The sequence below is a fragment of the Astatotilapia calliptera genome, chromosome 22, assembly GCF_964374335.1.
Source record: "Astatotilapia calliptera chromosome 22, fAstCal68.1, whole genome shotgun sequence".
Classification (NCBI taxonomy): domain Eukaryota; kingdom Metazoa; phylum Chordata; class Actinopteri; order Cichliformes; family Cichlidae; genus Astatotilapia; species Astatotilapia calliptera.
The window spans coordinates 4,169,595-4,240,852 of record NC_137442.1 but is presented as its reverse complement, the minus strand read 5'-3'; the positions used below and the strand labels follow the sequence as shown (position 1 = coordinate 4,240,852).

Here is a 71,258-nt window from a genome sequence, read left to right as displayed (position 1 = left end):
TCTTCTCCCAGTTCACCCAGCCAATCATGAGATATGTTTCCGTGACCTTCTGGTGCAGTGCTACCAGCTTATTAGCATAATATTAGTTTTAAATAACAGTACTTGATGAAATAAATGTAGTCATGTATTATTAAAGGAAACCTGCATGCGTATATGTCCCGTGTGCAGTAGTGACCTCAACCAAAAGGTGGCAGTACCTGGCAGAGAGGTATATAGGGAGAGAAGGGTGAAGGGTGTGAAACTAAGCTGCTCTGATCCTTAAGGCATGCAGAGAGTTAGGACCCTGAAGCGTGAACTTGTGTACTGCAGTGAGGTCTAATGAGATTACACCAACACGATGGGAGAAGAGGATACATCAGGGTGCGTGAACCACTGAGGGTGAGCCTGTCCAAGTTCATGTTTACTAATCGAGTATCTCGAACACTGTTATTCTGGTTCATTTACTGGTTCCTGGGTCATTTAACCCTGCGTCTTGAGTTTTAATATATTTTGATGTTTGGTTTATGTTTAAGTTCATTAGCTTATCTAAGTTCATTACTATTTTTCCTATGTTGACTTGTTATAGTTAATTGTTTATTAGATTCTGCTTGTGTCTTCAACCTCTGTGTTTAAGTCTCCCTCGCCCTTCATATGTTTCATGTTTGCCTGTCTTATGTTTCCTGTTTTATTTTGAAGAGGTCTCGTGTCCCATGTTCATTGTGTTTAGTTTCACTTCCCCTGTGGCGTCATTATGTTCATTCTAATCAGCTGTGTTTCCACTTCCCCTGATCACCTCCTGTGTTTTTTCAGTCATTTGTTGGCTGATCTTCTGTTATCTTGACTTTTTCCTATCCTTGCATTGTTTCCAGGGTTTTTAATTCATGCCAGGTCTCCATGTCAGATTTCTATGTTCATGTTCCATGGTTAGCTTTAGTTTACCCAGTTTAGGTTGAGTTTTCGCCCCTGCCCTTTGTTTGTATTATTTTTGACAGCCTTAATAAATGGCTTGGTTTTTGTTTCACCAAGTTTTGTCTCTTCACCTTCCTGCACTTGGGTCCACCTTCTCACTCCCACGCAGTCAGCTTCTCTGCCAGACTGTGACAGATGATTTGGGCTTGTTTTGCTGTCACAGAACCGGCACACCTTACAGTCGATTATCAACATATTCTAGTCAAACTTGAGGCTGTCATTCAAACAGCGAAAGCTCAACTGACTTTCAATCATGCAGCAGGGAAATGATCTCAAGTAGGGCAAAAGATCTACAACAAAATGGCTGAAAAAAAAAAGAATTAAGGTGTTGCAATGGCCCAGTCGAAGTCTAGACTTCAGTGTTATTGAAGTGAAAAGTTTGGGGAGAGCTGTGCATTAACAAATGCTGGAAAACCTCAATGTACTTAATGGGGCAATCGTGGCTCAAGAGTTGGCAGTTCGAAGGTTGCCAGTTCGAGCCCCGGCTCGGACAGTCTCGGTTGTTGTGTCCTTGGGCAAGACACTTCACCTACTGCCTACCGGTGATAGCCAGAGGGGCCGATAATCCCTTCAAGTTATTTGCTTCTGAAGGTGGTTCTACAAACTATAAATCTTGGGGTTCACTTAGGTTTTCCACAGGACTGCAGTGGTTAAAAAAGGAAACTGAACTGCAGCCACAGACACTTAAAAGCCTAACATATCCTTAGTTCTCTTCCTTCTTTGTGTCTCTGCTGTTATTTGAATTTTCTTTTGTCTCCTGCTGTGTCTCTCATTGTTTGTTTCTTTTATTTTGGTAATCACTTTCTTTTTGCATCTAGTCGCTTTGCTGACTTTATTCTGTCTCACGCTCCTGTGATTGTCAGTTCCTCCCTATGAGATCCCCATGTGTTTATATTTAGTCTTGTGTCTCCTTTGTCAGTTGGTTTGTTAACTTCTCCTTGCTTACCCCTTTGTGACTCTGAAAAGTTTGAGTGTAGGTTTTGATTCTTGTTAGTTTCTTCTTCTGTTTGCCTTTTTGTTGGACGCATCCTGGATCTTCCCCGCTGTGCTTTTAGTTGCTGTTCTTTCACTTGTAACGTCACTAAAAATATTTTGTGTTCGCCAATCGAGCTTTCTTGTCGTTCTTCACATGAGTCTTCATGTGATCCACAGTGACATATCTTTTTAAGACAGAGAAGAAACATTTGGTACTGGCGTTAGTCATTGTCCTCCACGTTTGTTTAGGGCAATGTAACTGATATAGACAGTTACATTTAAAGTAATGAGAGAGTTTGGAATCAGCTCAACTGTATCTACAACGCTGGCTCCAGGAACGCAGTACTAAAATAAGTCTTGGCCAAAATATCTCACTGGCATTGAGATATTTGAACGGGATTCCTGTATATGTAGCCAATCTGCATATTTCCACAGTGAAGGAAGTGTTGTGTCTGATGGCTGCTCTACTGAATCTGGATTCTCAGGCTTCTGTGTTTGTGTGTTCTTTTAACAGCCACTGCCTCAACAAAGAAATGGGCAAAGATATGAAGATATGAAAATTCTTATTTTGAAGAAACAAATGAACATGATGGATCTAATCAAGACCAACCTTCTCCATAATCTTCCTCTCCCTTTAAGTCTCATAGCCCAAATGCAAATGAAGGCAGGCAAAACTAAGTACTATACACATCCTATTTTCTTTGTTCTTCAGTTTCTCTGTGACCTTGTGGTTTATCTGTGCACTGTCTCCATCATCAGCTCTCTTTCACTTTCAGTTGTTATTGTCCAAATGACAATTAGACATAATCATCCATGCGTCATTGGTGACCTGCATGTCACAGTGCAAATCATGATTTTAACGCACTCTTCCTCTTACTTGATGATGTTTTCCAGTTATTATGGCAGAACTATACTCAAACAAAAGGAAGCTCTTTCATTGGTCATGGCATTCAGACACTGACCTTTCTAAAGATACGCTGAGCAGAGTTTTAAAGATGTCGCACATTCTTACCGCGTTCTTTGTTTCATCTCTTTATGCTGCATACGAGCATTTCAAAGCCTTGGGATAAAAAAAGGATTTGGCCAGTAATTCTTATTGGAGCTTTTCCTTCCCTATGTCCTGGATGCTCCTTTTCCCACAAGTACCTACTTTTTAACTCCCTAGACCAGAATGTGGTCCAGTAGAGACAGAGCCCTTAGTGCTGCTGAGCCTATTGTCTGGGACAGACTCCCCTCTAATCTCCAACATCATATCTGAGCATTTTCAAAGAGCACGTGAAATGTCATCTATGCACTAAGGCCTTGTTGCACAGCATGCACAGCAACCCTGGATTCCTTGAAAAGTGCTATAAGTCTGAGTTATTATTACTAGTATTGTTATTATTATTAAGGACCCCATGATTGCCACAATACACATTTGGTCCACTCTACTGAGTGATCCTTATTTAAGGGAAACAGTTTACTGTCTCCCAGCCTTCTCAACTTGATGGTACTGCAAATGTCATCTGACAGCTTCTTTTTTATCTTGTCACAATTCCTACAGCTGCTAAATGTTTTTGTCACTTAAACATAAACACACACCAGTCAGCCACATTATTCAAAGTAGTGAGAACTTAAGTGATGATCTCACTTACAGCGAATTCATGTGGATGTTAATTTGACACATACAGCACACCGAAACCAAACGACTAAGCAAACACTCCACAGTAGAAATGGCACTGGAAGCTGTTTCCTGCAGCAGGACATTGTATCCTGCTAAAGTAGAAGTTCGGGCTGGAAAACTAAGTTTCCTCCTGAAATACTTCAAATTGCTTACTCATTTACATAATGTGCCTGTATTCCTGTTAAATATTTAGAAATTAATGGTAAATGGACTGATTCTTATATAGAACTTTTCTACTCTCCTGGAGTACTCAAAACGCTCTATACCACATGCACACCCAATCTCACAAGCACTTTCTCTATACTTATCGCTGTCTAACTACATTTACACATTCATACTCCAATGGATGCATCAGAGAGCAACTTGGGGTTAGTATCTTGCCCAAGGATACTTGACATGCAGGCTGGAGGAGCCAGGGATCGAACTACCAACCTTCCAATCAGTAGGTGGCCTGCTCTACTTCCTGAGCTACAGCCACCTGTACCCCTCTTGATGTTTAGTTCACAAACACTTTTTTTCAATGTATTAATAGCAGTGTTGAATATTCTTACACAGTAAAAAAAAACTTTTACTTTTACTAATTTACTTTTATTTGTTTATTTGTTTACAAAAGGTTTGAGGTGTGGAATAAACTGCAATGTAATTTCAAAAAAAAAAAATGGGTGTGTGTGTGGTTGTAGGATGTGTTTGTGCAGGGAGGGGGGGGGGGATTTTCTTGTAAAACAAAGGGGGGGCTAGCAAAAAAAGTTTGAACACAACCTCTCGCTGTCTGTGTCTATGATTCAGCTTTCTAACCAATATGGTCACTTTTGGTTAAAAGTTAAAGTCTGCTATCTCATAGCTTAATACAGATTTATTCTCTCACATATCTTCCTCTCACCTATCTAAAAGCTGATGTTTTAGGGGTTACGTTAGGCCATTTGTTCGGAAATGGCACTGCAAGCTCTCGAACTGTCAATCAAATGTTTTATCAGATTGCAAAGTTTTCTAATCCACACTTTGCACAGAAATATTCAAATTTATTCATAGTTTCATTCCTGTGTGGTTGCGTTTAATACGTACTTATCTCATTCTGAAAACTATTATGTGTCTGTCAGTCCTACACTGACTGAAATGCTTTTACCACATGAAGAGCTTTGTTTCATTCTGGCATGAATGCATTTGGGAGTAAAATAATATTCTGACATCCGTCACTCAACAGCAGTAGAAAGAGAGCGAGAAAAGACAGTTGGCATGAAAAAATAGTGTAATTTTTCAAGATAGGCACTCAGCTAGTTTAATTATTTGTGATCCTACACAGTCCTACTCAGAGAATTTATCATCTCCAAGGGTGATTTGCATGTGCTTACAGAAAAGAGCTATCTTAGTTAAAACTAGTGAATGTACGTAGTGGCATTTGTCAGTGGATGCATATTACAATATCAAGAGAAAGAGAGCGAAATAAATCAATTTACCTCAAACTTATGTCGTATATGGACTGTAATTGCGGTAATTCGTGCACAGTAATTGCAGTATCAATAATATTAATAATAATATTAACACTATCTGCTCCATTAAGGGGCATCTATATAGAAAGTCGATGAAAACTGGCAACTGCCTCAGCAGGCAGAAAACGTGCTGATAGGGAGCTCCTAAGTCAAACTTTTATCAACCTCCAGAAGTGATTGAACTATCAGTGATTGTGCAGGATACTGTTTACTGATTTATAATGGCCACTAAATAAACTAAAGGGTTTCCTACACAACCAGAACATTCAACATTCACTAGCAACTAACTAGCAGCAACAAAGCAATCGTCTGTGGATTCCCCTTTAAAGCTCTTCAGTGGTGGTTGTGGTTGTAGTCAGGAGTTCTGAGTATGCCAAAAACTGCAGTTCCTTTAACAGCAACCTGGTTCCAAACTGGGGTTGACCCACCCTAATTGTTTGTGTTGTCAAGTCGATATTGTATGTGTGCAGCTGCACTACTCATTGGGATATTTATGGGTCTGATGTAAATACTGTGTCTCAACAGGAGAAGCAACTGTCTCCTTACCGGTTCTAATTGTGTCCGCCTTCCATATCTTTTATCATAAGCTTATCTTAAAAAGTATTAGTTCACTTCCTTTTTTTTGTTGCATATATTTCACATTTACAGGTTTTAGATGATTGAATAATTTTTAATATACAAAGATAACTCAAGTAAGTACTAAAAGCAATTTATAAACATGATATTTATTTATAATCACCTCTGTTAATCCTTGATATTTCTAATTGAGTGATTTGTATATATTAGTGTTATTTCTTAAGTTTGTAAACTCTGTAACATATTGTATTGTTTAGTCTGTTACTGTTACTGTCTTGGAGCAACTGTAACCCACATAATTTCCTTAGGGATTAATAAAGTATTCTGATTCTGATTTACTGATGGAAGAGGGCTATCCAAACCTGCCTGGCCCTGTGTGAGAAAGTAATGACCAGTTTTGTCTTCAGTTTCTGTCACTGGGGTCTCTTCTTTTACCTCAGAACAAGAAAAAAGGGGAAAAAAAGCAGAAGTTGGGGATGATTTAGACTTGATGTCAGATATGGAGATAAAAACAAGTGATTCTACAATATTGCAATTTACTGAAAAATGGTAAAAGATGGAACCATTAAGATTAAAAATTGAAATGTAATTGAAAATCTTTAGGTTGAATCACAGGATTTAAACCTGCAGCGGTGAGGAAATGAGCCAAGGTGCAGTTTTGCATTGAAAGAGGCTTTCTAGACCCTGACTTAAAAGATTTGCACCATTTAAAGCCTGTTAAGATGGTAATTAAGAGTCAGTTTGTTGTGGTTGAAGTTAATAACATTTGGGTATTATAAACTTAGACGATTACTTACACTTTCAAACATGACATGTTTAGGCATATTTTAACAGGTTTGTTTCTGTTTTTGTCATTGTTGTGATTATTATGTTGCATCTGAAAAATATATCAACTTACACAAATAAAGAAAACAAATAAATAAATCAGATTTAACAGATACTTATATATAATATATTTAAGTATCTTCATGAAAAGCCTAGAACTTGACTGATTCAAGTCAGTGTCATTTGTTATTAGAGCAAAATTGTTTAATGTTTTATAACAATGACAATTTTAACTATATGTTTGGGTTATTATTTATTTATTTATTTATTGTTGTGTATTTGTTTGCTTGTTTCTATAATTGGAACAAATCATATATGACCTAATCTGAAGGTTACAATAATAACATTTAAGCAGTTGTTGGCTGTCTCTGTGTCTGTGATGCCATAACCAGAATAACAGGGGTCAGGGCAGGGAAAAAGACCTGGATTTAGATTGCCTGACTGCGAGCGGGTCAGCTTGAAACAGGCTTATGAAACATGCTTATAGGCTGAGGAACAGTCCAGACCTGCAGGTAAGCTGTCAACCTTACTGGTGTGATCTCAACATGACTCGTGGACGACATCACAGTTTTAAACAGAGCTGTAAACATGAATCAACATAAAAAAGAATGATATGTTAATTTCTCCAACATTTTCACAGGAATTCTGGGATAAAGAAGCTGCTCACCAAAGTACACTGAAGGTGACAAAGTTAGGTAATGAGTTCTATGTTATGAGCTGATTTTTAAAACTTTAGGTTATATTATTTCTAAAAATGGACTCAACGCTCGTCCACAAATCTGAAACTAGGAAAAGCAGAAAACATGAGAAACTAGAAAGAAATATTTTGTCTAAAAATAAAAATCAATTATTGGATTTCACATAAATGATTTTGTTTTGTTTAATGGAATGATGCATTAAGACAAGCTTTTTTCATGTTTAATGATTGATTTTGTCCTACAGAGTACATTTACAGACAAGTGACTACATGACATCATAGACTGGTATATTCAGTCTCCAGAACTCAGTCCAACAGAAAAACTGTGGTGGGGGCTGAAGCTTCAAGTTTTTTAAGTGACAGCCAAGAAACGTAAAGGATTTAGAGAGTTTCTATCAAAAGGAGCGGGTCAAAGTCTGAGACGTGCCCAAACCTGATGACCAGCTACAAGAAACACCTTACTGCTGTACTGACCAACATTTTGCCAATGTTGTGGTTCAGGGGGTTGGGAAGCTCATCTTGTAACCGGAAGGTTGCTGGTTTGATCCCCAGCTCTGTCTGTCTTGGTCGTTGTGTCCTTGGGCAAGACACTTCACCTACCCCCTACTGGTGATGGCCAGAGGGATGCTTATACTTGTTTCACTCAATTACATGCAAATCGATTTCCAACGTTTATGTACTGTGTTTCTATTTGTTTCTCAATTTTTGCTTGATATTCTGTCTCCCCGCATTCAAATGAAACTACCATAAAAATGAGTGATTATTGATAATGTGTAAGCTTGCTGAAAATAAATAAATAAATGTTTTTTCCCCCACAGAGCTTATTCTCACTGATTTTGGGTGGTCTTTTCACGTTGGATTACATTATACACTTATTTATGTAAACATCTGTAATGTAATTGTTGAACATTTGATAAACAGATACAATTCTAACATTTAAAACATTTATATAAAAAGATTTAGCCCCTTAATACAGCGTGTCAGGTATTAGGGATCAGAAACGGTGGGATCAAATACTTTGTTGTAGCTTTTATATTGAGCTTAGGAAGAGAAAAAACATCTTTATTATAGCCTCGGCTGTTTTACAGCCTTGGAACCCATCATCTATCTTCTGATGGAGACAAAGGTCAGTGTTTTCATAATTCTGGTGCAGCCGCTCGCTATACAGGCCAAGATTTTTCTTCTGTGCAGCAGTTTAACAATGCAGATACCGGTAAATTAATTTAAAGAAACAACTGGAATTTTAATGGTGTTCAGACTGTGACCTGTTTTTGGAATTATATTTTGGCCATGGGATTTCTTCTAAAAAGCACCTGGCCTCTGGCATCAACAGTCTTGTCCCTTGCCTACATTATTATGTATGTTCATATGCCGATATCAGTGCACAGAGATCGCCTGATGCAAAACCGAGCTGGTTACAATATTAGTGGTGATGCTTATTAAAAAGTGTTCATCACTGGGTTAAAGGAGCCTCTGAGAATGCAACAGAAAGAAAGATCTGCCTTTTGAGCTAACATTAAGCAGCATCGCTCAAAATCATACCCGGAGAAATCCACCAAAGAAGCACAGAAAGCTTCTCTACACCCACATGCAGGTTCAGAAAATAGACCAGAATACAATGCAGACACAAGAACTGTTACAGTTTGTCCTCACTTTTTTTTTCCTAGACTCACTTAACTTTCACACTTTTGTTCTTACTACCACTACCACTCTCCACCTACATCTGCAAGTACACAGTGAGCTCTCACTACAGGTCGTCAATATGATCTAACATTAACATATTAATACTTTATTCTTTTGTCAGAGCCTGTAACTACACTCTATTTCTATGGGTTATTCCCCAAACAATGTTATAAGTCATGGTTAATTCAAATCAGGTAGTTTTGAAAGCCACACTGCATTTTTTACAGTTGGTCTGTCTTTAATTTTGTGCTTTTCAGCACAGCTTTATTCAGTCTTCCTGTGCTTTTAAAGGAACTTTGTGTTTTTCTTTATTATTAATCTGTGGTCCAGTGTCATCATCACGCTAGAAAGCAAGTTCAGCACAGTTAGACTTTCTCTGCATTAGCTTAAACCTAAATCCTAAAACCCCTGTGAGAGATAATAGAGTCACAGTAGAAATGGCCAACCTTCCTTATCTGGTCCGGGCTCTACGCTTCACATTCTGTGCATGCTCACATAAATGGTGGCTTTGACATGTCATTTGGCTTCCTCAGTGCAAGATGACCTCTCCAGGGTGACAACTTTAGTCAGAGCCATTGTCAGACAAACAGCTGAAAAAGCCATATGAAGAACACGCTGTAAATATATAACGATTAAAGTCAACACAGGTGCTGCGAACAGGGTAAGAGAGCAGTGGTGGTAGAAAACCATTAATCGTGTGAATTCCATTCATCCACACTTTTTCCACAGCACTGACCTCCACCATCCCCACCACCTCCACCAACTCTTCTGGGTAGACACCAAGGCATTCGTAGCATGTCCCAGGTCTGCCCCAGAAACTCATCCTGAGCTGTTTGTGGATGTGAAGGAGCAGCAGCTCTATTCTGAGCCCCTGCTGAATATCCTCAACTCTCCACTCGCTTACAACGAGTAGTCTCCAGATTCACCAGTTCACGCGTTCACCAGTTCATTCCCAAAGATATTTCTCCAGCTCTTATGAATTTATATTAGTATATTTCTAACAAGGCAGCTGGACCTTAAAGCAACTGAACTTTCAACTTTATACATTTGATCATTACAGGTTATTCAGTGTTTCCTCACTATATGAAACTCATAACATTATAAAGCATAAATCATATTTATACATTTAAATCTGAAAGACTGCAAATTCCTCTGACTATGAAATAAAAGTACACACAGACTGTGCTGCTGTAGCTTCACTGTACAGCTTCACTCGGCTGTATTTTACACAGGCAACAAGCTGTGCAAGTACAAATCCCTTCACACGTAGAACATGTCCTCCTGACATGAATCACTCGAGATGTGGCAGTTCCAGCAAATTTTAACCTCTGTCCTCCAAACATAACGTGCTCCAGGTTATGTGTTCAACTTAGCTCATCATGGTGATCCAGCCAGGCACAAGGGTAAAAACAGAGCCACCTTCAAAACATTGCCTTTGGACTCAACATTCCTGGCTTATTAATATTTCTTCGTGGTACAGCCCTCAGACTGCCTGCGGCCATGATGACAACAACAGCTCCTACTGTATCCTTCTGCTTTGATCCTCCATTGTTTTGTATGCAGTGCAGCTACAGTTTTATAAGGATAGCTTGGAGCACTTGTGTTACCTTTAAGAGGGTAAATGGGCAATGACAGGCCGCCTGTATTAGAGGTGAGGTAACTGTGTCCTAGACACATGGATTTTTTTTGAAAACATCTACAAAACTGCTCAATAACGTGACTTAGTTTGTTGTTGTTGAGTACACTAATGACACCCTTAGGAGCCCTGAGAACCAGCCAGTCAAGGCGTGTAGGACTTTATCTGTCTGAATCGTTACTGATCTTCTGTAGCACTAAATATTGTACACGGTTGGGCGTGGTTGCGATTTGTGTGAGTGATCCAACTTGCCTCCATCTTATCTAAGACACCTGAAAGAGTCTGCAGTTTATTCAAAGTACAAGGAAGGCACGCTCACATTTCCTAAATCAGGTGATCACTTTAGTGTGCACGATTGCCTATTAGTCCAAAAATTAGTCCAAAGGTCTCATGATTACTTTTGTTGGTTTTTCTTGCATCGCTGAGGTTTTAAAAGTTATTACCTGAACATTTAGAGTTAAACATTTTGTTATTGAAGTACATAAAAAAAAGTAGTCAGGTGTGTGCGCAGAAGAGAGAGAGAGAGAGAGAGAGAGTGAGTTAAAATTATCCACCTAAAGCCAATCCTCCTCAAGCTGATCAGTGTGTTGAATGGACTAACCACCTTGGCGACTCCAGACTTGCAACAGGTAAGAAAAGCTTTGCTTCTTTTTAACCAAATGATGCACTGTTTTCTAAAATATCGACCTTTGGGAAGATTCCTAAACGATCTCTCTTGTGAGCAAGTAAATTGTTGATAAACAAAAGTAAAGTGAAATTCACGGCCCCATGGATGATGTAATGCTTCCACAGACTGAATGAAATGAGTAAATTAAGTTTAAATAGTTTGTGGTTCTGATTTGTTAATGTAATATGTGATTTATTTAGTGTGTACTGGTTTACACATTCGCCTAACATGCGAAAGAGCCCCGGTTTGATCCTGTGACGAGACACAAATCCCTTTGGGTAGTGACAGGAAGGGCATCCGGCATTTTAAAAAAACTCCCCGCTGTGGCCACCACTGATGAATAACAGAGCAACTGGAAGTAGCTTCTATAAAGTGTGATTCATTTAGTTACGCAATGCATATTTAAGGATTTTTTTTCATGAGGCCTCTGTCAACCAGTTACCATAAGCTGTACCTTAGCTGCTATATGTACCTACCTCAAATAAATATAAATAAATGGGATTTTACATATTAGTAAATCAGTAGATTTACTGGCCACAGTTCTGACTTTTTGTGCTACAAATGTAACTATCCAGCCAAATCCTCATCAAAAAATTCTACTTTTTACATTTTTACTTCTGTGAATCTCTAATAAACTGTAGGTGTGATACTTTATTATCTGCATCTTATTTAACCATAAGACACAAAGTAAACTGAGCTGAATCATCTGAGGTCAGATGAGTTAAGATATTTTGTGAAAACGTGTTCAAATGAATGCCTGGTACTGTAGGTGATTCAAGTCCCTTTGTTCTAGACCGTCTTCAACAGATGTCTTTCTCAAGAGCTTATTAACACGTTAGAAGTAATTGCTTTAAAACTGCTTGAAATTCAAATAAAGTAAACTGGAGGAATGAGGCTGAATGCTGTTCCACTCACAGGGTGAGAGGAAGCGGTACCACCGTGGACCAATCACCAGTGAAGTAATATTCAGCATAATTATGGCTACTTTTAAGAGTTTTCAGTCTTTTGTTTACTACTTATAGTATTTTTTTTCTGCATGCTAATATTCTGTTACTAGTTTAACACATAAGAGGTTTTATAATATTTGATTTGTCCTCATCTCTGCATACACCTTCAGCCGTCTGTGTTATATTCAGTGTATTTTTGATGAGCTTTGGCTCACGTGAAGCTAAGATTTCAACGTATTTGGCATTTTATTGAACTCAACTTCTTTCATGGGTGCAACATTTTAAAAGTGAAGATTCTTCTCAGATTTTCTGTAGTAGCTCTGTTGCTGGTACCTTCTTATATCCACGGTTGTATCTCAGGGATTTTTTACACTTATTTCGTTCATTGATTCTTGTTTCAGTGAACATTTGTGCAGTATAGCAATAGCATACCTGTGATAACGTTCCCTTCCTGTGTATCCCAACAAGTCTTTGGTCAAACCTGTTCAGTGGAGATCAATTGGGGCCACGTGCGGCACTGAGCCTTTGGCTTCACGCCTCTTCGTTAGCTACAGCGAGGGCAGAGGCAGCTTAAAGAGGTCAAACAAAATGTGAAGGTGATCCATCACAGTTCAGATCAGAAGTCCACATCTTTAGAAATGTGACACCTGTTCTCACCAAAGAGCACTGATAAGCAACCAAGCTATTGTGAAAACTGCAACTTTAACCCTTAAAATGATGAGAAGAAAATCAAACTTTGCAGAATCGATACTGGACATTACAATTATGGGAAATACTAATAGGCCTACCTGAAGTTCCTCTTTAGGAAATCAAGGCACCAAAGAAAACTGACACAGATAAAAAAAAAATTAAAAAAAGAAAAACATCATAAAGACAGCAAAGATTTGTCCTCAGAGACACAGGGAATGCTTTTAGTGCTGAAAAATAAAGAAAAAAGATAATTTACTACCCGTGAGAATTAAAATGCCCTCTAGTCAAAGACCCGCCTGTTACACTGCACTGTCTGGACCTTTGTTAAGAAACCTGAGCTTCCTGCATGGCGCCATCCATATGAACTGTTGTGCTAAGCCAGTGTATTGTCACATTGGTTGATTAATGTTGCCACTCTCAACACTTGAGCCTAAGAGCTTTCCACACTGCCACAACTATCCTGATTATGGTGACCACACTGAGGGTGGTCTCTGAAGTTGGACCATAGTAAAGTCAGGTAATGTGTTAACTTGTTAATTCTTGACACAAAGGGAATGGCTGAGTTCATATGATGAACATTTACATTATGCGCTGGTGGAAAGTAGAGTTATTATTACAACATGTTTTGGCTTTTTTCCCCACAATTTTAAACCATGTTTCCTTATAAAATGTGGACTTTATGTAAAGTTTTGAGACAAGTTGATCTTGACAGGCCGATAAGAGTGAGATGTGTAGTGATTTTGATGGCGTACTGGTCTTTCACACTGAAGGCAAAACTGTTGGTATACAAGATTTACAAGGCTTTCGTCGCCTATGAGCATGTGCTGTGGGTAGTGACTGAGGACAAAGTTCACAGAATCGAGTGTCGGAAATGATGCTCAGGTTTTAGTAAAAGGCTTCACTTTTGTGAAAATGACAGTTGGCTAATTTACTGACATCAAAATGCACTAAATTAAAAAGTACAAGGGTGCGACAAAGCCTCTCAGCAACCAGCGCACTTAGCGGCTTCACAGTAGAGGGCTGTTGACCCAACCAGCTCTAAACTCTAATTTCATGTTGCTGTGTGAATGTGAGGCATGATTAGGTTCAAAAGGGACACCTGTAACTCTTCTTTATCCTTTTTCCAGTTGTTAAAATGTTGCCTGCTTTGTACTGACAGGAAGGCAGAGAGCTTTAGTGTATGAGTCGACATATCGGCGCAGTGCTTGTTATCATGCTTGATCACATTCTGTTGTCTGTCAGCTGGTTCACTGTAACAATATGGCTGCTGTATATTTCCAGGGCTGAGGAGTCATTTCAGTTGTAATTTGGAACGATTTGCATGTCTGTGGAAACAAAACACAGTCAGCTAAGCAGGTATATTTTATAATGCTTAGTAATATGTCTCTGTAATTTGGTGCAGCGGTCATGTTAAACGTTACCCTATTTTACTAGACTTCAAGCATGCAGCTTTGTTTTTACTGAGCGATGTCAGGAATTTTTCGGCATTTTTTCATGTTGACAAAGGTAAAACGGGAGCTTTAACAACAAAATACAAATCTGAACAACAAAAAAGACACATAAGGACTTTTAAATATGGTGTCATTGTGAATAAGACGTTTAAATAAATTTTTGCCTGCAAGATGATGTTATATCCTATATATCCCCAATATAAAAACAACAGTGGCTCATAGGCTCTTCCACTGGTGATTATATTAATAGGGAGTAATAATATTGCTACTAAAATACTTTTTTATTTATTATTTATTAAAGCTACAGTATGAAAAGCTAATGTTTAGTTTGAATCTTGTATTAAAATAACAAACTCCATATGATACAGCAGGTACATAAGGTAATGTTTTCTTTAAATAACTGTAATTCTATTAGATTTCATAATGAAATCTAAAATGACAAACTAACTCATTTATTACTTCATTAAATGTTGAAACACTAGCTTAAAAAATATTGACTGAAATTCAGACCTTTTGAATTATTTTAATATGCAACTTAATTTAAAAACAAGCCAACCAGTTACGGTGTTAAAAATGCCACCTGAGCATTCAACAGTTTTTTCATCTCACAACTAAAAAAGAAAAGATTAATTTGCTTTTAGGACTTAGACTCGCTCATTAACGCACTCTGAGGCGTTTCTTTTGCATAACATACCTAACCAAACTTTTAATAATGAAGAGTATCCTCACATAAGAACAGATAAAATTATTAAAAACTTACTTTCACTCATAGTTTTATGCTAATACAAAGTACACACTGCACCAGCTGCTCAGGATGTGATTGCCAAATCTCTTTTGTGTGTAATCTTATATATGGAGGAGGCATTTGATAGATGCTGTCAGGCACAAACGTGGCATTGCTTTTAAACTGATTTGTTTTTCATTTATGCAGCAGATTCTGAAAAATGACTGTCTCGAGGCATACATTTTTAAACTCTCTATACTAATTTTTTTATACAACAGTACTTTGGGGAATAATCATCTTTTGGCTTTAAATATGTCAGATGTCATGAAGTTTATTTAGCAAAAAAGAGAACATTGTACTTGTGTAATTATGTCTTCCAACAAATTGATGCATTCTGATGTACTTAAATTGAATCCATTAAAAAATACACACAGTAGGAGCAGACACTGTCTCACTGTCTTAAATAGAGTGACTTGGATGGACTTTGCCGTTCCGCCTAATCATGTTTTACGAATGTGACTAGAGACCAACCACATACGCAGTATGCCTAATAAGTTCCTTTGTGACCCTTTAACATTTATATATGTACGTTTTCACCAACTCTATCTGCTTATCTTTATGCATCTCTTCGACAGCTGATCCTTCCTCCCTCAGTTCAACCTCACCCGCCTTCTCCTCACCTCGAGTCTCACTTCCTGCATTGAAGTCAGGGCTGTAACACATGAAAAGTTACATAAATATACTCATGTAGTCCTGATAGTCAGCAGATTAGACATGAGTCCATCCCATCTCTGGACAGCTGATGAGCCAGCTAAACAACAACAGCAGCTGGTTACGAGCTAACATGATGTCAGTTAAAGTTAGAGTATCCTGAAAATCACATTTTTTCACCAATAAACAGTTTGATTACATTCTCACACCACATGAAACACAAGCGTTCAAGTCCAACAATGCTACATCCACTTCAAAGAAAGTTTCACTAGTTCCAGCTAACAACAGTTAACAGCTAGCAACAGCAACAGTTCAGGATATCCTCGACAACTTTCCTTGAAATCACATGATCAGAAGTGATTCACCGATTCATCAACTCATATCTGACTCCCTTCACAGAGTTTTGCAGTCTCCTAAAAATGAACAAGACCAACAGGCTACGATCACTACAGCTGAATGGCAGCCAGAGTTTGTGAGTGACCTGTGTATAAAATTGTAAAATACTGCAAAATATGTTTAGGGTTTTTTTCCTGTAGTATTTTAATAATATGGCGTGTACACGAATGTTTTTATACATACACAGTAGTAAAATCGGGTTGGCTAGCCACAGGTACAAGCTAAATGTTTTTAATCTCTTAATTGTTTAAAATGGTTTCATCCTACAGTGGTCACCATAGCAATCTAACATCTGACAGTGAGATTGTTCACACTTAAACACTACTGCAGCACGTCTGACTTTTCCTAGTGAACATTTATATTTTGTCAAATGAATCCTCTTCGGAAGCACGGCCCTGGAGGTTATTAAATCAGTGAAGGCCAATCAGTATCAATGTGAGGCATTGTGTCACTTACTCTACAGTGAATCTAAACACACTGGTCCAAGTTTCAATTACTTCAAGTGAAATTGTCCTGCAGCCTTTTGGAGTCTGTGCTCTGACACATATCACAACATCTATGCATCATCAGTCATCAAAGTGCCTTTAAGCTGCAGACAGGCCACTCAGTTGAAAACTGAAAGTGTATAACTGACCCAAGCAAGGGCCTTCAAAGTGCACATCTTAATGAAAGCAAAATACAAATGTAGTATAAAAACGGGCTTTTTTGTGTCACCTGACACAAGCACAAAATGAACTTGAGCTCTGTCAACACACAAAGCTTTTCAAATCTATTATAAATGCTGGAAAAGCCACTGAAATACTCGATTGTATAAGCAATTTAAATAAGACAGCTGTTAGGAAAAGCTGCAAAATGTGTATTAATGCAAATTACATTAATACACAAGCTACTGGCTGCGTGTCAAGCACATGCGCTTCTCCTGCAGTGACACGTGTGGCAACAGCAACTTGTGGGTTGGAGGGAGATCATCTGGCAGAACCAGGACCCTGCAGTCAATCCCTCATTAAAGAGCATTACATCCAACCAATCCTATTTGACCGTCACCCTTGAAAGAAGAAGCAGGAGCTATGAGGACACGGATGTGATCCGTACGGGGGAAACATGAGCTGATCAGATGACGAGATCAGCTTGATGTAGTGAATCTGCAAAGGAGCGCTGTCACTTTGTGCTTTTAACTACTGAAGGAGTGAAAGTGACAAAAGATAATAATTTCTGACGTGAGGGTTAAGGAAACCTAATGTGAACAATTCCATTTGAAAAGGAAGGAAAAATAACGATGACATTTGGGAAATTTGATAGAAGTTAGAAAAAGGTTTCTGCTTTGTCTGCGATTATATTCTGAATTTTAAGAATATATTTTTTAAATATGAAAATAAAACATCCTTTCTATATTGTACTGGAGAACAGCTTTATAGCATTAAAACCTGCTTTATGGATTTTTAAATGAGTTTTATACACAGCATACAACATATTTTATAAGTCAGTGACACATTTTAATATGTCCTTTTTTTAATGTAGGATAACTGGATTAATTAAATATAAACTTTTGTTGTTTATTAATCCATCCAGCCATCTATCTTGATCATGGTGGGCAAAGACAGAGTATAATACTGATATGACACCAAATTATAGCTGAGTTCATTGTTTATCCTATTTACAAAAACATAATGAATCATAAAAAAACAACAATATCTTTTAAAAGTCTCCACTATAATCATCAGGAGCAGTTACAGCAACCTACTTTTTGTAAGCTTTGCTATATAATACTTTCAACCATTATGGTGTCTGTGCAGCCTCCATAAACGTAAGTCTCACTTTTGCTGGTTGCTAAATTTTAACAGCGTTCTGCAAACCTCAAGACACATCACGAACATGAAGGCACAACAAAGTGACACAGATGGTGTGTTGATTTGTGTCTTTGCATTCATGCTAGCATGGAAACCTATATAAAATTAGAAAGACAGCAACCAGTTATCAGTCTGTGCAAATGTGCAAATTTAAAGTTGTTGTACTACTTTCACATGACAAGAGCACAGTTAGATCTCACTCAGCCCAGGTTATGTGGAGCCAAATTAAAAGTTGGCTCAATGGAAACTTGATCATTTCCCCACAAGGCAAAGAAAAAATGTATGCAGGTCCAAGGTTCTCCTACCCTTTCCATCTTTGACAAAGGAAGGTTATAAACACAAGCAATCATTATAACGTTGTACATAAAGCAATGCTGTTTGGACTAGCATGTGATGCCACGTGTCTCAGTGAGGTATCATGTCATGTAAATCTCCACTAATGGTGTCCTTAAGTATCAGACAGCAGGGCACACTGTTTGATTATGGCTCTCACGTAGTGGCTGCGTGCACATCGTTAAATGCCTCTCAACAAAACATGTTTGTTTTTAAGAAATGGCTGATGAATCCTGCGGTGTTTCTAATAATGAAATATGAGACACCATTAAACTATTAATGATCTCAGATGTTATATCAAAGTATCAGCCAGAATTCTCTAAAATTTAAATTTCATCCAAATCATTACACTAAAGTGGTACGTTGTATGGTTCTGTTTATCCTTTTGATAGTAAGCACTGGTGTTGTGTTTATAGAAATAATGCCTCAATGCTAAATCGGTCATTTCTTCTGGTAAAAAAGAGAAACTTCTGTCAAATTTAGCAGAAGTAAGTGAGAATCAGAGAGTCACTGTATCCTGTAAAGAAAATCTCCTGACAATTCATACCTTATCACATTAACATATCAGGTTTTGTACAAATTAGACTAACAAGTTAGAGCTCATCAATTAGTGAGCTTTAGACTTAATGAAAGGTGGATGTTGTCACCTTTAGACAAAGCAAAGGCTTTCTGTTTTTGGTCTTCATGGAAAGCTATGTGGCTGTTGGCTGTAGTTTCATATTTACTGTACACACATGCTGTTCTTATTTACCCCTTCGCTAGAAAGACAACTGGTATATTTCCCAGAAATTCTAAGCTAATATGTAATTAAAAAAAAATGCCTAAAATCGCAAAAAAGTATTGTCATTGTCGTTTTTCTCAGAAGGACAGTGTCACAGAAAGGGCGGTGCCAGAAAATCGGATGTTTGTACTTAATGTAATGTGTGTTGTGGGTGTTTAAAGATAAGGAGCTTAGAAAGAACAAGCTCCTTATCTTTTCCTGTGTGTTCTGAAACTTGTTCTTCTTGGCTTTGCATCGCGCTCTCGGGCAAGACCAACGAGCATGCGGTTGATGCATGTTTCTTGCTCTGCTGTTCAGGTCTAACAGAACAAGTATAAACAAAAAAAATAAATTATTAATACATTATTATTAGTTGTCCATCATCAATAAGGAACACCTATTGTACAGTAGATGTGGTTGAATGCTTTTCTTCCGTGTAATAATAATGTGGACATCCCTCTTCTTTGAGTATGACTCTGTCTCTCCTCGCCGTGCTGCTTTTAAACAGTCAGTCAGCATGGCAGGCTGAAGGCGGACAAGTTCTGACACTGATTCATGAGACTCGTGTGAGTGACTGGGCTCAACAGGCATGCCCTTGTCTCAGCAGAAAACCAGCTTTCATTATTCGAATGATTGCCCTGTGGCTTTGACGGAAGATTAATTGACCATAATCTGATTATACTGTGGCCTGCTGCAGCCCTGAAGACCCCCAACCACCACCACCACCAATCAGCCCTCCCCTCTGTGGCGTCTGTCTGTGTGTGAGTCATTAAACTTAAACTGCAGTCTGCTGGTTAAAATAAAACATGCTGACCACATGGATGAGCATTTTAATATGTGGAGATCAACTGCTTATGATGCTGAACAGCTCTGGTACCTTCCTGCAGCTAGAACTATAACAAAAGCAGATTTTTAAGGTAATGTTGAAAAAGGTGTTTATCTAGTTTTCCTTCTCAATATGAGTGCATCAAAACCATGATTGAGTCATGAAACTCTTTATGGTTTTGTTTACATCAATATTCTCAAGTTCAAAGATGAGTGTGAACCGGAAACTCACTTAGTAATTAAGATGGTCACCAGTTATAACCCAATTCCTGTCCTTTAAACCTGTTCTCTCCTCTCTGCTTTGTCTCACTTTGCCTCTTGACAGTCTTACTTTTTCCTCAACCTGTAGCTTTTTGGGTTTGTTGTTGTTGTTGTTTTCCAGTTGGCTGAATCATATATTGATTGCACTGTAAATAATACTTAAAACCATGAGTGGAGATGATCAAAGCTTGAGCTAGCTGTTTGTTTCCATTATGTCTCTCTTCTTCTTGACTTGTTTTGTTGATGTCTTGTTTTCTCTGTCTCCCAGTAGGTAATGGCAATGTGATGGATAGTTAGAAGCCAAAGTTAAAAGGATTATTCCTGGCCATCGAACACAGAAGGTCTTTGAAGCCAGAAGAAATCACCTGTCTGGCGATGCCCCAGCACCTCATCTCAGACAAAGTGGATGAATCTATCAGCTGAACTTTCTCAACCTGTTAACTTACCATGGTGCCAAGAAAGCTTGCGTGATTCTAAAAGGTGTTCTTGAAGACAAGCAGCTGGAGTTTAACAGTCCCCTTTGTTCCCAATGTTCCCAGTGTTTTTAGAGCCCTTCCTTGGAGTTTCTGTCACTTATCCTCTAAAGGGAATTTATTTTGTTGACATGATTAGCACCAACACCTCTCAATCAGAAGCAAATGATTTCCATTGATGGTGTTTGTCCCCACAAAACTAAAGCCTTTGAAGACTGTCAATTTCCGAGGAATAATTTGGACTCTGACCAGATATGGCCAGAGACGTCCGTCCTCTGAGCCAAATGCCTTTGTCTACAAAGCACGTGCAACGGGTGGGAGCTACTCTGGGGCTTGTCCTCCCTTTCATCCCCCTACGATCTCTTATTTTCTATTACTTCCTTTCATGTGCAGCAGCAGCAGGTAGTTTACCTGGCATAGAATATGATTATGGCATTAGCCCCAAATTTGTTTGTACTCCCATTCCCCCAGAAGCAGATCCCAGCTGCTTCTCGCCACCCAATGTGCCCCATGGACCAAGCAGTAACAGCCATAGCAGTGACCACAATGGCGGGAGCAGGCGAGGCATGATGTCCGACGAGGCCAAAGCCACTATTCTGCACTTGCGTGAGAGCCTTGTGAGGCAGAAGGAAACCATCCTGGACCAGCGAGAGACAATCAGGGAGCTGAATGCTAAGCTCACCTTATGTGAGGGCTTTGGGGGTCACCACAGCACTGGTCACCATGACAGTCATCACGACAACCACCACGACAATCATCACGATAGCCATCACGATAGCCATCATGACAACCATCATGAAAACCATCATGAAAACCATCATGAAAACCATCATGATAACAACCATAACAACCATCACGGTACCCACCATGACGACCATCATGGACATCACGGCAGCCATCATGCATCATTGTCACTGCACCATGGGCCTTCAGGATATCACAGCAATGACCACCATTATTCCCACGGCAGCCACAGACTGGACCACAACAGGAAGGGCTCGTCATATAGCAAACACAGTTCCTTCTCTCCAGAACAGACTGGAAAAACCCTGCAGACACTAAAGGAGAGGCTGGAGAACTTGCAGGTAAGCATGAAAGATTATAGTTTGATCATTTTTTGTAGCGTACTCACTTAATAGCACTTAATAAAAAAAAATCACAACTGGATAAATGAACTCACTGCGCACTAGGACAGGTGACTGGGACCATGCAGTATCTTCAGTTTGATTTGTTTTGCAATTTTTAAAAGTGTCATGCTTTAAAAATTGCTGCACAATGACCTTTTTTTAAATTTCAAAGATGCATGAGAGCTACTTGCCAAAGTCTGAGCTGCATGGGAACATCCACTGAATATCTTCCTCAGTTATGCAGGAGAAATACTAAAAAGTATGAACCGAGTAATTAAACTGAGATTGCACTGCAATAAATTATGAGGGAAATGGCTGTTAAAATCTTAGCTTACCAAACGGTGACTTTACCGTGTGTGCCTGGACCTCTTCACTATTCCAAGCTTTCTGAGGGCAGAAACAATGCACAGCAATGAATAATCCACAGCATTGTTCATTGTTGTTGTTCATTGAAAGCCTTTTTGTATCAGTGGAGTTTGAGTGCTGTCATTGGTGAGCTTAGTATCTGTTTGTTAACAGTCTAGGGTCCCCATGTTTTAAAATATCACAATTTTGTGTGATGGTAGATACCAATAAGAGCTCGAGCTGCTTTAATCGTGGTAATTGTGGTCCGCGCCATTTGGGTGGAGTTGCGCTTTCTTAATGCTCTCATGTTATTTATGTATCTGTTTTACTATTTCTCTTTTAATTATTTATTCATTTATTTGTTTTTAATTGTAATTGTGTGTCAGGCACTTTGTGAGTGTGTATGTGTACTTTATAAACCTTACCTACTACACTTTTTGCACAAAGAAAATTCAAATTGTCTATAATGTGTCTGCAAAGAAAAGCTGCAGACAAGCAGAAGTCTATTAAAGGTTTGACTTAATTGGGGTCACGTCTTACGTCACTGAGAGTCACATGCTCAGTCACCGAATCAGCTGCCTTTGTTATCTGCTGCCAAAACGAGGGATATGTTTCATTAGGACATAGTAACCTGAAGGTTATTCTATGGATGTTGTACATTTTACTGCATCATAGTTAATGCATATTCTCAGGACTAAATCATTAATTTTTTAATTTATGTTTTTGTAATAATTTGGGGGAAATTAAAAAAAATAGCATTCAGAAGTTGTGGGCAATCTGTCTCACACACTCATCACAAACCACCCACCAGTCACTATGAAACACGTACCACCCACAATGCTAATATGAAAGCTGCTTGACTATTGTCTCAGAGTTAATGTCTCTGCATCGTTCTCTGTCTTTCTCCTGGATATCAGTGGCCAAGGTCGAGCTCAAAACAGGAAGAAGCTCTAAGTTGATTAGCTCTCACCCCTGATCTTAACCTCTGTGTGCCAGCAGGAGTAGGATAAGTTAAGCTCCCCTGGTGGAAAACAAGCAGTCTATAGTATTTAAACACCGACAGAATGACAAAGAGTTTAGATTAAAGAAAAATCTTTTTTCCCCAGTAATTCTTGTATACTGGTTTAGCTTTTTTGTGTTTGAACTTGTGTGTAATCTCTTGCCTTAAAGTAAATCACTACACACACGAACACACACAAACATATCACTTTCTCTCTAAAAACACTCTCTAAAATAATATATATTTATAATATAACTATATATTTAAAATGAATGTTTACCCTACACAGCTAATTACTAATCATTGTTATAATGAATTCATACCAAATGCAAATCAAAGTTTTGTCTTGTGGTTCTCACAAAAGTACAGTCATGCTGGAAACCCACGACTGTCTAACAGCCAGCAGGATGTGGAAGAGTGCAAATGAAAACTGCAATAAGGTTACAGGATCATATTTTCAAAACTTTCCATGAAGTCCTGCAATTTCCTTCACTGTTCTCCAAGCCATCTTTATTTCTTCTGTCACTATAAAATAAAAGAAACTGAATCATTCGGCTCCAGCTCCCCTCAAACAGCATCAGTTAGTTATTGACATAGAAAGTCAGTTATTTCAAAGACTTTCCAAAGCACACCGTTGCCTCACAGCAAGAAAGTCTAGGGTGCTAGGGTGTACCCCACCTCTCATCCAGCCGTCCAATGACTTTGATAAGGATAAGCAGCAGAGATGGATGGATGGATGGAATTCCTATTTAATAAGTCCTCCAACAAATTTTACATGGGTTTCCAGTATAATAGAACAGGAATGTCCAAACATGTATAACTTTCGACTGGGAGACTGGGTGTTGATCTACCCAAACCTACTACAATCACCATGGTGTCTATAATTTACTACGACAACTTTGGCTGGTAGAAAACAGACATAGAACAAAATACCCCAAGTACAATCAAAAGCTGAACAAGATAAAAAGGAACCAACTATCAGATTTGTTAACATTACAGCATGTAAAGCATATTAAAATTCACTCCCCATATAGCTGTCGTGAATGGGGAAAATTTCATACAGACCAATACTACTTTATTAACATATCAACCCCCTCACTGGGTTCAAACACCAAAAACTAATTTATAATGAGACCCTCTACAACATTAAACACATATTAGAACAACACCAAGAAAAATGATACAGGCACTTACTAAGACAAGGGCTAGAGGTCTCTTAAAATGAAAACATAACTCTGGTTCATATCAAGCGTTTGTGTTGTTTAAAAAGACAATAATGTTAAATTCATTAACATAAACTTACAAAGCAATAAACATCTTAATGATGTTTTTTACAGTTGTTATAATCCTTCCAGATTCCCAACTATTTAAGTGGTTTTGCTGTCTCACTTTGGTTATAGTTTCATTATTCTGATGTCGTAATGTGAGTCTTAAACCTGGCTGCCAACTGGCCTGTAAAAGCTTCATTATTAGTGTAGGTGGTCTCAGGTCATGCTGAGGGAAAGTGTTGCCAAAAATCCCTTTCGATCTCACTTGAAGGTGTGAGACAAAACAGAACTGGTGCCAGGATTTACCCTCAGCCTCTCCCTCTAACAGGATGTCTACACCACCAGCCTCTGGCCATGCACCGAAGGGCGCTAGCCAACCTCACTTTCAATTAGCTTCATCCTTCCTGACAAGGCTATTAATCGTGGCGTGTGCTGGCAGGGAACAAAGTCGGATTTGCTGGTGAGGAAGACGAGGATGAAGGAGGGAGAGGAAAAAAGAGGACAAGAAAACTTTTCCCCCTGCACTTTTAAATGTCATACTGAAGTTCCTCTTGTACTATTGTATTGATATAACCTTTGGTTCTTGTTTAAAGCATTAAAATGCAAAGTTGTTGTTGTAAAACTCTTATTACCAGCACTCACCTTTCTCCCCCTACAGTCCTTTTCTTTGACATCTTTTTTTATAGTTTTGCTAATAGACAAAACTGACAAGGAGTCACAATCATGCAGTTAAAGTCAGTATCTTTCTCCAGTAATGAGTTTGAAATAGCCTTGTCTTGAAATCAGTGCCTTACTTAAATAGATTTTTGGAATGTTTCAAATGAGGTCTGTGGTTAACGCAAGTCCTACACATGTTTTCACATTTTGTTTTAAAATATGAAACTGAATACCCAAATACCTGCTTCAGGAAACCCAAGTTCTTCAGGGACATTAAATGTCATGATGCCACACATAGGAGCTTTGTGGTGGGAACATTAAAGTCATACTACCATAGTTCATTTTACTATAAAGGTACTTAATCTTTCAAAAATCCTAAAGGGTCCTTAGATTTGTGATGATTATACTAGTTATCAAAACACCTACATATTCTAAATTTCTATTTTTGAGACCTTTTTTCAGCAATAATCCAAAATCCCATTCTCTTTATTCAAGTGAGCCGGGTCAGTGCTGACATCATTTTTGCCCTGCACAAATCGCTGAGACGCTCTATGAAGATTCCCCACAATGTCAGCAGGACCTGTTGAACTCTGTTGCTATTGCTGTGGTTTAAATAGAAGAAATTGTTACTACATTGATGGGGATTATCAGTTTTAAGTACACAAGGTATAGCAGAACCTGATTGGATTGATGTTTTCACTCTGTGGAGGTAATAGATCATTTATAGGTAGGTATAGTTATTAAGCACTATTTTCTTTGTCTACAGGCCAGGAACTCCTCCAGCTCCTATTCCAGCTCCCTGAGAGAACTTCTGCAGAGGAAGATCAATGCTTTAGAGGAACAGCTACACAGGTACTACAGAGATCACCATGACTATGGTCACCATAATGACCACCATGGAGATCATCATGATGACCATCATGGCAACAGCCACCATGATAGCCATCATGATGGCCACCATGGCAATAGCCATCATGATGACCACCACGATGACCACCACGATGACCACCATGATGACCACCATGATGACCATCATGATGACCACCATGATGACCATCATGAGGACCACCATGAGGACCACCACAATACCCATCACAGCAACCACCAGAATAGGCATTGGTACAACCGCCACACTGGACACCATAATCGCCATCGTGATCACCATCGTGACCACCACTATGATGGGCACCATGGTCGGCATTATAATCATTTCAGCAGCCACCATAATGACCATCATGACGATCATCACGATGATCACTATGGTCATCATGATGACAGTCATCACAGAGATCACGATTACCACCATCGACCTGGATACCATGACAACCACCATGATGATCATCATGACAACCACGATGATCACCATGACACCCATCATGGCAATGACCACCACGATGACCACCACCATGACAATGATCATCACCCGCGACGGCTTCCTTACACCAGTAAAGAAACGAGTCTGAGGGGCACTGGACACAGCAAGCTGGAAACAGTACTAAGCCAACTGCACCACAGCAGCACTGACCATGGTAAACATACATGCACGCACAGACATAGCTACACACACTCATGATTTATTTTAGGGATGAATTTGAATTCTCATTTATTATTTAATAATTACAGAATATCTTTGTACCTACTATTATCCGGCTTTTATTGGAGGTTGCCCTATAAAAAAAAACTCCATTAGTTAGGTTGCTGTGGTTGGTGCTAGTAGATTATTATGACCCATAATTACCTCATTTATATGATGAATGATGAAAGCAAGCACAGAGCATTGTTTTGCCTGTAATAATTATATTGATATCATGTAGATAGAGAATATCTCCATAATAATTGGGTCAGAAAAAGGAACAATTCAAGAAAAAGAAAAAAATAACTTGTTTGTTTCTAATGCATATAGAAAATAGTCTAACAAAAGTCTTTGACAGCAGTATTTGTTGATCACAAATGAATAACATGACTCTAAATTTATTCTCCATCTCACCAGGGAACCAAAAGCTAAAGAGTCCCACTGCCTTCCTGTTAGACTTCCCCATGAGGACTAACTACATGTATGGCAGGATGAGGCGGTCAGTGGTGACGGAGATCTTTGCCTTGACCATCTGCCTGTGGCTGAAGGCAGGTGCAGGTCCTGGTCTTGGCACTCCCTTCTCCTACTCGGTGCCCGGGCAAGCTAATGAGCTGGTACTAATTGAATGGGGCAGCAATCCCATGGAGCTGCTAATTAATGACAAGGTAAAGCCTGTCACCATGTCATGTCACAGTGATTTATGATCTAAATGTTGATGAATCTGGACACAAAAGCTAGTTCTGAAGCTCAGCCTATAGTGCAAAGGTTTATGGGATCTTTTTACCAGTCACTAAATAATTTATCACTGTAAGAAAATACTTGCACATCAATGTGAAGAATCTCTAGGCAAGTCAGAAGATGTTTGGTCCCAGAAGCTATCTGGTTTCCTGTTTGTAGACCACATACAATCCAGGTTATCCTGACTAATCAAAGTCTAGCAGGGTCGGGTTGTATAAACTGCTTGTGGTGAGCAAAAGAAGGACTTTATCTGCTAATGTGTGATGATGATTTAGAACTAGCTCACGTTTCACTGCATCAAAGAGTAACAAGGTATAAGTTCAGCATTACTCCACACTAGTTTGGCTGTACCAAAGTAGAGAAAAGAATATACTTTCACCAACATGACCAGTGTTACTGACAGCTAGTAGTACCGTACCACCAAGAAATAAGAGTCAGAGCAAGATGATAATCTGCCAAATTTACTCGGGTGTGAATATTTTTCTCAACTAGCCAAAAACTTCTCTAGTAAAGACTCCAGAGCAATGTAAATGATATATATAATATTGTCATCTCATGTCACAATCACATACTCAAATTCATACACAAAAACTATAGAGCTCATTTACTGGTTGTTCCTTTTAACAGTGATTAGCATTTTGAATATCTGCTGTAATTTATGTATTTATTATTTAGTTTTACTAAAACAGTCTTCTTAAAATGTATAATATCCTCAAACTTCATTGGCATAATATACATTGATTTTGACTTTTTAAACATTTTTATATTTATTTTGGTTGTTTTCACTTGTAACAAATTGTTCACATTTTGGTACTTCTCTGTATACTTCTAATGCAGATTAGACATATATAACGAGCCCCTGCAATTGTCTTTCGGTTGTTTCTCCTAGAAAAAGATTGCAGATGTCTCAGTTCAAATGACAGTAATCAGACAGTAACCCAGTCAGACTGCTGACAAACAAATAATTCAATTAGTCAATTAGCTTCCTAATCTTTAATTCTCCCCTAAACGGAAGACAGATGTTTGTCTATTTCCCTTCTGTGCCCCAGTACTTCGTGCAGTGAGCTCAACAAACAAACGAACAACACAATAATCTGATTATTGTAATTGATTGGCCTAATTGTCTGTAGCACAGACAATACCAGGAGGGATAAACTGACGTGTTTGTTGTCTGTGAGTCACACACTTGGCAGTTATCAAACTGATCATTGACACAGTTCAATGATCTCAGAATGTAGATTAATCTAAGAGTTTAATTACTTTTCTACAATGTTTTATGAGGATGAAATGAGAGAAGATTCACACGTTGTATTAATCCACTTTCCCGACAATCGATAACAGTTGCAGATAAGGCTTGCTACTGTGTGAATACTCGTGCAAAATTAATGGCAGGCTATCAGTCTTTTTTTCTTTTTACTCCATCAACATGATAACATCTCACATCATTTAAGGCTTGATCAGGTGTAAACCGTGCCATCGCGACCCTTGGATAATCTTTTACTTGAAGGTTATGAGACGTTTTTCCAAATAAAAATTAAAAAATAAGTAAATAAATAAATAAAATCTCTTTTTTTTGTCTCTCCACCTGGTTCTTTAGGCGGCGACTTTGCCCATAACTATGACAGATGAAAAGTGGCATCACGTGTGCGTGACGTGGTCCACACGTGATGGTGTCTGGGAGGCCTACCAGGATGGAGCGAAGAAAGGCACAGGGCAGAACCTGTCAGCCTGGCACCCAATCAAACCAGGAGGGATTTTCATCCTTGGTCAGGAGCAGGTATGACACACAACATGCCTTCTGACTGTGGGATAATAATGTTACATACAGACTATGTCAGCAGATATAGGTATGCCAATTCATTTTATACCCCAATGTTTGCTATAAGAGGTTTTAAATTGAGTAAATACAAAGTCAAATGTGTGGGTCATTATTTATTTAATAAAAACTAAACCAAAGCATCTTGTAGAACCAGCATTAGTGGCAGTAACTTCATGTAAAATTATCTGTTTGACTCTTAGAGGAATTCGTTTATGCACAGCTGCCTTAACCACCACAGCATTTTAATGAAACTGAGGTGTGGATTTTAACTGGGCTTTTGTAATTCTGCATTGTATTGCATTCAATGCATTCAATGCATTCTTGTCTTTTTCAGCCATACTGTTGTAGATTTGCTTTCATTCTCTGAATCATTGTCATGTTGCACGAGCAGGTGTCAGCCAAGCTTTAGCTGTTGAAAAGATGGCCTCATATTAGACACTTTGGTATACAGAGAAGTTCAAGGTTAATTCAATGACTGCAAAGTGCCTGTGTCCTGTGGCTGCAACACAAGTCCAAATCCTCACCCCTCCACCACCGTGCTTGACAGTGTATTAGACGTATGTGTTGATAAGCAGTGATTGGTTTCTGCATATAGACATTCCCACTTTGGTTTCATCTGTCCAAAGGACATTGTTGCAGTTGTCTTGTGGTTTGTTTTTTAACTTACTTGCAAGCTTAAGCTTTTAACATTTAACATGCTAAGTGAGGCCTCTACAGTCTTCAGATGAGGTTTTCGTTTTTTGTGCATTTTCTCTGAGCACTTCATGGCCTCCATTCCTGTGAAGATTGGCAGCTGCTTTCCACTTGTGAATAATCTGTCTAACAGTAGAATGATGGACTTGAACTTGTTTCAGAAATGGCCTTATAATCCTTTCCAGACTGATGGGCAGGAACAAGTGTTTCTGATCATTGATCATATGTTTTGTTCTTGGCATTGTGTTACACTTCCTGACCTGAAAAATGCTAAAGCTTCTGCTTCTATAGATTACCAGCACCTGGCTCCTACTTTCCTTTTTAATTCGTATCAATACTGCTGCTGCATTGTGATTTAATTTTTGTTAAATAATGATATGATCTAATATGTCATGTTTGGTAGTTCATCTGTTATATCTATCTCATTTAAGACTGGCTAAGGACCAGATTATTTTATGGCATCTGGATATGTTAAACCTTGGACTTGTAAGAGGGTCTCTTTACTGTGACTGATAGTCTGTCTGTAGTGTGGAGAGCTGAGCTTGTAAGGCCAAACGTTGTCAGTTTTAATTTTTTAAATTTTTTTGAAACAGCTGACTTTGTATAGTGCCTTTCAGTAGATATAAACATATGCACTGAATCTTTATCGTCTAAATGATGTTGGTCATTAGAAAGAAAGCAGGGTTAAGACATTCTAGTATTGGCTTCATTTTTAGGGCCTCGGCTTTACTGATGAAACAAATCAAATTTGTGTCAAACTAAAAATGTCATTTTTACCAGTTTCATATCTTATAGAACAACTTTCTAATCCCTAGAAGGTAGTAACATTTTAAATATCAGCTCTACATTTTGACACATTTGCTTCTCCCTCCACAGGACACAATGGGAGGCCGCTTTGACGTCACTCAGTCTTTTGTGGGAGAGCTGTCAGACCTCCAGTTCTGGTCCAGAGTGTTGACATCCAGTGAGATTTACAGCCAAGCAACCTGTGGCGGCCACCTTGTTGGTGATGTCATGTCATGGTCGGAGGAGTCGGTTGAGCTCCACGGAGGCCTCACTGAGCTTTCTTTTGATCCCTGCCACTAAAGATGGACGCTGACCCCAGGGCTGTAGGATTATCCTTTTCTAGTAATTGATAACATGGTTGTGTCAAAAATGGCTGACAAGTGGAAATACATTATTTGATCATTGGTCAACCATAAAGCGATCGTTTCTTTCATTTCTTCTTCCATCATGTTGGCTGCAGGACTTTAATAGCACAAGCTCAGCTGTGGGCCACGAGCAGTGTGAGGACTTTGGTTGTTTGGTTTTTTTTGTATTTTTCCATTCCTGCCGGATCCTTCTGCCTTCTCCACCTACACCCTCACTTCCTCGCTCGAACGCTCCCAGCAGGACACCTTTGAAGGCTCCAAAGAGTGCAGGGCTTTGGATTTACTGGCTGCACGCTCATGACTGCAGCACCTCTAAGAGATCCAACACACATAATAGGATTTCTTTCAATTGGAACAGGCCCAAAGGTTGCTGGTTTACCATTAACTGCCCTGCGCTAGCTTGTTCTGTGCGGTTTATGAGCAACATAGACATTACAGAAGGTGAAAGAGATGCTAAACGAAGCCACATAGAAACCTGAGTGAGGACTTGTGCGTGCTGCTAAAGAACCGATAGAAAGGTTGCAGTACACAGCAGGGAAAAGCACTGCATACTGATGGTTGTTTTGCACATTGAGATTTTGGCAGACTATTCTTTTTGTATTAGTATTTCATATTGAAAACTCTAAAAATATGTGGGGGGGGGGGGGGGGGGGGGTTTGTAGAATTAACTATAACATGCTTTTGTGTGGCTTTACAATGTGAGTACATGTTCAGAACAGTAAATCGTGCATTTTGTCAATGCAGGACTGAAAATGTTTTAACCTTTGGTTTTTCTTCTGTCTGTAAATGAATCATTGTGAAAGGTTTGTTACATAAGAGCAAAACAGCTCAATGTCAGACACGACACATTACAGCCACGAGCCACCTGACTGCATCAATTCAGGTTAACAACGTGTCACCGCGCTAATGCTGATGTCTCCTTGGGCAACCACTGGCTTACAGTGGGATTTACCTGTGAACAACTGATCTGATCCTGCTTATTTCCGACAAGCTCAAACCGCATGGCAGAGTCAGACACACAGAAGCTAAACCTGTAAAAAGACATTGTTGATCTCGTGTTAATCATTTGTAGCTGCACTTTCATTGTTTTATAACAAGAGTTTGGGTTTTTTGTACATGTGAATCAAATATGAAAGTATTTATTATGATTGTTCTCTGGTTGTAAGCAACTTTTACTTAACCCTGTGTTTATTTGTAAAGCTCATCTTTTGAAATAAACTGTTAGATATTTGCTAATTAGAGCCCTTCTGAATTAAACTCACGTATCCTCCAATGAATTTAATTCAGCAGAATCAGTCGCCTCAAAGAGCTTTATATATAGGTAAAGTAGATATTTTCAAATTATCTTAATCCAAACCAAAAAAAAAAATTCTCCAAATTTTCTCCATATGTTCATATGTTTCTACACACATCTATATATGATGTGACATATATATATATATATGATGTGCTTCTTTTGTCTGTGCTCCTATACTTCACATTTATACCTCCTTCTTCCAATACAAAAATGTGTAGTTTGTAAGCTAAACTTTAAAATGCATTATTAACATAAATACTTGCTTATCCTCACCTTCAGTGCACATTTTAATAGTTTTTTTGGTTTCTTTATTTTTTCTTTAAATTTGTTTTTTGTCTTTTGCTGTAAATATGCTGAGTATAATATTGTATTCAATCCACTACCCCTTCCCACACGTGTAAGCCAAAAACTACAGTATAAACTGAAATGTAAAACTTGAAAAAGAAGAGAAATGCTCTATAAATGCTGTCAAATATTTGTAAATATTTCAGTATTTTGAATAAAACTATTATTACTATTGGGTAGTATTATTATATTATTATTACTTCTACTGTATGCATACAGTATTTTATGGGACTTAAATCGCTCATTAGTGGGAGCAGACTTATATCTCTGCACAGATCACTTCATCTCACACACTTTTTTGTGTGTATGACTGAAGAAGACAATGACCTATGTGTTCTGACACACACGCTGCACATACAATCACACGCTGGTCATGATTGCTGCTTGTGCGTGTTAAATAATTATGCAGATAGACATAAATGCAGGCAGGTGACAAATTTAAGGGAAAATCTGAACCCCTGTTGTTCTGTGGGAGGCAGCTTTAATTGTTTGTTTGTACAGATTTCAGTGCAGTAGTGGTTCTCAAACTATATAGTGGGCCCTCTGGTGGGGCTTAAAGTCAGTGCAAGGAAGTGTTACCAACCAACCAGGGGAAAATATATAGAGAAACTAATCAGAATTTAAGAAAAATGAACAGGAAAATCTTTCTAAAAGGAATCTTGGTTGGTCATTACTGTTAATGATTCATAATAGGTATAAATGTGAGCATGAAGGATTGCCTGTGTGTGTGTTAGACAGGAAAGGATGTATCTGGATGTACCCAGCCTCTCTCCTCATGACAGAAGGCAAAGGCTCCAGCCCCTGGGAACTGGATAAGCTGCTAAGAAAATGGTTCTTTTAGAAGAAAGTGCCACTGCAGATCACACACAGTTGTTCTGACTGATCACCTTAATTCTAAACATTTTTACCCTGATGGGAACGCTCTCTTTGGAGATTCCTCCATCCATTATAAACACATGAATGTTTTCACCAGGATGACAGTTGTGTAAAGCATATGGCCTCTGCAGTGCAAAATGTTGGGTAGACATGTTTAACAGCTTATATGTTTATACTGTGAAGGAATAGCATTTAACCCTCATCCATAAACCTGAAAAACAAATGCCAAAGAGTACAGAAGCTATTCTAGCAGTAGGCGGTGGCCTAATATCTTAACAACGCACTTTAGTTCATTTTTTTTCCTTTAATATGTCACCCATGCATACATTGAAATGTGTATGTATCTATTTCCCCCTTTTTTAGAGGTCAATGCCATTTTCAGGTATAAAGAAGGCTCGATTGTAACTTTGAAGGGGTGAATCTGGTCTGGCAGCAAACATTTTCCATGGGTGTCCCTAACAGGGTGATATGTGCAGTTATTTGGTAGGTAAACTAACTGTATGTTGATTTGAACACACACTAATGGAGAAATAAAGAATGACTTTGACTCTTCCTCTAACAGACTTGTTTGGTTATCAGACCCAGCTCTGCTTTGCATACGGCTGCAGGGGAGTCAGTATTTTAATATTCATATGAGATACTGGACATCATTCCACACCAATCCCTCAACAGAGGAACGCTGGGCTGTTCGTTGGTACCTGCTGCTGGAACACAAAGGATTGTTGGTGACTGAAAAGTTATGCATCCATGCTGTAATAACTCAAGAAAAATCCTGTGCTGATTCTCTGCTGGATGAGACCATGGGAGTGAATAATGGATCGACTCTGCTTGAAGAAGAAAAAAAGCTGGAAGCATCCACAGACAGAAGTAATTAGCTTTTCTTTTTATAAAGTATTTCAATTGGTTTTATTTATTTATTTAGTATTAGTCATTTCTTAGCCTGTTTAACACTAAATTCAATTGCATGCATGGGTCGAGTGGGTTTAAGAAGAACACTGTTGAGGTGTGCTCATTATCATGTTAGCTAATGATTTAATTAATGAGCTCATTCTGCTTTGAAGAAGCAGAGATGACAACAATAGTGACTGCAACATAATAAAAATGTTCCCACTCATCCACGGTGGTGTCTGCTTGATTTTTATTTTTTAGCTTTACAGTTGCCTCGTCCTTTACATTAGAGTGAATTTTATTTTCTGGGTTTGTAATATAGATTTTGAAAATGCAACATTAACAATATTTCTTTTCAGAAACAATCTACAGACTTGGGATCAGAGAGATGTTTGAAGTCTTGGTGGCAGATTTCATCAAATTAGAGCTAAATCTATCAATTCATTGATCTGCCTGTGTCTGATGCAACCCATACTCATCAACCATGCAGGGCAACAAGTCTGCTATGTCTTAAAGCCATCATCCAAATAAAGCAGCCCAAAGCAACAACACAACACAAAAAGAGATGCTGTATTTCAACAGGAATATTCTGCTGGCCTGTTGGACTGCTTTGGGTGAAATGGTCTTTTATGAAATTCCCAGGCTTGCCAAAGTCTCCTCCTGCTGAAATGTAAAAAAGGTCTATAAATGTTTAAGTGTTTTTCTTTTTTCCCTTTGTTGTTGTGTCGGCTCTCTCAGGTCACTACAGACAGCTGGCTCATTACTTCTGTCTGCTCTGCTTTCTACTGACCATCATCATTCTGCTCCAGACTCTCTGCTGTGAGTGCCTCTTTGCATCTATAAAACTCACTGACCAATGGGAACGGGTTACTGAAAAAAGGAGAAGGAGATAATGTGCTGATATACATATAAGACCTTAACTGATATTTTGAATATTTTCAAATAATTTACAAAAATTTACAAAGTTGAGTTTATCTCTACACCGCACCTGCCTGTACATGGCATTTACTTTAGTCTGTGTTGAACCTACAGCTCAGTGGTGCCTGAGATACTGCCTATCCTCGCCGGCCAAATCCTATACTCAAAGGTTTAAAGAAAATAAAGACAGAAAGAGTGGATTTCATTAGTGAAGTAACACACATCATGTTGGATAAAAACGTAGGGCCTTGTTTGAGAGTGAGTGTAATAGATCCTTGCTAATAGTGGAGCTCAGAATAATATGATTTTTAAAGTTCTCCAAGCGAATGCTAACAGCATAGCGAAATTTGGCTGTGTTGTTATGTAGAGTGGACCCGCTTCACACTGGCAAATGTAACTTGTTGCCCAGGTGTTTCCTTTTGCATCGATTGCGCTCACACAAAGGCGTTGTGTGTAACTAGCCTTCTTTCTTTCACTCTTTCCATCTGCTGATACACAGATGTCGAGGTGTGCTGGCTGCCACACAAAAACGGCTCATCTAAACGAAAACAAAGACGCATATATTACTTACAGCAGCGTGAAAAGCTTTGAACCACTGGTTGGCTTCAAAATGAACACAGGACCAGAAAATAACTGCAGCTGTTCAGAGAAAACGCAGTGAAGAGGAGCCTCAAAACAACAGTCACCACTCAAGAGATTGCAGGTGTGAAAATGTCACAATTCACACAAGATTCAGGCGGCAGAATGACACTAAATAGACTTTTTAAATATTTTTGTTTTGTTAAATGTCTGAAGGAGAGGTCAGAGGTCAAATGTGGCATGACATTTAAAATCTAAACTTTTTGAGTAATTGTTTTTACAGACAGAATGATACTAAATATCAAAAACAGTTTGAGGTTTTATTATCAAATGTTACCAGGAGTCTCAAATTTTATGTCATTGGCGTATTTTTGTGAACTTTAAATGCCTAAAGGGACAAAAATAAATAAATACATTTTCTTCTACTGCTAACCTGCCTTTGGAGAGCACTGCATTAGTATACAGCGTACATATGGAGGTACTGCAGGAAGATTTTACCATGATTCTGGTGTTTCAACAAAAAGCAGGACGAGTCTTTTGTCATTTTGTCGAGAAATAAATCCGTCGGTCTCTGCGTCTTATTTTAGAATAAATTCTGTTACGCGATGGCTTGCAGAGAGGATTAACTCTGTTCTTTTTGAATCATCCCTTTTTTCACCTCTGTCAGTCTGCTTTGCTTTCTGTCTGACACTGCTCTATTATCCCGTATCCATGGTAACGGGTGATGAGACATTGTGTATGCAATCTTCTGACACTGTGCTGCGTGTGTTGTGTGTGTTTGATACCACAGTGGTTCAGCTCACACTGGTGTCTCAGTCCCAGTCGGCCCTGCAGGAAAACAAACTGAGAGGTTTGAGAATCGGGCTGGAGAAGCTCAACCAGTCATATCAGCTCCTGTTCTCCCAGTACCCTGCTCTAAACCAGTACTGCCCGATCAGCAACGCTACCACTGGTGGTGAGTCTGGGTGCTTTTTTATTCAGAGCTACAAGTGTTAAGAGAAAATCCAGAGAAAAAAATCATTTTTTACACCCATAAAAATCACAACTTTTCGAAGATGTTCCTGTGACAGTTCCTCGTACACACTGTGTCTGTTTTCAGGCATTTCTATGGCCAGACTTCAAAACTGACGCATCAGTGGATAACTGGGTGGTTTTAGTGTAAAGGTTTACCTGAGGCTTGGCTCTAATTATAAGGCTGTAACAGAAAGGTAAAGAAGCTAATGAATCCCTTATATAAAGGTCGAGTATTTAACCACAGACGAGTTTGTGAGAGAGAAATGTCAGTTTCAGTTTGGTCATTTTTCTTTCAACCACATAATGTCCCAGTCACGCTGCCAAACAAGCGGCAGATTAAATATAGACAACTGTTTACAAAAAACCCATTTAACAAAGAAGCTCTGATTTCCATTATGCTGTGAAAAAGACAAACAACTCGAGCGTGATTCAGATTCAGATAACAGATCCACTTTGAGCTTTTGTGTCATATTACATATGACGAGTTTCCAGTATGTTAGATAAACTGATTTAAACCAGTGAAACTGGATGTGTAATATTAGTCTGTTTGTTTTCAGTCTGTAATCAGTGATATAAATAAAGTAGAAAACATATTTATACCACTTACTTATGACACAACATAAAAACACACTACCATAAAACTATTACAGGCTTTTCAGAATGAAACCTGACATTAACACCTTCAGACTGTCGGGCTGTAGTAACTTTTAAATGGTTGTAGCTAATACACAATCCAAATTTAAGTCTTGCTTGTGGAGCACTGTATTGTTGTTTAATCATTTACACACTCAAAATGCAGTTTGTTGAAAAATATGTCATGATTTCAGTGCTGTTGTAGGATTATTTCATACTGAGAACAGTAATACTGTACTGAGATGTACAGGATGCTAGAAAATTTCAAATCACTGCTGAAACTTACCCTGGCTTGACATTTAAGGTCTTTTGAAGCTTAAAGTAGATTTAAACAAACTTTGAGGGGTGAGTAATCTGAGCCACATCTTTTACCTATTCTTTATTATTATTATTATTATTGTTCACTCAGAAAGAGAGTGCAGCCTATGCTTACCTGGCTGGACGCCTCAGGGACAGAAATGTTTCCTCTTCAGCCAGGACAGAGCTGACTGGATCAGTAGTCAGTACCACTGCATGGCACTGGGGGGCGTCATGGCTATAATAAGGACGGAAGAGGAGCAGGTGAATGCACACACACACACACACACACACTACTCTGTCCACCTGCTCTGTCCTGTCATTTCCAGTTTATATTTATTCATCAAGCACATAATAAATATTAAATTAGCTTTGCTGGAACCCTTCTCCTCTCACAAATCTTCTTCCCTGCATTAATGACATATTCAGTCTCTGTCCAGTTGTAAATATTTGACATGCCCTTCCTGATATGTCCTACCTTTTGGACACACTATTTGACATACAGATTCATACCACCAGGAAGAGAAGTTAAGAATAGATTTAAGGCCTCTATGAAATATGGAGACGTCTGCAGGAGCGGCCAGTGCTTGAGGTCAAATGAGGTTTTGTGTTTCGCTCTTTTACTGTACATGTGAGACAGTTTGTGTTCTTGATTGATCAACAGTAAAGAGAATGTTCTTAAGGAATGAAATTAAGGCTTCTCTCTGCAAAATGGTAACGTTTGACATGTTTTTCAGGAGTTCCTGTGGGAGAAGACCCAGAGTCTGAGTCAGGGGGACTCATACTGGGTAGGCCTGAGGAGCAGCGGCGCTGACGGCGGCTGGCAGTGGAGCGATGGCTCACTGCTGGAGAAGGGACCACAGTGAGTATGATGACAGGCATGAGGAAGAGGAGGAGGTGGTGCAGGACAAACAGGGCTCAGAAGGTGAAGAGCAAGTATGTGCTGATCTCTCCTCCTTAAGTTTGTCTCAGGCTGAGGACATTTTGCCAGATCAGCTGTCAGGACACAAAACTATGAGAGGACTAGATATTAAAAATGTATGTGTCCCTGTTCATAGTCAAACATTCCTCATGGTCTAAATGTAAAAATACATTCACATTAATTACACCGAGCCACTTTAATGTCATCTGTCATTTGCTGCGCTTGTTTGGAGCTGGTTTCATTGGTGCAGTTTTCACCATCTCATTCTGCCACATTCCTTTAACCTGTTATCTCCCATTTGGGATTTAAGAAGACAATAACTACTTTATCCAATAATTTGTCTGTTATTTTTCAAAAGCAGTTGAAATAATAATAATATTAGTAATAGCAATGTTAGCAATATTCATAGCAATTGTAAGAATAGTAGTATTAATATATATATAATAATAATATTAATAGTGCTATTAATAATAACATAACAGGTGCATTTAAACAATTGAGAATCAACAATGATGAACAGAATTTAAGTAAAATGCTCAAATTAAAGAGCAGATAATAAACAATAATGGAATATGAGTTTGATCTTAATTTTAAAGATGACAACACAATCAAATAACATTTAGTAGTTAATTATAAGAAGCATAAGATTTAAGTAGCAGTAAAATATTTGTTGGAATCAAATATTATCACATTTTTCCCTTCCTGTTTGTATATACTATTTAAACTGATCAGCCACAATATTAAAACTACCTGATGAATATTATTACAATATCTTTGTGTTGTGGTTCCCCACACTGGGGGATAAGATCCTCTGAGGCTTTCTTTGTGTGGCACATACTGAGCATACCCGATCAGAACTCTGGAATCTGGAGGTCTTGGTCTTGAATTCAGTAAAACACAACATTGTAGTGAGATTACAAAAGGTAATCACACATCAGTAATTGTGGATTATGTATAAGTGAGATTTGCAAAGCAGCTGAGAATTTCACCTAACCACGGTGTCTTCCCACTGTGGATTTACTGTGAGGGGATTAAAACACTGTGGGAGTTTTATTATGAACATTATCATATGTCAGAGAATCGGTTGCCACGGTAACAGAATAAAGTGTGTGTTGCAGGTTTTGGGCACGCGACCCGGATAACGCGGGTGAAAGCAGTGTGGATCTGTGTGGTCGACTCACCCCGAGGGTCGTGTACAGCAGGAGCTGGTTCACTTTCAGATGCTCCAACAAGCTGCGGACGATCTGTGAGAGGAGGCAAGCTTCTCTGACCTGACACCAAAATAGCTTTATAGCAAATAAACATTTTAATGAAGAAATCCCCGATGTTTTTCTGTGCTTTCATTGTGTTTTTCAGCTTCATTTTTTATCCACTATCTATCTACAATTATTTATTTATTTATTTGGGGGGGGGGGGGGGGGGGGGCAAACTCATACTAATTCAAATAAAACCTGATGTGAGATCTTCCCAATTTATGCACAGGAGGCTAAGGTTTATCCTGGTAATTTTATAGCTTATTATTATTATTCACTGCTAATTTGGAGCTGCAGGAATTTTCTGCCTTGGTCCATCAATTTGATCTTTAAATTTTATAGCAATGCAAATTTTAATATATTCATAATTTTATCACGTTTGTTGTGTGAAGAGGAATGAAAGTCAGTAGAACAGGACAGGATACATGTGTGTGAAGGAGGAAGACAGTTGTAATAGTCCAGCTGCAAGGAGCAAGCGGAGGTGGGTGAATTTAAACACTTGGGGTCAACCAACAAAAGCAACAGGGTAGAGCGGGTGGAGGTGAGTGTCAGGGGTGATTTGTAACAGAAAAGCAGCAGCAAGGTTTACAAGAGACACGATGTATGATTTGAGTGTGGTGAGAATAACAAAAGCACAGGAGGCCAAGCTGGAGATGCTCAGATTTATATTGGGGGTGACCAGCATGGATTAGAAATGAATACATCAGAGATCCAGCTCAGGTCAAGCGGTTTGGACACAAGGTTACTGAGATGGTTTAGATTTTATTCATATGTGTATTCCAAGATGCTCAAAGGCACCTTACAAGCAATTAAAGACCAAAATCATGGTACGCTTAAAAAAAACAGTTGGAAAAGACCATGAAATGAAAAAGTCAACAATACAGAATCAAGCAGAACAGACGTGCTGATGCAAAGAACTACACTTTGAGCATGGCTTCTTTCTTTTAGTCCTTTATGTTAAAATAAATCTGTGCTTGTTGCTCCTCTGTATGTCCAGCAAGTGGCAGTGCTGCCTTTCCAAACATTGGTGGAGGCGCCATTTGTTGTGTGGGTTTTTTTGGCCGTTTTTTCCCAGCATGCTTTGCCAGCGCACTGTTTTGTCAGAACACCGGGAGCACGGATTATAACGGAATTGATTTGTCGACGGTAAGTCGGTTTTCTTAAGGTTTCTACGTGAATAGCGAGTCGATGATAATTTATTTTAAGTGTGTGCGCAGTTTAGAGCCTCTGTGAGTTGTTTTTGTGCTTTTTTTTTCTTTTTGTTCTGTGGTGAAAATGTTTTAAAAGCTGTGTGAGATTATACAAACAGCTGAGCAGGATTAATCTTAACTTTCTATTTTTATCGATAACGTCGTTAATGAACGGATTCATCAGGACTCTCGTTTTATTTTCCAGTTACTGGCAGGGGAAATGGGCTTAATATCAAATTAGAAGTTAGTTTTGCTCATGCCGAACAAGCTGTATTTTTACTCTTTTTTTTTTCTGAAATTATTTAACACATATTTAAGACCACAGTGGATCACGTTTCACATGGCGGTGTAGTCACGTGTTTAAATCGGCACACAGCATAAATGTTTGCAGTTAAAGAGCGCATCTTAAAGATATATTATTTAAGTAGCGCTCACTGACTATTATTAGGATCCTTTGTGGATATAAACGCTTTCTTGTAGTCCGTGTGTGCAGCATGGTCACATTTAAGCGTTGCTCACATGCTGTTGATCCTGTGCAGACCTCCAGCAGCTGAAAAATGTCAGACGCGGTCCAGGAGAAGATCAAGAACTACAGGACGGCTCCGTTTGATGCCCGCTTCCCCAACACCAACCAGACACGCAACTGTTTCCAGAACTACCTGGGTAAATGAGCCGTCTGCTGCACAGTGTCGACGCAAAGTCATGTCAACCTTTGTCATAATTCAGTGTTTTCTTCCATCAGACCAACGCAGGTCCAGTTCCTTGTTTCCTCTTACACTGAGTACAACTTGAACTTTGAAATCAGACAGGTAAAAATGGCCACAGGTTATTTGCACCTGTGCTCTTCAGCTTTGCCTGGGTCTTCACTCAGACTAATGTTTGGCTTCTCATAAATGTGTGAAGAACAGGAAACCTGCAAATCTGCTGAGCGTTGTGAGTCTTTCGGGGCCTTCAGCTGAATTCTCACTTATTTGCTTGCTTTTTTTTTTTTTTCCCCTCATTTTGATTTCATCATCTATTCACATAAAAGCTGCTTTTGGCATGTTTGCTGAGTATTTCCAATACTTGACTGTGGATTTTGTTGTTTTCATTTGAGACTAATTGAGGGTTTAAACTGCAGCAGTTCTCACTTCCAAACTTATTCTGGTCAATTTTATTTCTGTGTTTCTTAATTTATAAAGAAATGTGAGACGACGAGTTTTGACAATCGACACAACCCATGCTTGATGTCTGAATTTCAATATTTAAATCAATCTAAGTTGCTTTGCTGCTAATTTCTATTTCAAATGAAAACTCAAAGAATTAAACACATCTCCTTCTATGCTAAAGCCCAGTGTGACGGTGGATTTGCTGCAGACTAAATGCACTCTCTAATTATCTCTTTCATCGCTGCTGTGATTCAACTTCAGGTTAGACCAGCGGTCCCCAAGCCCCGGGCCTCGGACCAGTACCGGTCCGTGAGTCGTTTGGTACCGGGCCGCGAGAGTTGAGGCTCAGGTGTGAAATGTCTGGTTTTCAGGGTTTTTATCGGTTTTCAGCGTTATTTTGTTATCGTTTTTATCGTTAACTCGGTTTTCCTGGGTCTTTTCACGTGTGTTATGAATAAATCTTCTTTTTTTTCCGGTACTGGTACTAGTTTTATTTTGTTGTATTTATCCGCGACACATTAAAGGCCGGTCCGTGAAAATATTGTCGGGCATAAACTGGTCTATGGCGCAAAAAAGGTTGGGGACCGCTGCGTTAGACGTATTGATCCGTCTGCATATATAATGAATGTTTTGATTAATGCTGCTTCTCTGCTGATTTTTCAGAGTAAAAGTTTTCATCAGTCTTTGTGGAAGTGCAGTAAAAACTAAATGCCACCCAGACACAGAGACTCAGTTTCAATCTGAAGTGACTGTAACCTAAATCATTTTGGTAATCTGATACTGAATAACTGTTACAGGGCCATTACTTGAATTGACCAATAACAATGCTGTGACACTTTAGTTTTGCACTTCAGGGTAAAAAAGCTGCACATGGGGGAAGTTTGATTCCTGCCAGAAAGGCCTTTATTCCATGTGTACAACGGTGAAACACACCTATGATCTTTTCTCAGGCATAACCAGTCAGGCTAATGAAACTCCTGTTTATTGCAGGGTTTGAAGCCAGAAGTTACCTTATATGGATGACGGGGCACAACGCAATCAGTAATGCTTGGTTAGCAAGCAGCATTCATAAAGTGTTCAAGTGCAACACACTGATATCTATTTATCAATAGATAAATAAATGGTAAGTAACAGAGTAACAAAACACAAAAACTTGACTCGCCAAAACTAAAGCACACTCTTCCTGGATGATCTGTAGCACACAGCATACGTGCTACAGATCATCTATTAAAAATGCTCCAAATGCCCAAACATCACAGAGATGGTTGGGAGGTCCAGTTCAGTGACTATTTATCAGACATTAGGCCTGGCAGACAGCCGTTTGCTTCAGTTCACTGTTGAACGTCTCCCTGAGGCTGTTATGAAGGGAGAACTCTGTAGAGACCAAAACCATTTGTGTAGCAGGCTGTAAACACGTTTACTTCTGTGGATATTGGGAATCACTTCTGCAGTCAGGCTTAGGTGCCCATTAGAAAACCTTCTTGGTGCGTTTGCACTGGCTTCATTTTTAAGCTGTGGAGGAAAAGGATGGATGAATGACTTTGAAATATCTAAAATAAGCGTGTTGACAGCCCGATTTTAAAAAGGAGAATTTGCTATGAGTGGTTGACAAATAGGAAGTTATTTTTCCTTGTTTTGTTTTTGTATAAATTACCACTTATTTTACCATGAATACTTATATTTGTTGGATTTAATGTATATAACAGCTGAAAATTACAACAGTTTTAAGAGGAGTGATAACTGCATCTCCCCCGATGCAACTGTTTCTTATTTCAACATATTTGTTGGTATTTTATACATGTCAATGTTAGTTATTGTGTTCAAAAATATGTCAAGTACTTATTTCAACTTTGATCAGATAAATCTTAATTTTATTATTATTGATTAAAAATAATCAAATATTTTAAGGATAAAACATAATTTCTCAAAAGTTCCAAAATAACTTTGATATCTCAACATTCAATCTGATGTTAAAACAATTTTTGACTAGTTTATTATTTAATTATTTTACTTACTAATAGGTAAGTCACTCAGTCTGAAACTCAAGAGCTCAAACCAAACTCATGATGTATCTGAATTTATATTTTTTTTAAATTGTATTTTAACACAATGTTAAAATACAATTTTATTTGTGTTACAAGTTTCTTTAAAATTTCCTGTCCTGTGACGTGACAGCCCGAACGCATCACACCGACGGACAGAAACAGATTGTGGTTTTGTTTGGGTTTGTTTTTTTTGTTTTTTGAGCGACAATAAATGTCAGGGTGTATCGGCATTTTATGATTTGTGGTTCTTAATTATAAAAGTTAATCGTGACTGAACCGTGGTTGTTTATGGTCACATAATAAAACCATGTTGACATTTGGCTCATAAATAAATGATGTTTGGGTTTCTAACAACAGTTCCATGTAAGATAAATGAGGACTTTGAGACTATCGTGTCACAGCAGCGTCAGCATATATAATGGGTAGTTTCCTACTTAACTCCAGAGAGGATGATTTGGATGTTTTGTTGTTGTTTTTTTTTAATCTGATTGATTTTGTCATTCGAGTTAGACGTCTGGTCTCTTTTAATGGCACGTGAGCTAACAGAGAAGTGTAGCCTCCTTACTATTTTTGTGCTGTCTAAGGTTTTTGGAGCAGTTTTATTAAAATCACATGAAAAATGTCTTGCTGTCAAATATAGATCATTCAAGAAGTTTGTGCTTCTGTTTCAGTGAGTGAAATTCAAGTGTTTTATTGGCCTGTTACTTGGCAGGTGTGTTGCACCTGTGCGAGTATGAACATACAGCTTGCTAGCAACGTAGCATTATACGTATACCATATACGTCTCTGCTGGCTTCCAAAAACTAACAGGGCGACAGCTAAAATGCTGATGTTTCAAATAAATATACACGGTTTATGGTTGATTTTTGTAGGTCTACACTTCAACAAGCCATGCGTTAGTGTGGCATTGTGGTCGGTGACTCTGATGGTCCTAGAGTGACAATAGTATGATGTTGGAGGAAAACTGCAGATAAACAGAATCAGGCTCATTTATCTGACTCGAGTCCTTGAGTCAGATAAAGGACTCGAGGACACCGGCTGGCTTTGCTGGCTGTTTAGTGTCCATCTCTGGTTTGACAGCTCGTCCCCCTCTTTTTGTTACAGACTTCCACAGATGTAACAAAGTTCTGTCAGCCAAAGACCAGGACACGGCTCCCTGTGACTGGTACCGCAGAGTCTACAAGAGTCTCTGCCCAATCAGCTGGGTAAGTTACACGTGAAACAAATCTCACTGTCTCACTCGGCTGCACCTTCATTTGCTTCTGTTCCAAAATTCTTGATTTTAATTTAGTCATCAGTTTTCTTTTTCACTCATCACCTAGAAGCTCTACGTTTAAAGTTGTAAAAGTCACAGCTGTGTTTCAGGCTAGTTTCCACTCTAGGCATTTATTGCTCCACTTTTTGATTTTCTCCTGTTTTTTCTTTCCTGCAGGTTCAGAAATGGGACGATCAGATAGAGGCAGGAAGCTTCCCTGGGAAGATTTAAGGAAATGTTGATCTCCATCCAATTGTCTCATCTTAAGATATAAAAGTGAAAAACTCCAATATTTCTGTACAAAAATGTCATAATAAAATGTTACTATGAGTCATGTCTGACTTTTGCTAATTGACAGCTGTAATTTACAGTTTACTCAGGCTTTTAGCTGTGTCTGTGTGGCAGCCATTATAACAAGTGTTTGAATTCTCTAAATACTACAGAAAGGTGCTTCAATGCTTCCTTTATTACCTCCTTTAGGAGAGGAGACACTTGCCCATCCTTTATGGTAAGAAAGGAGATGATGCTGACCCACGATGCAAAAGTGTTGCATCATCAGACGGCTCATGAAAACAGTGGTGCGCATCGTTATATAAATTACTTATTGTGCCATGATTTGCTTTTAAACTTTAACTTTATTCAAGATTTTTAACAAAAAAAGAGAGCTGAAAGCTGTTGTAGAGATGCAGCTCAAGATGATTGAACTAAAAACGGAAACAGTCATTCTTCTGAACTGTACCTTTAAAAATAACTTTCAACATAAACTATAAACGTTGATTTTATGCTATGAATTTACTGTCAAAAGTCTATTCACCACACCACTTACAAGGCCTCCATCTCCAAGGCATGTCTGTGTGATCAGATTTTAAATGATCATTTTTAACGTATTCTCTAATTATTAAGCGGTTAACACTGCTCTTAGTGGTTGTGGCTGCTAAGACAAAACGTGCCAGGAAACATATGTGCTAAGGTCAAACAACGAAAGGCAAAGAAGGTTATTTTGTATTTTAATCTCAAATGATTTTTATTTATTTTTAAACAAATTCACTGAGGCAGAACAGAAGTGTTACGTTCATTGCATAATAGTTCCACACAAACCTCCTCCAGGGAGTCAGCTGATTTTTGTTTGTATCTTTGTCACGCGCGAATCGTGAGCGTGATAGAACTGCAGTGCGTGCGTGATTTCAGCACCAGCTCATACTGGTGGCTTTTCTCTGCTCGTGCTTCACAAATTCTGAGAGGATGTTCGTGAGTGTGCAAAAGTCACAGCGTTGTTTCTGCAGCTGGAATATCCTGTGTGCCGCACTGCATGACCTGTTGCCCTGGCAACTGCCCGCCTCGCATCAACATCTGCAGCATCAGTCGTCCACTGGCTTCTGTCAAGGTCACCAGCGAGATGCATCATGGGAAGCCGAGGAGGACACCAGGACGGAGCAGGGAGGAAGAAGGGTTCACCATTATCATCCCCCACCACACTCGCTCACGCAAACTCCGTCCGCGCATGCGCCTAGTCTTTTCGTTAACTGAGCTGACCAACTAACCGAAATAAGGCTGTATCCATAATAGGACATAGACGCCGCCTCTCCTCACGGGATGCGGTGATGATGCGCAGGAGTCATGAGATCCTGCACGTCAAACTCTGACGGGGCGCGGCCACATTCACGGCGTCCCTGCGTCCTCATTTCTCATAGGCTGGCTTCAAACAGACTACAACTACGTGCGCTTCCCCTCGCAGCTCCCGTATGCACAGCCTATATGAGAAAAGAAGGGAGGCACTGCCGCAAAAAGCCACCGCTGCAGCTCCTGTGTCCGGACTGGCAGTCACGACAGGTGAGAACCCTTTATTTGTCCGCTTTGTGCACGGGTTAAGGGTCTTTGGGGGCAAGCAGGGGGTGGGAATAATCTACTACACCTCCACTTTGACCGGCATCAGGCCGCGCGAGTACAAAAAGGTTAACTTTATTATTTCAACTACTTTTTCTTTCCATTTAAACCTGCATTATAGCAGCATGGTACGGATAACTTGAGATCGGTTTCTGATGGGAAATGAGGGGAGAGTAGTCGTGTCCTCCCTGATGGAGTCGGTTTGGTACCACGGACAGCGCCTAATGAGGTTTCCTCCTTTTCCTGCAGTTTTCAGCACCGACGGGCGGGTCCTGCGAAGCCTTTTAAACACCACCTGAAGCTCCCAGCTCCAGACTCCATCCTGCAGTTTGGAAATCCTAAAATTTGCCCGGTGTTCGCCCAGACAGACTTGAAAAGATGGAGAGTCAGGCAAGAGATTTTAATATTCTTTATTCTGTGTGACCCACATTCAGAGAGAGAGAGAGAGAGAGCGGTTGTAGGACAAAACAGGCCTACTGCTCCAGTTTGCATTTAGTGAACTGGATGAAAAACAGATGAATAGTCACTGCTTCTAAATGATTTCTTTTTAATACTTTCCCTTTTTTTCTATATAGAGTGTAAGTGAAGCTGTGTGGGTGGTATAAGCCAGTATGTGCGCCATGAGAGCTCTCTGAGTCATGCAAAGCTCTGCAGATGGGTATCAAATGTGCACCATGTGTATGTTTGTGCATTCTGGTATTATCTGTCATTTCAGTAGCAGTGTCTGATTTTGTGCGACTTAATGCATATTTCATTCTACTTTATACTTTCAGTTTTATTACTGTATGTTTGTTTTAGGTTAATGAGAGAGAGATTAGACATGTAGGGTGAGAGGACAAGAAAATATGCTTCCAAAGGTTAACATAACTATAAATTGCCTCAAATTCAGATACTTTTACATATTTTCTGGTTGTCACAGTCTAACAGGTTGTCAGAGATACACAACCTTCATAGTAGATGTCAGTTTGAAGCTAAATGAATTTTGTTGAAACCTTTTGCAGTATAAATGAAGCCTTAAGATTTGCTTTCTAGTTACAAAGCATGGCACTACATTTGACACAAAAATAAGAAAGCAATTTTATTTCCTCCCAAAAATCAATGCTATGGTGGAAAGTATGTGACATATGAAGAACATCAGGTTCCCAGTAGTTTAGCTCGTGTTTCCATTTATTTGACTCAAAAAACTACTTTTTGTTCTAAATGTAATCTGAAATCTTCACATGAAAAAAATGAGGAAAGATTAATTTCAAGCAATTAATTAAAAGTCATTTTGTACAGTATTAAGGTACATGCAGTTACATGTTTACAGTTATAAACTGTGCAGATTACATTAGGAATCTTAAGTCTTTTTTATTAAGAAACTTCTGTCAAAGATTACAGTCACAACAATTTAATAATAGTGCTGATTTAATAATGGCTGATGTTGTTGTACTTTATTGTAATTTAACAAGGAAATGTCTTAAAACAAAAGAGGGAATTGTTTCCTAAAAATATCCAGTGAAACAAAAACCTTTTAATTGTTTCTGTAGGTGATACAAAAGACGTCAGATATTTGGTGGTGAGATATTTATGACTAACCTTACACACTGAAGCAATTATAGCCTTGCTCAGATGGCCTCCTTCTGCCCCACCCTCCTCTGTTCATACAAATTATGAATCTGCTTGTCAGTACACCACCTGACACCTGTGACACCCTCCCCTCACAGAAGAGCCTGAGTCCTTCATAATGAACAGATCAATACATTAACCCTGCTCCCTGGTTACCTTCAACAATTCAGTCTTCAGAGACTATGAGCTGGTTGGCTGAGCGCAGATGTAGGTCAGATGCACTCATCGTATCTGTGTGTGTGTGTGTGTGTGTGTGTGTGTGTGTGTGTGTGTGTGTGTGTGTGTGTGTGTGTGTGTGTGTGTGTGTGTGTGTGCACGCATGCACACACACCTCCGTGCAGCGCTGCTGTGGATTAGTGATGCTTGAGTGAATGAGACGCTGCCGCATGTTTGCTGCACAGTGGTTACTTTCAGCCTCTGTCAATAAACGTGTCACCTCCAGGCTGTTGCCATGGAGATGAAGGAGGGAGGAGGGGGAGCTGTGGGCATTCTTGGATGGATGGACAGAGGAGTGGAATAAGGGGTGGAGGTTTAAATGTACACACGTTGTGTTAAAAAAAAAAAGATGCAGTATGAGCACAGAGGTCTAATGTATGCGTCATGTGATCATCTGATACACACAGTTGTACTAAATGACATGTAGGTTGTATAAACGACACAGAAATATCTGTTTGTTAAATCTGTGTTCTGCTGTATCAGGGAGGATTTCTGCACACTGGAACAGTGTGATCTGATGCTGTTATCATGAGACAGGTTGCCATAGAAACACAGCATCTGTTCAGCAAATGTGTTTGGTGCAACAGGCTACTACCAAGTTTGTCCTTCTCCTGTTTAGAGTGTTTTTAGGAGCTTGATTATTACATTTGTCTGCATGAAACCAGAGGTGTTTCCAGGGGTTTTTTTAAGACGTGGGAGACCAAGAATAATGACTTGGAAGAGTATATTATCAGAACTATACAGTGTAGAAAACTGGTTTAGAAAATCCTAATTTCCAGGCTTAGGCACAGACATGTGCACTAAATCAAATGGTATTAAATGAAATATGGAACTCTGCAGGAGTCCTATTATTAAGCTAATTGTTTTATATTGATTGAGTCATTAGCAAAGTAGTAAAAGAAGATTTAGGTTGTTTACTTAAGTAAAAATCTAACTTCTACCTGAGTAGTCTAAGAGTGCTTTTCTGAGAGTGTTTTAGAAAATATACTTGAAGTAATTAAGTAAAAGTACTCATCACAAATAATCACAGACAAAGTGGCATATTAGTGGACCATAATTATTGATTAAGTAATGATTACATCACTTAAATGTTGCAGATAGTCCAGAATAGTCCAGTCCAGTGGGATTGGGACAACATTAAGGTCCAATCTGCTGGCACCACCCTCTCCTTTTCCTGGACACGCCCTTGCATGAAACAGGTTCTCTTAAAAGGACCATTAAGTCCTTCAAATGTTTGCAGTAATGTGAATAAAATGCTTGAAATCCAGTTGGATATACCTTCATAATTCAAAATATAATCATAAAGTGTTTCATTCATAAAATCAAGAAGAGCTTCGGCAGTTAGAAGAAAGAATGTGTCCCCCAGACACAGTAGATGGACAGGTTACAATCCTCTGGATCACAGATGTCAAAGTGTAGCTGAAATGTAGCTGTACAGACATTTAACCTTCTCATTGATCGCTATTTGAGATATTTTGGGTGCTGTCAGGTGACTGACGAATTCTACTGAGTCACTGTGACTTGACAAAAAAAAAGGATGAAAAGGATGACGGAGAGGAAGACAAAGGTGAAACTGAGGTCAAATGTAGAAAGAAATGTGTGTGTGTGGGTGTGTCATAGGATATGGGAGAGCGGTTTACAGCAAAGACACTCTGAATTTCATTTTGTTCCTACGTCATGCTGGAGGCCTTTTTTCTGTGTCTCGGTTAATTAACTTTCAGCTGAACTGATGCTGATGATTTCAGACACGTGAGGAGGGCTGCATTCACAAATTCTGACTCTTTTTTTTCACAGAAACTTATTACAGCCTTCAGTAACTATGTAACAATTGTGTAAAACGGCTCCATCTTCTCACCTTACAGCAGTTACAGTGTTTAGGTTGACCCCTTGTAGTTGGTGCAAGCCACTGATTTCTTCTTCTCTTCTTCTTCTTCATCAGTCAGTTCAGTCATATAACCTCTATGTTGATTTTGAGGTCATATGAGCCTAATAATAATAAATGAACACTTGAAGGTCCTTACTCCACAGGTTTAACATGCAGCACCACTGTTTGGCAGCCACATGTTTGCAGATATTTTCTAGTTTTCAAAATTTTAATTGCAGTTTAAAGATAATCTTTTTTGGTGATTGTTTATATCATAACATCCATTAAATACAGACAAATGCTCTGATGTCCATTAGCAGACACACCCAGAGAGATGTCGAGGCTTTTAGTTTGTGGTGTCTCAGAGGATTATTGATTATTTTTATATTTTACACAAATCCTTAAGGACGGGAGAAGCAAAATAGTCTTTATATCCAAAGAGTGCACTTTATGATTTATTTAATCTCAAGAAATAAAAATGAGGGTACCAGTTGTTTTAAGTACATTCACATCCCTGTCATGCAACATGACAGACTGAGACTCGTCTTTTTAATAAGCTATTCGGATCCAGGCAATTCTTTTTTAATTGTTTTACTTGATCAAAGTGCAGTCTTTGATACTCTTGACCAGTGTTGGGCAAGTTACTTTGAAAAAGTAATTAATTATAGTTACTTCTTCAAAAAAGTAACTGAGTTAGTAACTGAGTTACAATGTTCTAAAAGTAATTAATTACTTGAAAAGTAACTATTGTGTTACTTAAAAAAAAAAAAGTTTAACCCTCTGGGGTCCAGGGTATAACTGGCCATGTTTTACTACTTTTGATGTTTCCTCTACATTTCACCTTTAAAAACTATTTGTTTGCCTTGTTTGGTATCATTCTTTTCAGCACAACCTCACGTGTCTGAATTTACAGTCATGTTTTCATTTTGACATACTGTATTAACACAATTGATCTAAAATCAAACAAAAAACATAAAATCCCAGTAGAAAAAGTTATATTTTTTTTACTGTAACAACCACAAACATGTTTAATGAATCATATTTCTTTAAATGCAAATATAAATTGTCAATTTTAAAATCATATGCACAAGTTATTTGCAGCCTTTTACCTTTTACCCTTTTTTTTAAAATAACCATTTCAAACTATTTACAGAACAATCAGCTGTTCTGATTTCAATAAGATGTCACGCAAATTATTTGTGCCACTCTAAAAAAATAATTTCTGTCCACTATAAACATCACAGCCTGATACTTGCAGGTCTGCCAGCAGCAGGTGTATCACTCCTGTTTCTACCTGGAGACAGCAGTCACCTCATTGATCTGACACACAACACAAAACTATCCACAACACTACACACTAACTACACAACACAACACATTACCTACACACTCCAAACACGCTAAACGTCACAAATATCTCACATCTCAAAACTCTCTCTCTCTCTCTTTTTTTCTGCAGTATTTCTTTCTCTCTCTCTCTCTCTCTCTCTCTCTCTCACCGTCACTCCTAAAACTTCCCCTCTTCCTAAACAACCAAATGTCATGTTCCCATATCATTTTTTGATTGGTCGACATGGTGCATTTTTCCACCAACACGAAAGGTTTTTGTTTTGTTTTTTTATTGTTTTTGGGGGGGTTTTGCTCATAAGCAGAGAGTGCTTGCTAGTGCTGTCCAGACAGTAAACGTGACGAAACTATTCAGGAAAAAACACCATATAAGATGCGGTAAGCTGAACACAGCTTCAACCGTCTGTTTGTTGAAAAATAGTAACGCACCTCATTTTCTTGTTAGTAACGGTAACGGCGTTGTAACGATAGAAATAGTAATTAGGCTCGGCATTTAACTGTTTTTTTCTTGTGTATTGGATGGGAGTTTTCTCTTATGTTCTGTCTCTCTTAGTTCTACTCTAACACTGCTTCTCTAACCTGTGGGGTTCCACAAGGTTCAGTCCTAGGCCCATTACATTTTTCTACTTCCTTCCCTTAGCTGTCATCATTAAATCTTTTTCTGAATTATTTTTTGTTCCAATTATATGCTGATGACATTCAAATGTCCAAGTGTCAACACCTGCAAAGGCTATATATATAAGCTTACTACAATGTTTAACCCATATCAGTGATTGACACTCTCACCTTGTCTTACACACCAACAAAGCTGAGGCCATGGTCATAGCCCCTCCTGGTTTATATTCTAATTTCAGTCAAACTCTTACATCCTATTGTTCAGTCACAGTGTCTGAAATCTTGGTGTTATATTTGATGCCTCTCTGGGTTTTGACTTGCATGTAAAATCAGTGTTTCATTCCTTTTTTTCCCATTTGAGGAACATTTCTAAATTGCAACATGTGGTCTCTTTGATGGAACTGGAGTTCCTGCATTTGTGCCTTTGTGATTAGATTATTGTAATAGCTTGTTTCTTGACTTACATCAATTATCTTTTCACATCTCCAGACAACACAAAATGCTGCTGCCAGATTATTAACACATTCCAGCAAGTAAATTTCTTTACATTACACTCCCAGTAGACTCATATACAGATCACAGTTACTTATCATGGATCTCAAAGCACAGTTTTCATGATGGCGCTGTTGTTTTAATCCCTCCTGTTAACAATCAAGGGTCAATGAAGGTCGACTTTATCAAAGAACTCTATACTTATGTTTGAGAAATTGATCCTAGTCATGAGATTCAGGTCAAACTGGGTCACAGCAGCAGAAATTGGGCCACTGTGTCTTTGTTTCTGCTGATGTTAGTAATTCAGCATGCAGCCGGTAATAAGGAGACCCACTGCTGACGGGGCGGAACTGACTGCTGTTTTTGAGGCCGCATAGAGATGTTGATGGGCCTCAGGTGATATGCTGCCCTTGGTACAACAATATCACGGCGAGGTCACATATTATTAGCGTACACTGCACTTCTCAGGATTTTTTTTGTCTCAGGGGTGTTGGTTAAACACGACCAATCAGAGGGAGAGAGAAGAAGCTACAGGGATTTTATTTCCTGCACACTTTATTGTGCTGTTGATTTAGCATAATCCATAGCAAGCTTATTATAATAAATGTATTTCAATTATGATTTTAATGTCATTGCACTGTGCAGAAGGCAATGAAGAAAAGTGAAGGGCAATCTGCACTCTAAATATAGCAGACTCACAAATATTGAATCTAACTTTTCAAGCAGAACAAATATCCTGCACCTGGTTGTACCAAAGTCCTTCCAGAAGCAACTCTTGCCAGTCAACCTGAAAATGCCTCCAGGCAGTTATTTTTAAGTGCTTACCTAAATGAATAGTGAGCAAGCTATAACTTACATTTTGATGATAATGGGGACAAAAGCTGCATGTGTAGAATCATCACTCAAAAAACGCATTCAGCTGCTGAGCGGGTCACCACAGCAGAGGGATCGACATATTTGATTAGGTTTTACGCTGGATGCCCTTCTAGACTTGGAACCAGAACCAGGAGTAGCGGACTAGCTTCAGACCTTCAGAGTCTGGGTTTATGGAACACAACTAATCAAATAATGCAAAAGAAAGAATGTTATTTATCCTTAAGATAAGGGTAATGTGGCAAAAGTAAATCTTAATTAAGCCATTATTTCAGTTTAGAAATAAAAGCAGTAAAAGCAATAACAGAAGCATGATACTTAAAGAGCAAACCCACCCTGATAAAACTCTTCATCATATCTTATCAGCATTACTGAAGCTTACGAACATCTGATTGCAATAACAACAGTGATGGCTCCTTTATCACACACCCTAATTTCATTAAATAGATGAATAGATTGTGTTATGAGGCCCGGTTCTGTTGCAGGACCAAATGACGGCTTCAGGATTGAATTTCGTCTGCATTCAGTTGATTATCTTCAGGAAGGACAAACACAAGCAGGAAAACAGCTGATCACAGAGCCATGGCTCTACCCAGAAGGCACTTGAGTTTTTTGTGTATTATTGTTTCGAGTATATCTTTTCATGATTTTTCTATTTGCCTTTAACCTTAAGAACGTCCTCTGAAGAATAAATAGCAGTGATTTGTGGTAGCAGCAGGTATGTTAATTAGAGTTCAAAGATGACGAGTAAGTGTGTGTCCCTACATGTGAGTGCTTCTACGTGCAGCCCGAGTGACTTCACCGTTTGATTCCTGCTATCACTGCTCCTGTGACGCTGCATCTCTGACCTGTCTGGCGTCAGCTTCTACATTTTATTGCATCTGTCTGCCTCCTGCAATGATTTAAAATCCCATCATGATATCAAATTTCATATTCAATATCTTTGTCATACCTCTTCTTCTCCCTTCTCCTCTTCCTCCTTTCATTCCCCTTCTTTCTCCGTCCAGGACAAGCAGGTCACAGGTTATCTCCTGTTCTCCCTCGCCACCGCCGTCATCGGCTCTCTGCAGTTTGGTTACAACACAGGAGTCATCAATGCTCCAGAGATGGTTGGTGAATATTAGCAATCTAATGTGATGTAGGCTTCATACTGTAGGAGATATAAGTTATTGTAAAGATTGCAAATACAAATATCTGATTTCTCAAGCATTAATTTTTGGATAATGGAGTGTTTGTTGAACCTTTAAACAAAATATATAAAAATCTCTCAAATCTTAATCTGCATATATGAGTTTTAATTTGTATCACATTTGCTACATCAGACATATATTTGCAAGTTAGTCATTAAAAATGTGTCATGCAATTTATATCATTTTTTGTCACACTGAATATGTAGAAGTCTTAAAAACACATGTATCAAATATGATGCGCTTGGCTTTAAAGGGTTAATTTTGCTTGTTTTCAGAGAAGCAAATTTACATCAGAATTATATTAAGGCTTAAATTATAAAATGTTTGTGTTAATTTGGGGGAGATTTTTATTTTACTTAACTAAGAGATAAAAGTCAGTGCTTTATTAATGTGAAAGAATAAATAACAAAAATACCCTCTTTGAAAAAGTTGTTTTGGTTGAAACAGATCTCTCCATTTACCCACTTTTCTCACTTTCTAACTTTATCTTCGTTTTAAATATAGTTTTTTTTTGTTTATTGAATACATAAAATACCAAATACTATAATGTTCTGTCTATTCTTCTGTCTGGCCAGTTCTGTGAATTGATCTGTTTTCTCATCCTCTGTCTGTGCATCCATCTTTGCCTACAGAAACTCAAATCTTTCTTCAACGTAACCTGGTATAAGCGATATAACGAGGAAATCGACCCTGGTGTTTGCACCATTGTCTGGAGCGTTGCTGTTTCCATCTTCAGTGTGGGCGGCATGGTGGGCTCCTTTAGTGTTGGTGTCATAGCTAACCGGTTTGGCAGGTACGAAACCTTCTTCATCCTGTTGTGTAATATTATAGGTAACATGCAAGATTTATTTTCTTTCACCATCTTTAGCCAAAAAACCTTTTAGTTACAGCCTCTCTATAAGAACTGTTGTTTTACTTTTAGAGCAGTTTTGTGGACATTAAGTCACAGCAGTGTTTTTCACTACATTGGCTCTGTGCATTTCCTGTTCGGTACAGCTGAACCATCACAGCCCGTTACTGTTAATGGATCTCATGAAGCGTGTCTGTCCTGAGTTCGCTGCTCTGCTCTAACGTTCCCCAGAGTTGTTCCTTTATTTCTCCATTTCCTTCTAAATTGTTTATTTGTGGTGAGTCTGCTGCCAGTCACCATGTGAAGTTACTGGGAAGTTAACACACAGCTAATGCTAGTGTTGGCTAGCAAAATGAAAAGATGGTGTCCATATAACCTAAACTGTATTTAAACTGTTTTTTGTTTTTATTTCGTCTAAAGTTAAGCCTTTTAACATGGAAATCTATGGATACTTTTGGAACCAGCCTTGAGATGTCATTCCAGGAGTTTCAGTCTTTGGGGCTTCTACATTAGCTTTAATTTTCCTCCCTGGAGTTTGGTTGAAAATGTTAGTTTTCCTTTGTCAAACGTTTTAGCATCAAGTTGTGGAGTTTTTTTGTACATTTTTTTTGTTTTTTTAATCATTAACATTCATATTCTTTCCTCAACCTCCTCATCCTCAGGCGTCGCTCCATGATCCTGGTGAACTCTCTGGCAGTGATCGGCGGCCTCCTTATGGGCTTCTCCACCATCTGTTCCTCCTACGAGATGGTGATCGCTGGGCGTCTGGTCATTGGCCTTTTCTGTGGCCTTTTTACTGGCCTGACTCCCATGTATGTTGGCGAGGTGTCACCAACGCCGCTCCGCGGAGCTTTCGGCACTCTGCACCAGCTCGGCGTGGTTGTGGGCATCCTGATCGCTCAGGTCAGCAGCTCTACTAAAAACTGCACACTAGAGATGTGTGACTGCTTGACTGCTTTAGGAAATTAATGTAATTTGCTGGAGTAAGCTTTGCACGGATCTGATTGTTTAATGCTGCAGGGGTTTTACTTTACAATATTAAGTGCCTCGAGGTGACTGCTCTTGTAAATTGGTGCTATTTAATCAAATGTAGTTGAATTGAAAGTTTATTAAGTCAAAGCTCAGAAGACATGTATATTAGGTTCATTTCAGGCATCTGAGCTAAACCTAGTTTGTATCAAGAAGTCTTTGAGTTATAGGAGTTAATTCATTATTAATTAATATGGATAATTATCATCGCTGTGGTCGTTACTCAAGAAAAGAAATGCATTACAATGCATTACACTTTTCCAGAAAGTTAAAGTTCACTTAATTACAATTTAACAACAGAAACCTTAGGATACAGTCCCACACGCTAAGACAAATGTCATTCCTAATGAGGACAAACCATCTTTCTTTTAGTTTTTACAAATGAAAAAAAGCCAACGTGACAAAGCAAAGATCAAAAGCCGCCCAAAGTGATCACTACAGTGATTCTACTTCAATTCAATTTTATTTATATTGCGCCAAATTTACAACAACAGTTACCTCAAGGTGCTTTATATTGTAAGGTAAAGAGTCTACAATAAATCAGCGAAAACCCCAACAATTAGATGGCCCACTATGAGGAAGCCCCCTGGTGACAGTGGGAAGGAAAAACTCCCTTTTAACAGGGAGAAACCTCCAGGAGAACCAGGGTCAGGGAGGGGTGGAGGAACTGTGAGGCCGTGAAATATGAAAGTTATGCATGAATTTAAAACAAGATATTCTTTAGTCTTGTCTTACTACATAGTAGTATCTACAAGAGGATATCAGCTAGGATACACAGTAAGCATTCAAACTGATTGAGTTTTATTGTTTTTATCAGTTTTACCCTTTTTCTGTGTCCCCTGATGTCTAGATCTTTGGTCTGGAAGCTCTGCTGGGTTCAGACAACCTGTGGCCTCTGCTGCTGGCCCTGACTGTGGCCCCCGCTGTCCTGCAATGCATCCTGCTGCCTTTCTGTCCCGAGAGCCCCCGCTTCCTGCTCATCAACCTCAAACAGGAAGAGGAGGCACGCAACGGTACACAATAATACATCTATAAATATACTGCAATGACACACAACATTACTGCATTTCCTGCTGCTGTGCATGGATGGACTCCAACATCTTGGATTGCACCTGGTGGTGGTGTTTCTCTCTCTCCTCTGAAGCCTCAGTGAGGTCACAGTAGCACCACCTTTTTTTAGCTTCTGATTAGAATGGCGCACCACCTCACAGTAGAAGCCCAGAGCAGAATGGAAGCTGCAGTAGAAGAAAAGAGACTGGAGTTAGCAAACTTATATTCAAAACCATCACAACACGCTGAGCTAGCAAGAGCTAGCTCATTAGCAGTGGCTGGCCTTTCAAAGTAAGAGCAAAGAAACTGTCTACTAATAAATTCATCACTTTACCTTAAAATATATGAAGCACAACACATACCAAGTATAGTCTTGTAAATGCTACTATTACTGTATAACTGCTACTAATGGGGATAATAAGGATTTCAATAAACTAAATTAAACTACCACCAATAGAAACGTAACTTCAGTCATTCACTGTTGTTAGCTTTATTGTCTCTATCCCCACGGCACCTATAACACTATAATATGTATTCTATTAGCACCAGCATTACTGCTAAAGACCACCTTGAGATGGTCCCATTGACTAACACAGTGTCTTCATGTAATAATGTTGGAACGACTCAGCAGTTACTACAGCACTGCAGCATTACAGCGACAGAAGCAGTGAGAAGGAGAGCGATTCGTTACAGATACACAGAGGTGGGATCAGCGGAGTCAGGAGGAAGGTCGAGCGTGATCAGAGAGTCCTTGAACAGACAGAAGGTTTTGGCATCTGTTCAACATGTGGCCTGTTTGGTTTGACTCTGAGGCCCTGACCCACTTCTCCTTCATGCCTCCATAAGATAAACAAACACAGTTACTGTGACTGTTTAGTGACTGCAGATTCTCTACAGAAAGCAAAATTTAGCAATGTGTCCTGATGTTATGAATAAAGGTTACGATAAACAAAGCTGCTATAACTCACAATCTTTTGTGAAGGAATAAATATGCAGATTGTCTTTTTTAAATAAACAAACTCTGACATTATGTCGGAAAAGACTTTGAACTCAGCCTGTGTGAATCCTGCTGTGTAGTGCCTGCTGGTGGCCATTATAAGATTATAGCTCATTTTAAAATGCAGTTCATGGATTCCAGGAGCCTGTCCTGAGTTTGATGTGTGATAAACATCCATGAAAATTAATCTGCACATGAACTGTGGTGAATTCTGTCCGATAGCTGTAAGTTGTTGTTCCAGCATGTTACTCTTGAATGTCTACATCTTCTTGTTGTTGCTGTTTTGTTTTTTTGTCTTTTGCATCTGTAAAGGTGAACAAAACCTGTCTCTGTTCTGTCCGCAGTGCTTGTGCGTCTGCGTGGCTCTGAGGATGTGAGCAAAGATCTGCAGGAGATGAAGGAGGAGAGCGCCAAGATGGCCAAGGAGAAGAAAGTAACCATCGCTGAACTGTTCCGCACGGCAGCGTACCGACAGCCCCTCTTCATCGCCGTCATGCTGCAGCTCTCCCAGCAGCTGTCAGGAATTAACGCTGTAAGTTTAATGGGTTTTATTGTCTGTTTTTGGTGCAGCTTTGCGGTGGTTAGTGCTGTCAGCTCACAGAAAGAAGCTTGTTCTCCCTATCCCTGTGTGGGATTACTTCGGATACTCTGACTTCCTTCCATAGACATCCATGGCATTAAGCTAATTGGTGAATTTGGCTGTGTTGTGAATATAAACAAGAGTGATTGCCTGCCTCTGTGCAACCTGTGACAGTGCTGGGATGGGCTCCAGCCTCCCTGGTGGCCCTGACTTGGATGGATGGAAGCTTAATGTTTATTTTTAGCTCTTCCTGTGCCCTTCATTTAAAAAAAAAATCTATATAATAAAACTGATAAATATACGTTATAAAAATAAAAATAACAGCAGTGCTAGAAGGTATCGCTCAAACCACAGGTCAGAGTCAGAGATGGAGGGCAGTTTAGCGCTCTGAGCATTTGTTATTACATGTCTGGATCTTTTAGTTAATTTGAAAAAAATATTGGCTAAAAGTCCTCTAAAGGTTGTTATTTGACTAAAAAATGTCTTATAAGCAACGTCATGCTATAAAACTGTGTGTAGCTATTATTCCTGGATGTTGGGTAGGTTGGGCTGTTATATTCTCACTGTTGGCAGCTCCCAGAAGGATCCTATAGAAAAATTGGTTTATAAAAGATGGAGGTCAGCGGGAAAATAAAATATGCATTATTTATTTTGATACTGTTATAAATGAGGTAATATTACAACCCTCATATTCTCACTTCCATCCTCTCTACCTCACTCAGGTGTTTTATTACTCCACTGGGATCTTTTCCTCAGCCGGTGTGCAGAAGCCGATCTACGCCACCATCGGAGCCGGCGTCGTCAACACCATCTTCACCATTGTTTCTGTGAGTGACGCCGCCGTGTGTCTTCTTCATCTTGGTATGCGTTTGTGTGCGCTGGGAAGCACACGTCACTCACAATGTCCCTGTCCTACAGTTGTTCCTAGTGGAGAAAGCAGGGCGCAGGACTCTGCACCTCCTGGGACTGGGTGGGATGGCGGTTAGCGCTCTGCTTATGACTGTGTCCCTCCTGCTGGTGAGTTTGGTGACGTCAGAGAGCAATACAGAGACGGAGTAAGAACAAAGATGTGATTGATTCTCTCCACAGCCAAAACAAAAGTAAATGCAACATCAGCTGTTTGGTTTTGTTGCTATATTAAATGGCCGATGCAGTATTTCCATCAGTTATTTCCCATAGCATTTACATATTTAAAAGCAATTAATTGGTTAATTATTCTATTTAATATTATTACTTTTTTCTATATTTTTGTCCCTTGCCATTTTCAGTCAGTGGTTTGTATAAAGATGTGGAAACGTAGGAAAAAATTTAAAAACAAAATAATAAATAATTAAGGAGCAAATAAATATACTTAGTTCCACTGAAAAGCAAATAATTCACCATTGCATGCTCTCACTAACTGTTAGATAAGCTAATCTTTGTGATCCTGCAGTAGTAGCTCATTCTCTTTGTCTGTGCAGGATAAAATCCCTGGTATGAGCTACGTGGCCATCTTGGCTGTCATGCTTTTTGTGGCTATGTTTGAGCTGGGCCCCGGTCCAATCCCATGGTTCATTGTGGCCGAGCTGTTCTCCCAGGGGCCCCGCCCGGCAGCCATGGCTTTGGCTGGCTGCTGTAATTGGACGGCTAACTTCCTGGTTGGAATGAGCTTCCCCACACTTCAAGTAAGGGAGAGGTGATCGTTTTTTTCTTGTGGTTTATTTTGCTGTAGATCATTCTGACTCTGCTCTCTCCTCTCCTCAGGGGTGGTTGGGCCCGTGGGTGTTCCTCATCTTCACCGGCTTACTGATCGTCTTTTTCATCTTCACATTCATCAAAGTGCCCGAGACCAAAGGCAAGACCTTCGATGAGATTGCTCGTGGCTTTAGTAGTGCCGCACCTCCTCCTTCCTCGTCCACCGAGGATCCTCCAGCCAGTGCCAGCACTGCTGTGACACTTCCTGCCTCTCCTGTGAAGGAGAAGGTCCCACTGGTGGAGGCACCAGCAGCAGCTCCATCTCCGGTGGCTGAGACCACACCTCTTGAAGCTAAACAGGAGAGCAAGTAGAGCAGGTGTAGATGAGGTTTTAATGGATAAGAGAGGTTATAAACGAAGGAAGAGCCACAGCAATTTTAGACATACTCTAAATTGGAACTAAAGCTTATTTTACAGCAGGCTTAGATAACAATAGCGTTACGAGTTCATGGGTTTGTACCTTTGAAAGGTCCTACTTTCTGCTCTCATCATCGCACTTTGGACTTCTTGTTTTTCTGAACGTTCTCACGCTTCCTTCTTTTAAATCCTCCCTTCCTTTGAAAAGAAACATACATTCCTAGGAATTCAACTGCACTCATTGACAGTGTGACTCTTTTTCAACATGGCAGTGAGTCTCAGGATGACACACTGTAAAACAAAATTGAAGCAGGTGCCGGGTAACAGTCAAGGTGAAATGATGACGCTTTTATGAAGGGGTGTAGGTGTTTGAGTTCAGGCCTGAGTGATGTTAGAATAACAATGATCCACATTTTTTTAAACTGACACACTTCTGTTTAAAATATTAGACATGTGTCGTAGTGGGCAGTATAGTGCCGTGTATATTTTAGCTGTAGTTCGTATATTATTGTAGATTTTGTTGCAATTATGTATATGGAAACGTTCTCAAATCGCAGGTCTGAAAGGATAATTGCAGTTTCTGCTTTCAGCATTTCATTAAGTGCTCACAGAGAGCTCTGAAGAGCAAAGCCAAAGAAATGGTGAACACACAACCTGAAATCGGCTCTTCACGGCGGGGATTTAACAGCCGCACAGGTCACGCTAACTGTAGAAATTCTGAAAGCTCATAAGATGGCCAAAGCTGTAATCTAGTATGCCTTTGCTTACTTGGAGTTTGGCGCCACCCTCAGTAATAACTGACAATTGCAGAGGTGTTCTGCTTCATCTTTGATCTTAGAGTTGATGTAGTTGGTGATGAATCCCAAATTTACTCCAAAAAATGTCCCGTTCACCAGAGAATTTAAAGTTATAATTATTCTATATAATGTTTATATAGACACTGAATATATACAAAGATTTATTATTTTTAGGACTGTGTCCTGTAAACAAAAACCCTTTTAATTATTTTACACACGTAGATTACGGTGGGGTAGCGTGCAATGTATATTATTTTGTTAAAGGGAAAATTATCATAGTATTTATAACCTTAGAAACTGATTTTTGTATAGAGTATATAGTTAGAAATCAAACAAAGAACTGTAGTGCTTTCCAGATTTGCCCCAAGGAGGGACACAGAGTTTGCAATAAGCTCTGTGTCCATCACCTAAAATGTAGCTCAGAGATTTAGATGCATTAATGCACCTTGTTAACCAGAGAAGCGGCAACGCAAGCAATAGAGCCAAAATCAGCAACGTAGAAGTCATTGAGCACAATAGCGCTTTATGTCTAACCTACAGAATAATCGAAACTATATTTACCTGCAGAACACTTATATCTGTCACAGCTGATGTTAGAATAGATAAAAAATCCTAAACTCTCAGTGAGCTGAGAATGGGCAGAGACCATTAAAGGGGGAAGTGCTAATAATGTAAGGATAACGGGTGACACAGCTGTCTGTGATGGTTCATGGGCTTTTATTTTAAATTATACTTTTTTCCACAAAGGGAAAATGACATAGTGGACATTTTTTAGTATTGTGTTTTCGTTCTGAAATGGAACTGTATGTGGTTTTGTTTTTATTTATATACAGAAATTGCAAAGGACTGACTGGGGCTTTAATTCTACAAAAAACAAAAAAACATCTGGAAGCAGCTGGTCTGGATGCAGGACCCAGTGATTGGAGGGCAAAACCTTTTTTTTTCCAGCAGACTTTATTACATATGTGCTCCGAATGCTGGAGTTTTCTTTAAAGCTTTCTTTCTGTTGTTTGATTACGGGAACACTCAGAGAACCGAGGTTACGTAACCTCCAGTGCATTTCAGCTCGCTCTGAGAAAGTGCGTTAAATTATTTCATCCTTCAGGTCAAAATGAACTTCATCTTTCCTCATTTCTGCTAATTTTTCCCATACGTGCATCAGATTTGTTAACGTGACATGAAGAATGTCTTCAAATGCTTTAAAAATCCTTCGAATGGCCCAAATGCACTAAAACGAACCTTTGACGCAACACTGTAAGAGTATAAAAATTGTTTATTCTTACAAAAGCTGTAAGACTAAATGACTTAATAAGCAACAATCAGTCTTGTGTATTTCATACATTAATAGTGATTCCCAAATAATAAAATGAACATTAACAACCACGATTTGTAGAAATGAGACCACATCTGTGTGGTGTGAGTCTGGCTTTACGTGCTTGGGTCCAGATCCTGCCAACATTGTGACGCTTTGTCTGAAGAGTAGCACCATCAGCCATTACAGATTTATGTATTCCAAACAGTGTGCAGTGTGTGTGGTGTAGACATGTGTGACACAAAGTATATTTTATACATTCTGTCGTGACTGCGTGAATTCCTGTAGTTTCATGAAAAAAGCTATTTTCACTCATGCTGCACAACGAGGATATATTTATTGATTTATGTATTTATTTATGAATTTATTGTAATTATTGTACGCTGGAAGAATATTTGTGTGGACACGACTTCTTTCAATGCTACCTGCCTCATTTAAATGGTGGAAATATATAACTTTGCAGACCTGTTGAACTTGAGAGATTTATTGAGAGGAATATTTCTTGCAATGAGGGGATTGTTTGTGCAGTCATGACTTTGTTGTGTATTGCTGTATTTGTGGGTGATGTACTGTGCTTGCATTGAGGGAGGGGTGCGGTACGCTCCTCCTTGCCGGTGGTGTTCAGTGTTGTGTTTAGTCTCTCGACCCTGTTTAGTCACACGCAGCTTCTTCAATGGCACTAACACTGAGTCTGATATTTAAAGTTCTTTCTATTACACAGCCTGCCCTGTTGGCCTTTTGTGATACAGGATACCTCCAAGATTTGAGTTCACTGCTCTCAGCATTGAGGTCACGGGTGGAGCAAAATGTTTAAAATGGAGTTTAAAAACGTACAGCTTGCTTTTGATGTGGAAAGATTGGATTTTTGCAACCTTCACGACAACACTGTAACAATATTCCAGTTAATATTTGCAAGCATGAATCTGTTATTTTACAGTGTTCCTACTGTAATCTACAACAACAGTTTCCTGCTGTAAAAATATTACAGCACTGTGCAGTATCTAATATTCAAAATTACCTGTATTTTCACAGCTGTTTTGTAAACTTAGAACCTCTTATTCTAACTGTGGTGGAAAAGTGAATATTGTTTGTTAAAGTTGGCAAAACTTCTTCAACAGGGCTTTAAAACCTGAATGATTTGGGGTAACTCAGCCCTGATTCAACCCCTGCTTTGACTGCAGTGCATCCCAAATGTATTTGAAAGGATTTAAAACAGATATATGGACCCAGGCTCACACTGCTCCCAACAGCTACTTTATGCACATCTATGAACCCAAAACCCTCAAAACCTTCCACTTACTGTACAAAGATAGTATAGCTGTTAATTTGTAAATATGTATTTTTTAATAGAGTACTATTTATATGTTGACTTTGGCCATTGTATGTGTGTTTGGTTCCTTTTTAGTTCGGGGTGCACATTGTCATTACTGTATCTCTCACTCTGCTTCTTTGGCTCTTAACATCCAGCAGATCACCGGTGGCCGTGTAAGATTGTAGTTCGTCTATTCTTCTGCTTCCTTTTTGGGTGTAAAGTAAGCAAAAGCTCCCTGAAATGTGGTGGATATTAACCCAGCCCTAATCATTTAGATCGCCTGAGACCTGGTGGATGTTAACTGGTGGTTAACTAGTACCCTTGCACATTGTACACAATCTGCCTGTCCCTGCTCTTTACTGTCCACCGGCTGTACGTGCCTGGTCACATTACACTCAGAGGTGTTTAGCACTGCTCAGTTTGGTTAGGACTTTTAGCCATATTGTTACACTTGAAAATTTCACAATAAACTGTCAAAGCTTTTGTGTTTTAAACCAGCAGTTCTGGTAATATTCATGCATCGTCATAGATATGAATCTATCACCAAGGAACAGGTCTCAACAGTTCACTTTGGCTGCTGTGATCTTTGTTCTGTTTGTGTTTCCGGCGTCGGTTTGGTCCTAACGTGTGTTGTTGATGTGTAAATAGATGTTTGAGTGTCATGTACTGTAATTCTGTTTGTGCCTCTCTCACTGTTATTAAATGTGTGTCTTTGTGAGAAAGCTTCCCGTTGCTTCCAGTACGTTAGAAAGAACTCGCTGGTTTACTCAGTAACAATAAACGAGGTTCATCTGAAACTTGAAGGCCGTGCTGTGGTTAGTGACTGGGTGTTATTTTAGACATGTTTCAAAAAGCCATTATCTTTATGGATCGTCTTTGAGTGGCAGCCAAAAATGAAGCCAAGTGATATTGATCATATGTTTTGATGGAAATAGACCAAGCTGGTGATTTAGCTTTTTATTTTATTTTATTTTTTTACATTTTTCTGTGCAACAACAGTGATGCACCCCGGCCTTTTTTGTTTGTACTGTACAAACCAGTTATTATAATGTTGTTAAATAAAATATTCATCATGTAACTACACACAGTGTGACCATCTTTCTTTCAGCACTCATGAAATTTTGTTTATAATATCCTCTTAACACGTAGTGTATCATATTTGATACATACAGTTTTTATGAGTTTTTGAGATTGCACAATACACTATTGAGCAAAAAAAATACAAGGTGCAGCAAATATGATACAAATTAAAACTAATCTATGCAAATTAATATATTTTTTATTTGTCAGGAGGCTCAATAAATGTTCCATGTTCAAAAAAGACTTTTTAGAATTTTCTGGCAATTATTTCATGGTTCAGACTTTAAAAGGATATTACATTTTCCTCCCTCATAATCTAAACACTGACTTATTCTGAGTTATTCAATAAAAACTGAGCCAAAATGCAGAAGTGGTGTTTGAAAAAGTGAGTACATCCCACGATTCAATAACTCGGAGAGCCACTTTTATCAGCAATAACTTAAGGTCATGGTTTTCTGTGTGTCTTTATCAGTCATGGCTGAGGAGGAATTTCAGCAAAGCCTTCTTTACAACGCTGCTTCAGTTCATTGAGGTGTGTGGACATTTATTTATTCACAGCTCTCCTGAGGTCCTGACACAGCATTTCAGCTCAAGTTAGATTGCAGTCTGGCCATTGATTGGACCACATGATTCGTCTTTTTCAGTCATTCAGATTTGCTGCTGTGCTTGGGATCATTGGCCTGTTGCACGACACAGTGTCGCTCAGGCTGAAGCTGTTGGGCAGATGGTCTCACATTTGACTCTAGAATACGTTGGTATAGAATGACTGCAGGTACCCAGGTGAATCTTTTTTCAGTTTCTCCTTATATATATTTATATATCATACCTTATATCTCCTGTTCCATTGGTGGACATTCATATTAAACATGGCAAAAGTTAAAAATAATGAGATCCGTGTGTCCACAAGTAATTCCTTCACATTGCTCTAAACACTTGACTTCAGACAGGTATACCTTTTTTTTTATTAGTATGAAGTTATATAAGGTATATATAAGTTATACGACACAACGGTGGTGGGTCTCATTAGCAACAGGGATGAGACCGACTACAGAAGTGAGGTGAGACGCCTGGCCACGTGGTGTGCTGACAACAATCTCTCTCTGAATGTGGAGAAGACGAAGGAGATTGTTGTGGACTTCAGGAGAATGCACACCCAACATGCTCCTCTGACCATTGACGGAGCGTCTGTGGAGAGAGTGAGCAGCACCAAGTTCTTGGGTGTGCACATCACAGAGGATCTCTCCTGGACGTACAACACCACAGCACTGGCCAAGAAATCACAGCAGCGTCTCTTCTTTCTCCGCAAACTAAGAAGAGCAGGAGCACCAGCCCCCATCATGTACACTTTCTACAGAGGCACCATCGAGAGCATCCTGTCGAGCTGCATCACTGTGTGGTTTGGAGCCTGCAATGCGTCCTGTCATAGAACCCTCCAACGCATAGTGAGAGCTGCAGAGAGGGTCATTGGTGTCTCTCTCCCCTCCCTCCAGGACATTTACAGCACCCGTCTCACTAAAAAAGCCCTTTGCATAGCGGCTGATCCCACACACCCAATGCAAAGCTTCTTCAAGCTGCTGCCGTCGGGGAGGAGACTGCGGAGTCTCCAGGCCAGGACCAGCAGGCTGAAGGACAGCTTCATCCATCAGGCTGTCAGGAAGCTTAACTCCCTCCCGATTCTGCCCCCTCTCCCCTCTCTCCTCCACGGTCTCACTGAACTCTGTCACACACACACAAACACACACACTCTCTGACTCACTCACTGGCCTGCACCAGTTACCAGTCACTTTGTGGAGCATTGGACTGCCATTACCTCATAAGACTTTGTTGTTACACTTTCTCTTACCGTACATTACCAAATCTCCATTTGCACTATTTGCCTATTTGCACTACTCTGCCTGGTTTACACTCAATGTCACTTACCCATTATATTGTATATTATATAGCTTTCTTGTTATATGTAAAATTGTATTTATTTAAATTTTTACTTTTTAATTATTTTACTTGCATTTTTTAATCACTTTTATATTTAAATATATTTAAATGTTCATTTGCTATTTATCTAGGGAGTGAAGAGTAACGCAATTTCTATTCTCCGTATGTCCTGTACATGTGGCAGAATCGACAAATAAAGTTGACTTTGACTTTGACTTTGACTTTGACTTATAAAGACAAGATATCCCTAAAATGGTCATCTCAGGAAAAGAAGCTCCACCCACCTGCCGTTCAAACCTTCTGTTGTTAAGTGTCAGCCAATCAGAAGGAAGGGAGGGGGAGGAAGCTGAACCACCTTGTGTCAGATGAATATAGGTGCAGGATGAACAAGTATCATGTCAAGTTGTGAAAAATGCAAAACTACTCTGGTGTCCAGTAAAACATGAAGTTTGAGATAATGCTAAGCATGTTGATCCCGAAGCCTTTGGGGGTAAAGTGAGCCCCTGTCCCCGTCCTGCTCCGTCATCGTGCAGCGCCGGAAAGGGCCGAGCAGAAAAAAGAAGGAGGCGTTTCCACACATCAGCTGCAAATTTATGCAGAACAGTAAAATCAGTGCTGCTGCTGCCGCTTCGAGCGTCCTGCACAGAGAAGAAGAAGAAGACGGGCGAAAAGAGCAGCAGCACCGGGCACAACGCAGACAAGAAGCCCGGCGGATCGTTGCATCGCTCGGTGTCGCTCTGCAGCGGGCAGCCGGTGCAGGAGGAGCCGGACGAACCCGGAGCGGTGACGGTAAGGTCGGAGCGAGAGCCGCGTTAACGAGCCAGACAGCAGCGGTGGAGGCGGGGGGGCTAGCGGGAGGCTAGGAGGAGTAGCCTCCGGTGGATCCAGTGTTAACTGGTCTGAAACATGGAGGATGGCTAGCTAACGTTAGCGCTGTGTGAGCTGCTCAGGTGGCTGTTTTTGAGCTGGTGGAGGCTGGAGACGGAGGCAGACTGTAGGTGCTGGGACAGGATGGTTGGAGGAGGAGGAGCAGTGATAAAGGAAACTGCAAAAAAAAAAAAGATTGTGAACACCTGGTCTGAACAAGTCCTGTAAGGTGGTGAAGTAGATGCAGAAAGGCTGTGTGAGCGATGCTTTTGGAAATGTTTCTCATGCAGGAGCCTTTGTACTAAAGCACGTTTCCCCGTTTTATTCCTGTGAATCCCCGAAAATGGATGCTTTATAATGACTTCCTACCTAAACCAGATAACCTGATTAAAATGATAAACTGCTGCAAAGAGGAAAAGAATGTGCATTTTTAAATTGCATGTTACAGTTAATTATATCTTTACAGCTGCCATCTTCATCCCCTCACACGTTTCAGGCCTTTTCCTGCATGTCCAGACGTGCAAAACGGAACAAGAAAAAAATCTAATGCAGAGCTTTAATTTACACAAGCATAAAATACACCTTTGTTTATCAAATGGTCAAAAATAAGAAGAAAATGCACAGACTTCTGTCTTTTATCACTTCACTCTGAGGTTCATACGTTACAGCAAATATTTGCTTTTTCTTACACACAGATTAGTGTGTAACAGTAACCATGCATTGATGATAAAGGTGATGATGGCAATATTGTGTCAAAAATCCACGTCTTTAATATCAGAGATGACTGAATTTTGTGCATGGTTGCAGAATCCTTTCCACCTCCAGCTCTCGCATTTTGAGTTTAAAGCATTTGCAAAATGATTTGACAGATATCTTTTTTTTTTTGCACATTTTTCCCTCATTTTCTGCATATATGTAAAGAATATTATTATTATTATTATGATTTTGTTTTTTTACCACAATCCCTGTGACAGCCTGACTTACATTAATTTGGCAAATCTGTAAATGCAACCTGATTTCATTAATCATTTTAGTTGTGCAGTTTAGAGGTACTTTCATAATCTTCCTGTCTGCAGGATGCATGTTGTGTGTGGTTAGTGTGAGGGGGTTAAAATTGAATCTGCAGCTTGTCCACAGCATGTAAAACAAGAATGTGGTGGATCGGTCTTATATTGGGCTTTGGTGAAGCTACTCAGTTCATCGACTGCCCCTTAGGTCAACTTTCTGTTGATTGGCTGCCCGTCATAAGCAGAAGGTTTGAACAGGAGGTCGGTGGAGCTTCTGTATACCTGAGATGTCCCCTTATTTGGACATCCTACAGATCCAAGCAGGAAAAAACTGCATATAATTTACCAAAGTTTCAAGTAATGAGGGCAGTAAATGTAATCTTTCATATGAACGTCCATACTAAATCCATCCGTTATAGTGTGCGTGCATGCGTGTGTGTGTGACAGAAAAAAGGAAAAGCTTGATGGAAGCCCTTTAAAGGTGTAAACTGGTCTGTGGAGCATTGTGTCCGTCTCCATGGTGGCGATGGGAAAAAACAGCTGTCAGCGAGACACTCAGTCGTTGTGATTTACTGCCATAAAAAATGAAAACATTTTAAAATGTTGAAAGTGTTAAAAATAACCAGCAGCAGAACTACATCAGTCATCCACGCTGTAAA

General features: G+C 39.2%; 5 protein-coding genes across 12 annotated transcripts in view; all 5 read left to right on the top strand.

The window, feature by feature from the left end:
• Window positions 1-10,985: 10,985 nt before the first annotated feature.
• LOC113015061 (uncharacterized) lies at window positions 10,986-31,595 on the top strand. Of its 2 annotated transcripts, none has more exons than XM_026156973.2 (6): window positions 10,986-11,119; window positions 20,371-21,660; window positions 25,739-26,501; window positions 26,963-27,210; window positions 28,881-29,060; window positions 30,672-31,595. In XM_026156973.2, the coding sequence occupies exons 2-6, from the start codon at window positions 20,830-20,832 to the stop codon at window positions 30,879-30,881; spliced, it is 2,232 nt and encodes a 743-aa protein (XP_026012758.2). In that variant the 5' UTR covers window positions 10,986-11,119; window positions 20,371-20,829; the 3' UTR covers window positions 30,882-31,595. The 2 variants fall into 2 exon arrangements, with proteins under 2 accessions (XP_026012758.2, XP_026012759.2); XM_026156974.2 differs by having other exon boundaries at window positions 11,093-11,119; window positions 20,374-21,660.
• LOC113014502 (C-type lectin domain family 6 member A-like) lies at window positions 31,596-40,033 on the top strand. 2 transcript variants are annotated; one of them, XM_080296370.1, is made up of 6 exons: window positions 31,596-34,331; window positions 35,091-35,171; window positions 36,640-36,804; window positions 37,906-38,057; window positions 38,531-38,655; window positions 39,834-40,033. In XM_080296370.1, the coding sequence occupies exons 1-6, from the start codon at window positions 34,097-34,099 to the stop codon at window positions 39,988-39,990; spliced, it is 915 nt and encodes a 304-aa protein (XP_080152496.1). In that variant the 5' UTR covers window positions 31,596-34,096; the 3' UTR covers window positions 39,991-40,033. The 2 variants fall into 2 exon arrangements, with proteins under 2 accessions (XP_080152496.1, XP_080152497.1); XM_080296371.1 differs by lacking the exon at window positions 35,091-35,171.
• Window positions 40,034-40,974: 941 nt separating this feature from the next.
• Window positions 40,975-45,936, top strand: LOC113014501 (cytochrome c oxidase subunit 6B1-like). Its single transcript, XM_026156080.2, has 4 exons — window positions 40,975-41,114; window positions 41,698-41,821; window positions 45,456-45,556; window positions 45,784-45,936. Exons 2-4 carry the CDS (start codon window positions 41,716-41,718, stop codon window positions 45,835-45,837), a joined length of 261 nt encoding a protein of 86 aa, XP_026011865.1. The 5' UTR covers window positions 40,975-41,114; window positions 41,698-41,715; the 3' UTR covers window positions 45,838-45,936.
• Window positions 45,937-46,996: 1,060 nt separating this feature from the next.
• On the top strand, window positions 46,997-62,853 carry slc2a3a (solute carrier family 2 member 3a). Its single transcript, XM_026156079.2, has 11 exons — window positions 46,997-47,436; window positions 47,740-47,880; window positions 55,513-55,614; window positions 56,328-56,488; window positions 57,208-57,448; window positions 58,425-58,587; window positions 59,966-60,153; window positions 60,924-61,028; window positions 61,120-61,218; window positions 61,662-61,865; window positions 61,945-62,853. Exons 2-11 carry the CDS (start codon window positions 47,869-47,871, stop codon window positions 62,245-62,247), a joined length of 1,578 nt encoding a protein of 525 aa, XP_026011864.1. The 5' UTR covers window positions 46,997-47,436; window positions 47,740-47,868; the 3' UTR covers window positions 62,248-62,853.
• Window positions 62,854-69,147: 6,294 nt separating this feature from the next.
• The window catches only part of LOC113014868 (polyhomeotic-like protein 1), a 15,275-nt gene continuing 13,164 nt past the window's right edge, over window positions 69,148-71,258 (top strand). For 2 of the 6 annotated variants that reach the window (XM_026156654.2, XM_026156655.2), the window contains exon 1: window positions 69,149-69,514. In XM_026156654.2, coding sequence (XP_026012439.2) covers window positions 69,319-69,514 — 196 coding nt within the window. In that variant the 5' untranslated portion in view covers window positions 69,149-69,318. Of the gene's footprint in view, window positions 69,515-71,258 lie in introns of all 6 variants that reach the window. The other 4 variants (XM_026156657.2, XM_026156653.2, XM_080296369.1 and 1 more) reach the window with 3 other exon arrangements.

Coding starts and splice junctions, on each gene's coding strand:
- LOC113015061 (XM_026156973.2), top strand. CDS start 20,830: ATGGCCAGAGACGTCCGTCCTCTGAGCCAAATGCCTTTGTCTACAAAG. Junction 26,502..26,962: donor CCACAGCAGCACTGACCATG/GTAAACATACAT, acceptor CCATCTCACCAG/GGAACCAAAAGCTAAAGAGT. Junction 27,211..28,880: donor AGCTGCTAATTAATGACAAG/GTAAAGCCTGTC, acceptor CTGGTTCTTTAG/GCGGCGACTTTGCCCATAAC.
- LOC113014502 (XM_080296370.1), top strand. CDS start 34,097: ATGAGATACTGGACATCATTCCACACCAATCCCTCAACAGAGGAACGC. Junction 35,172..36,639: donor TCTGCTCCAGACTCTCTGCT/GTGAGTGCCTCT, acceptor TTGATACCACAG/TGGTTCAGCTCACACTGGTG. Junction 36,805..37,905: donor CAGCAACGCTACCACTGGTG/GTGAGTCTGGGT, acceptor TTGTTCACTCAG/AAAGAGAGTGCAGCCTATGC.
- LOC113014501 (XM_026156080.2), top strand. CDS start 41,716: ATGTCAGACGCGGTCCAGGAGAAGATCAAGAACTACAGGACGGCTCCG. Junction 41,822..45,455: donor CTGTTTCCAGAACTACCTGG/GTAAATGAGCCG, acceptor TTTTTGTTACAG/ACTTCCACAGATGTAACAAA. Junction 45,557..45,783: donor GTCTCTGCCCAATCAGCTGG/GTAAGTTACACG, acceptor TCTTTCCTGCAG/GTTCAGAAATGGGACGATCA.
- slc2a3a (XM_026156079.2), top strand. Junction 61,219..61,661: donor TGACTGTGTCCCTCCTGCTG/GTGAGTTTGGTG, acceptor TTGTCTGTGCAG/GATAAAATCCCTGGTATGAG. Junction 61,866..61,944: donor TGAGCTTCCCCACACTTCAA/GTAAGGGAGAGG, acceptor TCCTCTCCTCAG/GGGTGGTTGGGCCCGTGGGT.